A 71657-nucleotide genomic window follows, 5' to 3' on the forward strand; every position below is an offset into this window, starting at 1 on the left:
GCTCCATCTGAATCTCCGTCCCCTGTACACCAGTTTAAGATTCTAGCCTTACTCCACCTCTTCCGTCTCTCCTTTCTCCTCTGGGTCCTGCTACCTCCCGGGGTCCCTTCCTTCCTGGATTCTTCTGACGCAGACGTTGACCCCCCTGACTCCTCCCTCTCTCTTCGGCGGGCTTTGGGACCTGGCTCCCTATCCGGGCTGCCAACTGCGCCGCCCTCCTGTACATTTGAACTTGGCGCGCGCGCCCAGCCTTCAACCTTCCTCTCGACCGTTTCCTCGCTCCCCGATGTAGGCGTGGCCAGTCCTGCCTCCTGTCCTTCTGCTGGCAGCGCGCCGCCTGATCCCGATGCCTGGGACTCCTCCCCCCTACTGCACTCTGGTGTGGATGCTGGTCCTGATTTCCAGCTGCTGCTCTCTGAGTCCCCTCTGGCCCCTTCTTCTTGGGGTGTCCCCCTAGGCACCCCCCTTGCCCTGACTCTGGGAGCCTCTTTCTGTGAATCTTCCGATTCGCTGGAAAGACTCAGAGACCTCGGACCGCTGTCATCGCTGACATTTCCTTCGGACTCCTCCCCCTCGCTCTCCATTTCCTGTGCCTCTGCTCCTGAACCCCTGACACCCGGGGTCACAATTTCAGCAAAAATCTGACGTTCTCCAATTGACTCAAAAATGTTGCCAAACGGTTGCAAATGCTTCCCTGAAAGGTTTGGCGGTCGAAACAGAAAGCTTTTTATCACAGGAAAAGAAATCAGCCCTCGACAACTCAACCGGCAGAAAATGATTTTTTTGAAAAAATCCCTAAGCCCCGGGGTCACAATTTCAGCAAAAATCTGACTTTTGGCAAGTCACTCAAAAATGTTGCCAAACGGTTGCAAATGCTCCCCTGAGATGTTTGGTGGTCAAAACAGAAGGCTTTTTATTACTGGAAAAGAAATTAGACCTCGACAACTTAACCGGCTGAAAAAGATTTTTTTGAAAAAATCCCTAAGCCCCGGGGTCACAATTTCAGCAAAAATCTGTGGTTCTAAAATTAACTAAAAAATGTTGCCAAACGGTTGCAAATGCTCCCCTGAAAGGTTTGGCGGTCGAAACAGAAGGCTTTTTATCACAGTAAAAGAAACTAGCCCTCGACAACTTAACCGGCAGAAAAAGAATTTTTTGAAAAAATCCCTAAGCCCCGGGGTCACAATTTCAGCAAAAATCTGACTTTTGGCAAGTCACTCAAAAATGTTGCCAAACGGTTGCAAATGCTCCCCTGAAAGGTTTGGCGGTCGAAACTGAGGGCTTTTTATCACAAGAAAAGAAATCAGCCCTCGACAATTTAACGGCAGAAAAAGATTTTTTTGAAAAAATCCCTAAGCCCCGGGGTCACAATTTCAGCAAAAATCTGTGGTTCTCCAATTAACTAAAAAATGTTGCCAAACGGTTGCAAATGCTCCCCTGAAAGGTTTGGCAGTCGAAACAGAAGGCTTTTTATCACAGTAAAAGAAACTAGCCCTCGACAACTTAACCGGCAGAAAAAGAATTTTTTGAAAAAATCCCTAAGCCCCGGGGTCACAATTTCAGCAAAAATCTGACTTTTGGCAAGTCACTCAAAAATGATGCCAAAAGGTTGCAAATGCTCCCCTGAAAGATTTGGTGGTCGAAACAGAAGGCTTTTAATCACAGGAAAAGAAATTAGCCCTCGACAACTTAACCGGCAGAAAAAGATTTTTTGAAAAAATCCCTAAGCCCCGGGGTCACAATTTCAGCAAAAATCTGAGTTTTGGCAAGTCACTCAAAAATGTAGCCAAACGGTTGCAAATGCTCCCCTGAAAGATTTGGCTGTTGAAACAGAAGGCTTTTTATCACAGGAAAAGAAATTAGCCTTCGACAACTTAACCGGCAGAAAAAGATTTTTTTGAAAAAATCCCTAAGCCCCGGGGTCACAATTTCAGCAAAAATCTGTCGTTCCCCAATTGACTCAAAAATGTTGCCAAACGGTTGGAAATGCTCCCCTGAAAGGTTTGGCGGTCGAAACTGAAGGCTTTTTATCACAGGAAAAGAAATCAGCCCTCGACAACTTAACCGGCAGAAAAAGATTTTTTTGAAAAAATCCCTAAGGCACGGGGTCACAATTTCAGCAAAAATCTGACGTTCCCCAATTGACTCAAAAATGTTGCCAAACGGTTGCAAATGCTCCCCTGAAAGGTTTGGCGGTCGAAACAGAAGGCTTTTTATCACAGGAAAAGAAATCAGCCCTCGACAACTTAACCGGCAGAAAAAGATTTTTTTGAAAAAATCCCTAAGCCCCGGGGTCACAATTTCACCAAAAATCTGACTTTTGGCAAGTCACTCAAAAATGATGCCAAACGGTTGCAAATGCTCCCCTGAAAGGTTTGGCGGTCAAAACAGAAGGCTTTATATCACAGGAAAAGTAATCAGGCCTCAACAACTTAACGGACAGAAAAAGATTTTTTTGAAAAAATCCCTAAGCCCCGGGGTCACAATTTCAGCAAAAATCTGACGTTCTCCAATTGACTCAAAAATGTTGCCAAACGGTTGCAAATGCTGCCCTGAGATGTTTGGTGGTCAAAACAGAAGGCTTTTTATTACTGGAAAAGAAATTAGACCTCGACAACTTAACCGGCAGAAAAAGATTTTTTTGAAAAAATCCCTAAGCCCCGGGGTCACAATTTCAGCAAAAATCTGACTTTTGGCAAGTCACTCAAAAATGATGCCAAACGGTTGCAAATGCTCCCCTGAAAGATTTGGCGGTCAAAACAGAAGGCTTTTTATCACAGGAAAAGAAATCAGCCCTCGACAACTTAACCGGCAAAAAACGATTTTTTTTTAAAAAAATCCCTAAGTCCCGGGGTCACAATTTCAGCAAAAATTTGACGTTCTCCAATTGACTCAAAAATGTTGCCAAACGGTTGCAAATGCTCCCCTGAAAGGTTTGGCGGTCGAAACAGAAGGCTTTTTATCACAGGAAAAGAAATCAGCCCTCGACAACTTAACCGGCAGAAAAAGATTTTTTTGAAAAAATCCCTAAGCCCCGGGTTCACAATTTCAGCAAAAATCTGACTTTTGGCAAGTCACTCAAAAATGAGGCCAAACGGTTGCAAATGCTCCCCTGAAAGGTTTGGCGGTTGAAACTGAAGGCTTTTTATCACAGGAAAAGAAATCAGCCCTCGACAACTTAACCGGGAGAAAAAGATTTTTTTGAAAAAATCCCTAAGCCCCGGGGTCACAATTTCAGCAAAAATCTGAGTTTTGGCAAGTCACTCAAAAATGTAGCCAAACGGTTGCAAATGCTCCCCTGAAAGATTTGGCTGTTGAAACAGAAGGCTTTTTATCACAGGAAAAGAAATTAGCCTTCGACAACTTAACCGGTAGAAAAAGATTTTTTTGAAAAAATCCCTAAGCCCCGGGGTCACAATTTCAGCAAAAATCTGTCGTTCCCCAATTGACTCAAAAATGTTGCCAAACGGTTGGAAATGCTCCCCTGAAAGGTTTGGCGGTCGAAACTGAAGGCTTTTTATCACAGGAAAAGAAATCAGCCCTCGACAACTTAACCGGCAGAAAAAGATTTTTTTGAAAAAATCCCTAAGGCACGGGGTCACAATTTCAGCAAAAATCTGACGTTCCCCAATTGACTCAAAAATGTTGCCAAACGGTTGCAAATGCTCCCCTGAAAGGTTTGGCGGTCGAAACAGAAGGCTTTTTATCACAGGAAAAGAAATCAGCCCTCGACAACTTAACCGGCAGAAAAAGATTTTTTTGAAAAAATCCCTAAGCCCCGGGGTCACAATTTCACCAAAAATCTGACTTTTGGCAAGTCACTCAAAAATGATGCCAAACGGTTGCAAATGCTCCCCTGAAAGGTTTGGCGGTCAAAACAGAAGGCTTTATATCACAGGAAAAGTAATCAGCCCTCAACAACTTAACGGACAGAAAAAGATTTTTTTGAAAAAATCCCTAAGCCCCGGGGTCACAATTTCAGCAAAAATCTGACGTTCTCCAATTGACTCAAAAATGTTGCCAAACGGTTGCAAATGCTGCCCTGAGATGTTTGGTGGTCAAAACAGAAGGCTTTTTATTACTGGAAAAGAAATTAGACCTCGACAACTTAACCGGCAGAAAAAGATTTTTTTGAAAAAATCCCTAAGCCCCGGGGTCACAATTTCAGCAAAAATCTGACTTTTGGCAAGTCACTCAAAAATGATGCCAAACGGTTGCAAATGCTCCCCTGAAAGATTTGGCGGTCAAAACAGAAGGCTTTTTATCACAGGAAAAGAAATCAGCCCTCGACAACTTAACCGGCAAAAAACGATTTTTTTTAAAAAAAATCCCTAAGTCCCGGGGTCACAATTTCAGCAAAAATTTGACGTTCTCCAATTGACTCAAAAATGTTGCCAAACGGTTGCAAATGCTCCCCTGAAAGGTTTGGCGGTCGAAACAGAAGGCTTTTTATCACAGGAAAAGAAATCAGCCCTCGACAACTTAACCGGCAGAAAAAGATTTTTTTGAAAAAATCCCTAAGCCCCGGGGTCACAATTTCAGCAAAAATCTGACTTTTGGCAAGTCACTCAAAAATGAGGCCAAACGGTTGCAAATGCTCCCCTGAAAGGTTTGGCGGTTGAAACTGAAGGCTTTTTATCACAGGAAAAGAAATCAGCCCTCGACAACTTAACCGGGAGAAAAAGATTTTTTTGAAAAAATCCCTAAGCCCCGGGGTCACAATTTCAGCAAAAATCTGACTTTTGGCAAGTCACTCAAAAATGATGCCAAACGGTTGCAAATGCTCCCCTGAAAGGTTTGGCGGTCGAAACAGAAGGCTTTTTATCACAGTAAAAGAAACTAGCCCTCGACAACTTAACCGGCAGAAAAAGAATTTTTTGAAAAAATCCCTAAGCCCCGGGGTCACAATTTCACCAAAAATCTGACTTTTGGCAAGTCACTCAAAAATGATGCCAAACGGTTGCAAATGCTCCCCTGAAAGGTTTGGCGGTCAAAACAGAAGGCTTTATATCACAGGAAAAGTAATCAGCCCTCAACAACTTAACGGACAGAAAAAGATTTTTTTGAAAAAATCCCTAAGCCCCGGGGTCACAATTTCAGCAAAAATCTGACGTTCTCCAATTGACTCAAAAATGTTGCCAAACGGTTGCAAATGCTGCCCTGAGATGTTTGGTGGTCAAAACAGAAGGCTTTTTATTACTGGAAAAGAAATTAGACCTCGACAACTTAACCAGCAGAAAAAGATTTTTTTGAAAAAATCCCTAAGCCCCGGGGTCACAATTTCAGCAAAAATCTGACTTTTGGCAAGTCACTCAAAAATGATGCCAAACGGTTGCAAATGCTCCCCTGTAAGATTTGGCGGTCAAAACAGAAGGCTTTTTATCACAGGAAAAGAAATCAGCCCTCGACAACTTAACCGGCAGAAAAAGTTTTTTGGGATAAAATCCCTAAGCCCCGGGGTCACAATTTCAGCAAAAATCTGACGTTCTCCAATTGACTCAAAAATGTTGCCAAACGGTTGCAAATGCTCCCCTGAAAGGTTTGGCGGTCGAAACAGAAGGCTTTTTATCACAGGAAAAGAAATCAGCCCTCGACAACTTAACCGGCAGAAAAAGATTTTTTTTTAAAAAAATCGCTAAGTCCCGGGGTCACAATTTCAGCAAAAATTTGACGTTCTCCAATTGACTCAAAAATGTTGCCAAACGGTTGCAAATGCTCCCCTGAAAGGTTTGGCGGTCGAAACAGAAGGCTTTTTATCACAGGAAAAGAAATCAGCCCTCGACAACTTAACCGGCAGAAAAAGATTTTTTTGAAAAAATCCCTAAGCCCCGGGGTCACAATTTCAGCAAAAATCTGACTTTTGGCAAGTCACTCAAAAATGAGGCCAAACGGTTGCAAATGCTCCCCTGAAAGGTTTGGCGGTTGAAACTGAACGCTTTTTATCACAGGAAAAGAAATCAGCCCTCGACAACTTAACCGGGAGAAAAAGATTTTTTTGAAAAAATTCCTAAGCCCCGGGGTCACAATTTCAGCAAAAATCTGAGTTTTGGCAAGTCACTCAAAAATGATGCCAAACGGTGGCAAATGCTCCCCTGAAAGGTTTGGCGGTCGAAACAGAAGGCTTTTTATCACAGGAAAAGAAATCAGCCCTCGACAACCTAACCGGCAGAAAAATATTTTTTTGAAAAAATCCCTAAGCCCCGGGGTCACAATTTCAGCAAAAATCTGACTTTTGGCAAGTCACTCAAAAATGATGCCAAACGGTTGCAAATGCTCCCCTGAAAGGTTTGGCGGTCGAAACAGAAGGCTTTTTATCACAGGAAAAGAAATCAGCCCTCGACAACTTAACCGGGAGAAAAAGATTTTTTTGAAAAAATCCCTAAGCCCCGGGGTCACAATTTCAGCAAAAATCTGAGTTTTGGCAAGTCACTCAAAAATGATGCCAAACGGTTGCAAATGCTCCCCTGAAAGGTTTGGCGGTCGAAACAGAAGGCTTTTTATCACAGGAAAAGAAATCAGCCCTCGACAACCTAACCGGCAGAAAAATATTTTTTTGAAAAAATCCCTAAGCCCCGGGGTCACAATTTCAGCAAAAATCTGACTTTTGGCAAGTCACTCAAAAATGATGCCAAACAGTTGCAAATGCTCCCCTGAAAGGTTTGGCGGTCGAAACAGAAGGCTTTTTATCACAGGAAAAGAAATCAGCCCCCGACAACTTAACCGGCAGAAAAAGATTTTTTTGAAAAAATCCCTAAGCCCCGGGGTCACAATTTCAGCAAAAATCTGACTTTTGGCAAGTCACTCAAAAATGATGCCAAACGGTTGCAAATGCTCCCCTGAAAGATTTGGCGGTTGAAACAGAAGGCTTTTTATCACAGGAAAAGAAATTAGCCTTCGACAACTTAACCGGCAGAAAAATATTTTTTTGAAAAAATCCCTAAGCCCCGGGGTCACAATTTCAGCAAAAATCTGACTTTTGGCAAGTCACTCAAAAATGATGCCAAACGGTTGCAAATGCTCCCCTGAAAGGTTTGGCGGTCGAAACAGAAGGCTTTTTATCACAGGAAAAGAAATCAGCCATCGACAACTTAACCGGCAGAAAAAGATTTTTTTGAAAAAATCCCTAAGCCCCGGGGTCACAATTTCAGCAAAAATCTGACTTTTGGCAAGTCACTCAAAAATGAGGCCAAACGTTTGCAAATGCTCCCCTGAAAGGTTTGGCGGTCGAAACAGAAGGCTTTTTATCACAGGAAAATAAATCGGCCCTCGACAACTTAACCGGCAGAAAAAGATTTTTTTGAAAAAATCCCTAAGCCCCGGGGTCACAATTTCAGCAAAAATCTGACATTTGGCAAGTCACTCAAAAATGATGCCAAACGGTTGCAAATGCTCCCCTGAAAGGTTTGGCGGTCGAAACAGAAGGCTTTTTATTATAGGAAAAGAAATCAGCCTTCGACAACTTAACCGGCAGAAAAAGATTTTTTTGAAAAAATCCCTAAGCCCCGGGGTCACAATTTCAGCAAAAATCTGACTTTTGGCAAGTCACTCAAAAATGATGCCAAACGGTTGCAAATGCTCCCCTGAAAGGTTTGGCGGTCGAAACAGAAGGCTTTTTATCACAGGAAAAGAAATCAGCCCTCGACAACTTAACCGGCAGAAAAAGATTTTTTTGAAAAAATCCCTAAGCCCCGGGGTCACAATTTCAGCAAAAATCTGACGTTCTCCAATTGACTCAAAAATGTTGCCAAACGGTTGCAAATGCTCCCCTGAAAGGTTTGGTGGTCGAAACAGAAGGCTTTTTATCACAGGAAAAGAAATCAGCCATCGACAACTTAACCGGCAGAAAAAGATTTTTTTGAAAAAATCCCTAAGCCCCGGGGTCACAATTTCAGCAAAAATCTGACTTTTGGCAAGTCACTCAAAAATGAGGCCAAACGTTTGCAAATGCTCCCCTGAAAGGTTTGGCGGTCGAAACAGAAGGCTTTTTATCACAGGAAAATAAATCGGCCCTCGACAACTTAACCGGCAGAAAAAGATTTTTTTGAAAAAATCCCTAAGCCCCGGGGTCACAATTTCAGCAAAAATCTGACTTTTGGCAAGTCACTCAAAAATGATGCCAAACGGTTGCAAATGCTCCCCTGAAAGATTTGGCGGTCAAAACAGAAGGCTTTTTATCACAGGAAAAGAAATCAGCCCTCGACAACTTAACCGGCAGAAAAAGTTTTTGGGGATAAAATCCCTAAGCCCCGGGGTCACAATTTCAGCAAAAATCTGACGTTCTCCAATTGACTCAAAAATGTTGCCAAACGGTTGCAAATGCTCCCCTGAAAGGTTTGGCGGTCGAAACAGAAGGCTTTTTATCACAGGAAAAGAAATCAGCCATCGACAACTTAACTGGCAGAAAAAGATTTTTTTGAAAAAATCCCTAAGCCCCGGGGTCACAATTTCAGCAAAAATCTGACTTTTGGCAAGTCACTCAAAAATGAGGCCAAACGTTTGCAAATGCTCCCCTGAAAGGTTTGGCGGTCGAAACAGAAGGCTTTTTATCACAGGAAAATAAATCGGCCCTCGACAACTTAACCGGCAGAAAAAGATTTTTTTGAAAAAATCCCTAAGCCCCGGGGTCACAATTTCAGCAAAAATCTGACATTTGGCAAGTCACTCAAAAATGATGCCAAACGGTTGCAAATGCTCCCCTGAAAGGTTTGGCGGTCGAAACAGAAGGCTTTTTATTATAGGAAAAGAAATCAGCCTTCGACAACTTAACCGGCAGAAAAAGATTTTTTTGAAAAAATCCCTAAGCCCCGGGGTCACAATTTCAGCAAAAATCTGACTTTTGGCAAGTCACTCAAAAATGATGCCAAACGGTTGCAAATGCTCCCCTGAAAGGTTTGGCGGTCGAAACAGAAGGCTTTTTATCACAGGAAAAGAAATCAGCCCTCGACAACTTAACCGGCAGAAAAAGATTTTTTTGAAAAAATCCCTAAGCCCCGGGGTGACAATTTCAGCAAAAATCTGACGTTCTCCAATTGACTCAAAAATGTTGCCAAACGGTTGCAAATGCTCCCCTGAAAGGTTTGGTGGTCGAAACAGAAGGCTTTTTATCACAGGAAAAGAAATCAGCCATCGACAACTTAACCGGCAGAAAAAGATTTTTTTGAAAAAATCCCTAAGCCCCGGGGTCACAATTTCAGCAAAAATCTGACTTTTGGCAAGTCACTCAAAAATGAGGCCAAACGTTTGCAAATGCTCCCCTGAAAGGTTTGGCGGTCGAAACAGAAGGCTTTTTATCACAGGAAAATAAATCGGCCCTCGACAACTTAACCGGCAGAAAAAGATTTTTTTGAAAAAATCCCTAAGCCCCGGGGTCACAATTTCAGCAAAAATCTGACTTTTGGCAAGTCACTCAAAAATGATGCCAAACGGTTGCAAATGCTCCCCTGAAAGATTTGGCGGTCAAAACAGAAGGCTTTTTATCACAGGAAAAGAAATCAGCCCTCGACAACTTAACCGGCAGAAAAAGTTTTTGGGGATAAAATCCCTAAGCCCCGGGGTCACAATTTCAGCAAAAATCTGACGTTCTCCAATTGACTCAAAAATGTTGCCAAACGGTTGCAAATGCTCCCCTGAAAGGTTTGGCGGTCGAAACAGAAGGCTTTTTATCACAGGAAAAGAAATCAGCCCTCGACAACTTAACCGGCAGAAAAAGATTTTTTTGAAAAAATCCCTAAGCCCCGGGGTCACAATTTCAGCAAAAATCTGACTTTTGGCAAGTCACTCAAAAATTATGCCAAACGGTTGGAAATGCTCCCCTGAAAGGTTTGGCGGTTGAAACTGAAGGCTTTTTATCACAGGAAAAGAAATCAGCCCTCGACAACTTAACCGGGAGAAAAAGATTTTTTTGAAAAAATCCCTAAGCCCCGGGGTCACAATTTCAGCAAAAATCTGAGTTTTGGCAAGTCACTCAAAAATGATGCCAAACGGTTGCAAATGCTCCCCTGAAAGGTTTGGCGGTCGAAACAGAAGGCTTTTTATCACAGGAAAAGAAATCAGCCCTCGACAACCTAACCGGCAGAAAAATATTTTTTTGAAAAAATCCCTAAGCCCCGGGGTCACAATTTCAGCAAAAATCTGACTTTTGGCAAGTCACTCAAAAATGATGCCAAACGGTTGCAAATGCTCCCCTGAAAGATTTGGCGGTTGAAACAGAAGGCTTTTTATCACAGGAAAAGAAATTAGCCTTCGACAACTTAATCGGCAGAAAAATATTTTTTTGAAAAAATCCCTAAGCCCCGGGGTCACAATTTCAGCAAAAATCTGACTTTTGGCAAGTCACTCAAAAATGATGCCAAACGGTTGCAAATGCTCCCCTGAAAGGTTTGGCGGTCGAAACAGAAGGCTTTTTATTACAGGAAAAGAAATCAGCCTTCGACAACTTAACCGGCAGAAAAAGATTTTTTTGAAAAAATCCCTAAGCCCCGGGGTCACAATTTCAGCAAAAATCTGACGTTCTCCAATTGACTCAAAAATGTTGCCAAACGGTTGCAAATGCTCCCCTGAAAGGTTTGGTGGTCGAAACAGAAGGCTTTTTATCACAGGAAAAGAAATCAGCCATCGACAACTTAACCGGCAGAAAAAGATTTTTTTGAAAAAATCCCTAAGCCCCGGGGTCACAATTTCAGCAAAAATCTGACTTTTGGCAAGTCACTCAAAAATGAGGCCAAACGTTTGCAAATGCTCCCCTGAAAGGTTTGGCGGTCGAAACAGAAGGCTTTTTATCACAGGAAAATAAATCGGCCCTCGACAACTTAACCGGCAGAAAAAGATTTTTTTGAAAAAATCCCTAAGCCCCGGGGTCACAATTTCAGCAAAAATCTGACTTTTGGCAAGTCACTCAAAAATGATGCCAAACGGTTGCAAATGCTCCCCTGAAAGGTTTGGCGGTTGAAACAGAAGACTTTTTATCACAGGAAAAGAAATCAGCCCTCGACAACTTAACCGGCAGAAAAAGATTTTTTTGAAAAAATCCCTAAGCCCCGGGGTCACAATTTCAGCAAAAATCTGACATTTGGCAAGTCACTCAAAAATGATGCCAAACGGTTGCAAATGCTCCCCTGAAAGGTTTGGCGGTCGAAACAGAAGGCTTTTTATTACAGGAAAAGAAATCAGCCCTCGACAACTTAACCGGCAGAAAAAGTTTTTTTTGAAAAAATCCCTAAGCCCCGGGGTCACAATTTCAGCAAAAATCTGACGTTCTCCAATTGACTCAAAAATGTTGCCAAACGGTTGTAAATGCTCCCCTGAAAGGTTTGGCGGTCGAAACAGAAGGCTTTTTATCACAGGAAAAGAAATCAGCCCTCGACAACTTAACCGGCAGAAAAAGATTTTTTTTTAAAAAAATCGCTAAGTCCCGGGGTCACAATTTCAGCAAAAATTTGACGTTCTCCAATTGACTCAAAAATGTTGCCAAACGGCTGCAAATGCTCCCCTGAAAGGTTTCGCGGTCGAAACAGAAGGCTTTTTATCACAGGAATAGAAATCAGCCCTCGACAACTTAACCGGCAGAAAAAGATTTTTTTGAAAAAATCCCTAAGCCCCGGGGTCACAATTTCAGCAAAAATCTGACTTTTGGCAAGTCACTCAAAAATTATGCCAAACGGTTGGAAATGCTCCCCTGAAAGGTTTGGCAGTTGAAACTGAAGGCTTTTTATCACAGGAAAAGAAATCAGCCCTCGACAACTTAACCGGGAGAAAAAGATTTTTTTGAAAAAATCCCTAAGCCCCGGGGTCACAATTTCAGCAAAAATCTGAGTTTTGGCAAGTCACTCAAAAATTATGCCAAACGGTTGCAAATGCTCCCCTGAAAGGTTTGGCGGTCGAAACAGAAGGCTTTTTATCACAGGAAAAGAAATCCGCCCTCGACAACTTAACCGGCAGAAAAAGATTTTTTTGAAAAAATCCCTAAGCCCCGGGGTCACAATTTCAGCAAAAATCTGACTTTTGGCAAGTCACTCAAAAATGATGCCAAACGGTTGCAAATGCTCCCCTGAAAGATTTGGCGGTTGAAACAGAAGGCTTTTTATCACAGGAAAAGAAATTAGCCTTCGACAACTTAACCGGCAGAAAAATATTTTTTTGAAAAAATCCCTAAGCCCCGGGGTCACAATTTCAGCAAAAATCTGACTTTTGGCAAGTCACTCAAAAATGATGCCAAACGGTTGCAAATGCTCCCCTGAAAGGTTTGGCGGTCGAAACAGAAGGCTTTTTATTACAGGAAAAGAAATCAGCCTTCGACAACTTAACCGGCAGAAAAAGATTTTTTTGAAAAAATCCCTAAGCCCCGGGGTCACAATTTCAGCAAAAATCTGACTTTTGGCAAGTCACTCAAAAATGTTGCCAAACGGTTGCAAATGCTCCCCTGAAAGGTTTGGCGGTCGAAACAGAAGGCTTTTTATCACAGGAAAAGAAATTAGCCTTCGACAACTTAACCGGCAGAAAAAGATTTTTTTGAAAAAATCCCTAAGACCCGGGGTCACAATTTCAGCAAAAATCTGACTTTTGGCAAGTCACTCAAAAATGATGCCAAACGGTTGCAAATGCTCCCCTGAAAGATTTGGCGGTCAAAACAGAAGGCTTTATATCACAGGAAAAGAAATCAGCCCTCGACAATTTAACGGCAGAAAAAGATTTTTTTGAAAAAATCCCTAAGCCCCGGGGTCACAATTTCAGCAAAAATCTGACTTTTGGCAAGTCACTCAAAATGATGCCAAACGGTTGAAAATGCTCCCCTGAAAGATTTGGCGGTCAAAACAGAAGGCTTTATATCACAGGAAAAGAAATCAGCCCTCGACAACTTAACCGGCAGAAAAAGATTTTTTTGAAAAAATCCCTAAGCCCCGGGGTCACAATTTCAGCAAAAATCTGACATTTGGCAAGTCACTCAAAAATGATGCCAAACGGTTGCAAATGCTCCCCTGAAAGGTTTGGCGGTCGAAACAGAAGGCTTTTTATTACAGGAAAAGAAATCAGCCCTCGACAACTTAACCGGCAGAAAAAGTTTTTTGGGATAAAATCCCTAAGCCCCGGGGTCACAATTTCAGCAAAAATCTGACGTTCTCCAATTGACTCAAAAATGTTGCCAAACGGTTGTAAATGCTCCCCTGAAAGGTTTGGCGGTCGAAACAGAAGGCTTTTTATCACAGGAAAAGAAATCAGCCCTCGACAACTTAACCGGCAGAAAAAGATTTTTTTTAAAAAAAATCGCTAAGTCCCGGGGTCACAATTTCAGCAAAAATTTGACGTTCTCCAATTGACTCAAAAATGTTGCCAAACGGCTGCAAATGCTCCCCTGAAAGGTTTGGCGGTCGAAACAGAAGGCTTTTTATCACAGGAATAGAAATCAGCCCTCGACAACTTAACCGGCAGAAAAAGATTTTTTTGAAAAAATCCCTAAGCCCCGGGGTCACAATTTCAGCAAAAATCTGACTTTTGGCAAGTCACTCAAAAATTATGCCAAACGGTTGGAAATGCTCCCCTGAAAGGTTTGGCAGTTGAAACTGAAGGCTTTTTATCACAGGAAAAGAAATCAGCCCTCGACAACTTAACCGGGAGAAAAAGATTTTTTTGAAAAAATCCCTAAGCCCCGGGGTCACAATTTCAGCAAAAATCTGAGTTTTGGCAAGTCACTCAAAAATGATGCCAAACGGTTGCAAATGCTCCCCTGAAAGGTTTGGCGGTCGAAACAGAAGGCTTTTTATCACAGGAAAAGAAATCCGCCCTCGACAACCTAACCGGCAGAAAAATATTTTTTTGAAAAAATCCCTAAGCCCCGGGGTCACAATTTCAGCAAAAATCTGACTTTTGGCAAGTCACTCAAAAATGATGCCAAACGGTTGCAAATGCTCCCCTGAAAGGTTTGGCGGTCGAAACAGAAGGCTTTTTATCACAGGAAAAGAAATCAGCCCTCGACAACTTAACCGGCAGAAAAAGATTTTTTTGAAAAAATCCCTAAGCCCCGGGGTCACAATTTCAGCAAAAATCTGACTTTTGGCAAGTCACTCAAAAATGATGCCAAACGGTTGCAAATGCTCCCCTGAAAGATTTGGCGGTTGAAACAGAAGGCTTTTTATCACAGGAAAAGAAATTAGCCTTCGACAACTTAACCGGCAGAAAAATATTTTTTTGAAAAAATCCCTAAGCCCCGGGGTCACAATTTCAGCAAAAATCTGACTTTTGGCAAGTCACTCAAAAATGATGCCAAACGGTTGCAAATGCTCCCCTGAAAGGTTTGGCGGTCGAAACAGAAGGCTTTTTATTACAGGAAAAGAAATCAGCCTTCGACAACTTAACCGGCAGAAAAAGATTTTTTTGAAAAAATCCCTAAGCCCCGGGGTCACAATTTCAGCAAAAATCTGACTTTTGGCAAGTCACTCAAAAATGTTGCCAAACGGTTGCAAATGCTCCCCTGAAAGGTTTGGCGGTCGAAACAGAAGGCTTTTTATCACAGGAAAAGAAATTAGCCTTCGACAACTTAACCGGCAGAAAAAGATTTTTTTGAAAAAATCCCTAAGCCCCGGGGTCACAATTTCAGCAAAAATCTGACTTTTGGCAAGTCACTCAAAAATGATGCCAAACGGTTGCAAATGCTCCCCTGAAAGATTTGGCGGTCAAAACAGAAGGCTTTATATCACAGGAAAAGAAATCAGCCCTCGACAATTTAACGGCAGAAAAAGATTTTTTTGAAAAAATCCCTAAGCCCCGGGGTCACAATTTCAGCAAAAATCTGACGTTCTCCAATTGACTCAAAAATGTTGCCAAACGGTTGCAAATGCTCCCCTGAAAGGTTTGGTGGTCGAAACAGAAGGCTTTTTATCACAGGAAAAGAAATCAGCCATCGACAACTTAACCGGCAGAAAAAGATTTTTTTGAAAAAATCCCTAAGCCCCGGGGTCACAATTTCAGCAAAAATCTGACTTTTGGCAAGTCACTCAAAAATGAGGCCAAACGTTTGCAAATGCTCCTCTGAAAGGTTTGGCGGTCGAAACAGAAGGCTTTTAATCACAGGAAAATAAATCGGCCCTCGACAACTTAACCGGCAGAAAAAGATTTTTTTGAACAAATCCCTAAGCCCCGGGGTCACAATTTCAGCAAAAATCTGACTTTTGGCAAGTCACTCAAAAATGATGCCAAACGGTTGCAAATGCTCCCCTGAAAGATTTGGCGGTCAAAACAGAAGGCTTTATATCACAGGAAAAGAAATCAGCCCTCGACAATTTAACGGCAGAAAAAGATTTTTTTGAAAAAATCCCTAAGCCCCGGGGTCACAATTTCAGCAAAAATCTGACGTTCTCCAATTGACTCAAAAATGTTGCCAAACGGTTGCAAATGCTCCCCTGAAAGGTTTGGCGGTCGAAACAGAAAGCTTTTTATCACAGGAAAAGAAATCAGCCCTCGACAACTCAACCGGCAGAAAATGATTTTTTTGAAAAAATCCCTAAGCCCCGGGGTCACAATTTCAGCAAAAATCTGACTTTTGGCAAGTCACTCAAAAATGATGCCAAACGGTTGCAAATGCTCCCCTGAAAGGTTTGGCGGTCGAAACAGAAGGCTTTTTATCACAGGAAAAGAAATCAGCCCTCGACAACCTAACCGGCAGAAAAATATTTTTTTGAAAAAATCCCTAAGCCCCGGGGTCACAATTTCAGCAAAAATCTGACTTTTGGCAAGTCACTCAAAAATGATGCCAAACGGTTGCAAATGCTCCCCTGAAAGGTTTGGCGGTCGAAACAGAAGGCTTTTTATCACAGGAAAAGAAATCAGCCCTCGACAACTTAACCGGCAGAAAAAGATTTTTTTGAAAAAATCCCTAAGCCCCGGGTTCACAATTTCAGCAAAAATCTGACTTTTGGCAAGTCACTCAAAAATGATGCCAAACGGTTGCAAATGCTCCCCTGAAAGATTTGGCGGTTGAAACAGAAGGCTTTTTATCACAGGAAAAGAAATTAGCCTTCGACAACTTAACCGGCAGAAAAATATTTTTTTGAAAAAATCCCTAAGCCCCGGGGTCACAATTTCAGCAAAAATCTGACTTTTGGCAAGTCACTCAAAAATGATGCCAAACGGTTGCAAATGCTCCCCTGAAAGGTTTGGCGGTCGAAACAGAAGGCTTTTTATTACAGGAAAAGAAATCAGCCTTCGACAACTTAACCGGCAGAAAAAGATTTTTTTGAAAAAATCCCTAAGCCCCGGGGTCACAATTTCAGCAAAAATCTGACGTTCTCCAATTGACTCAAAAATGTTGCCAAACGGTTGCAAATGCTCCCCTGAAAGGTTTGGTGGTCGAAACAGAAGGCTTTTTATCACAGGAAAAGAAATCAGCCATCGACAACTTAACCGGCAGAAAAAGATTTTTTTGAAAAAATCCCTAAGCCCCGGGGTCACAATTTCAGCAAAAATCTGACTTTTGGCAAGTCACTCAAAAATGAGGCCAAACGTTTGCAAATGCTCCTCTGAAAGGTTTGGCGGTCGAAACTGAAGGCTTTTTATCACAGGAAAATAAATCGGCCCTCGACAACTTAACCGGCAGAAAAAGATTTTTTTGAAAAAATCCCTAAGCCCCGGGGTCACAATTTCAGCAGAAATCTGGCTTTTGGCAAGTCACTCAAAAATGATGCCAAACGGTTGCAAATGCTCCCCTGAAAGATTTGGCGGTCGAAACAGAAGGCTTTTTATCACAGGAAAAGAAATCAGCCTTCGACAACTTAACCGGCAGAAAAAGATTTTTTTGAAAAAATCCCTAAGCCCCGGGGTCACAATTTCAGCAAAAATTTGACTTTTGGCAAGTCACTCAAAAATGATGCCAAACGGTTGCAAATGCTCCCCTGAAAGGTTTGGCGGTCGAAACAGAAGGCTTTTTATCACAGGAAAAGAAATCAGCCCTCGACAACTTAACCGGCAGAAAAAGATTTTTTTGAAAAAATCCCTAAGCCCCGGGGTCACAATTTCAACAAAAATCTGACTTTTGGCAAGTCACTCAAAAATGAGGCCAAACGTTTGCAAATGCTCTCCTGAAAGGTTTGGCGGTCGAAACAGAAGGCTTTTTATCACAGGAAAAGAAATCAGCCCTCGACAATTTAACGGCAGAAAAAGATTTTTTTGAAAAAATCCCTAAGCCCCGGGGTCACAATTTCAGCAAAAATCTGACTTTTGGCAAGTCACTCAAAAATGATGCCAAACGGTTGCAAATGCTCCCCTGAAAGGTTTGGCGGTCGAAACAGAAGGCTTTTTATTACAGGAAAAGAAATCAGCCTTCGACAACTTAACCGGCAGAAAAATATTTTTTTGAAAAAATCCCTAAGCCCCGGGGTCACAATTTCAGCAAAAATCTGACTTTTGGCAAGTCACTCAAAAATGATGCCAAACGGTTGCAAATGCTCCCCTGAAAGGTTTGGCGGTCGAAACAGAAGGCTTTTTATCACAGCAAAAGAAATCAGCCCTCGACAACTTAACCGGCAGAAAAAGATTTTTTTGAAAAAATCCCTAAGCCCCGGGGTCACAATTTCAGCAAAAATCTGACGTTCTCCAATTGACTCAAAAATGTTGCCAAACGGTTGCAAATGCTCCCCTGAAAGGTTTGGCGGTCGAAACAGAAGGCTTTTTATCACAGGAAAAGAAATCAGCCATCGACAACTTAACCGGCAGAAAAAGATTTTTTTGAAAAAATCCCTAAGCCCCGGGGTCACAATTTCAGCAAAAATCTGACTTTTGGCAAGTCACTCAAAAATGAGGCCAAACGGTTGCAAATGCTCCCCTGAAAGGTTTGGCGGTCGAAACAGAAGGCTTTTTATCACAGGAAAATAAATCGGCCCTCGACAACTTAACCGGCAGAAAAAGATTTTTTTGAAAAAATCCCTAAGCCCCGGGGTCACAATTCCAGAAAAAATCTGACATTTGGCAAGTCACTCAAAAATGATGCCAAACGGTTGCAAATGCTCCCCTGAAAGATTTGGCGGTCAAAACAGAAGGCTTTATATCACAGGAAAAGAAATCAGCCCTCGACAATTTAACGGTAGAAAAAGATTTTTTTGAAAAAATCCCTAAGCCCAGGGGTCACAATTTCAGCAAAAATCTGACGTTCTCCAATTGACTCAAAAATGTTGCCAAACGGTTGCAAATGCTCCCCTGAAAGGTTTGGCGGTCGAAACTGAAGGCTTTTTATCAGAGGAAAAGAATTCAGCCCTCGACAACTTAGCGGCAGAAAAAGATTTTTTTGAAAAAATCCCTAAGCCCCGGGGTCACAATTTCAGCAAAAATTTGACGTACTCCATTTGACTCAAAAATGTTGCCAAACGGTTGCAAATGCTCCCCTGAAAGGTTTGGCGGTCGAAACAGAAGGCTTTTTATGACAGGAAAAGAAATCAGCCCTCGACAACTTAACCGGCAGAAAAAGATTTTTTTGAAAAAATCCCTAAGCCCCGGGGTCACAATTTCAGCAAAAATCTGACTTTTGGCAAGTCACTCAAAAATGATGCCAAACGGTTGCAAATGCTCCCCTGAAAGGTTTGGCGGTCGAAACAGAAGGCTTTTTATCACAGCAAAAGAAATCAGCCCTCGACAACTTAACCGGCAGAAAAAGATTTTTTTGAAAAAATCCCTAAGGCACGGGGTCACGATTTCAGCAAAAATCTGACGTTCCCCAATTGACTCAAAAATGTTGCCAAACGGTTGCAAATGCTCCCCTGAAAGGTTTGGCGGTCGAAACAGAAGGCTTTTTATCACAGTAAAAGAAATCAGCCCTCGACAACTTAACCGGCAGAAAAAGATTTTTTTGAAAAAATCCCTAAGCCCCGGGGTCACAATTTCACCAAAAATCTGACTTTTGGCAAGTCACTCAAAAATGATGCCAAACGGTTGCAAATGCTCCCCTGAAAGGTTTGGCGGTCAAAACAGAAGGCTTTTTATCACAGGAAAAGAAATCAGCCCTCAACAACTTAACGGACAGAAAAAGATTTTTTTGAAAAAATCCCTAAGCCCCGGGGTCACAATTTCAGCAAAAATCTGACGTTCTCCAATTGACTCAAAAATGTTGCCAAACGGTTGCAAATGCTGCCCTGAGATGTTTGGTGGTCAAAACAGAAGGCTTTTTATTACTGGAAAAGAAATTAGACCTCGACAACTTAACCGGCAGAAAAAGATTTTTTTGAAAAAATCCCTAAGCCCCGGGGTCACAATTTCAGCAAAAATCTGACTTTTGGCAAGTCACTCAAAAATGATGCCAAACGGTTGCAAATGCTCCCCTGAAAGATTTGGCGGTCAAAACAGAAGGCTTTTTATCACAGGAAAAGAAATCAGCCCTCGACAACTTAACCGGCAGAAAAAGTTTTTTGGGATAAAATCCCTAAGCCCCGGGGTCACAATTTCAGCAAAAATCTGACGTTCTCCAATTGACTCAAAAATGATGCCAAACGGTTGCAAATGCTCCCCTGAAAGATTTGGCGGTTGAAACAGAATTCTTTTTATCACAGGAAAAGAAATTAGCCTTCGACAACTTAACCGGCAGAAAAAGATTTTTTTGAAAAAATCCCTAAGCCCCGGGGTCACAATTTCAGCAAAAATCTGACTTTTGGCAAGTCACTCAAAAATGATGCCAAACGGTTGCAAATGCTCCCCTGAAAGGTTTGGCGGTGGAAACAGAAGGCTTTTTATTACAGGAAAAGAAATCAGCCTTCGACAACTTAACCAGCAGAAAAAGATTTTTTTGAAAAAATCCCTAAGCCCCGGGGTCACAATTTCAGCAAAAATCTGACTTTTGGCAAGTCACTCAAAAATGAGGCCAAACGTTTGCAAATGCTCCCCTGAAAGGTTTGGCGGTCGAAACAGAAAGCTTTTTATCACAGGAAAATAAATCGGCCCTCGACAACTTAACCGGCAGAAAAAGATTTTTTTGAAAAAATCCCTAAGCCCCGGGGTCACAATTTCAGCAAAAATCTGACTTTTGGCAAGTCACTCAAAAATGATGCCAAACGGTTGCAAATGCTCCCCTGAAAGGTTTGGCGGTTGAAACAGAAGGCTTTTTATCACAGGAAAAGAAATCAGCCCTCGACAACTTAACCGGCAGAAAAAGATTTTTTTGAAAAAATCCCTAAGCCCCGGGGTCACAATTTCAGCAAAAATCTGACATTTGGCAAGTCACTCAAAAATGATGCCAAACGGTTGCAAATGCTCCCCTGAAAGATTTGGCGGTCAAAACAGAAGGTTTTATATCACAGGAAAAGAAATCAGCCCTCGACAATTTAACGGCAGAAAAAGATTTTTTTGAAAAAATCCCTAAGCCCCGGGGTCACAATTTCAGCAAAAATCTGACGTTCTCCAATTGACTCAAAAATGTTGCCAAACGGTTGCAAATGCTCCCCTGAAAGGTTTGGCGGTCGAAACAGAAAGCTTTTTATCACAGGAAAAGAAATCAGCCCTCGACAACTCAACCGGCAGAAAATGATTTTTTTGAAAAAATCCCTAAGCCCCGGGGTCACAATTTCAGCAAAAATCTGACTTTTGGCAAGTCACTCAAAAATGATGCCAAACGGTTGCAAATGCTCCCCTGAAATGTTTGGTGGTCGAAACAGAAGGCTTTTTATTACTGGAAAAGAAATTAGACCTCGACAACTTAACCGGCAGAAAAAGATTTTTTTGAAAAAATCCCTAAGCCCCGGGGTCACAATTTCAGCAAAAATCGGACTTTTGGCAAGTCACTCAAAAATGATGCCAAACGGTTGCAAATGCTCCCCTGAAAGATTTGGCGGTCAAAACAGAAGGCTTTATATCACAGGAAAAGAAATCAGCCCTCGACAATTTAACGGCAGAGAAAGATTTTTTTGAAAAAATCCCTAAGCCCCGGTGTCAGAGCTGGCTCCAGGTCCCAGCTCACAGAGGACCAACGCTAGCCGGTAGTAATGTATAAAAGTCTTTATTGAAGTACAGTTTCCATTCTCAAACCGGAGCGCCCCAGCTCTACGTCTAGGGTTTAGACCGGCGAAGCTCCATCTGAATCTCCGCCCCCTGTACACCAGTTTAAGATTCTAGCCTTACTCCACCTCTTCCGTCTCTCCTTTCTCCTCTGGGTCCTGCTACCTCCCGGGGTCCCTTCCTTCCTGGATTCTTCCGACGCAGACGTTGACCCCCCTGACTCCTCCCTCTCTCTTCGGCGGGCTTTGGGACCTGGCTCCCTATCCGGGCTGCCAACTGCGCCGCCCTCCTGTACATTTGAACTTAGCGCGCGCGCCCAGCCTTCAACCTTCCTCTCGACCGTTTCCTCGCTCCCCGATGTAGGCGTGGCCAGTCCTGCCTCCTGTCCTTCTGCTGGCAGCGCGCCGCCTGATCCCGATGCCTGGGACTCCTCCCCCCTACTGCACTCTGGTGTGGACGCTGGTCCTGATTTCCAGCTGCTGCTCTCTGAGTCCCCTCTGGCCCCTTCTTCCTGGGGTGTCCCCCTAGGCACCCCCCTTGCCCTGACTCTGGGAGCCTCTTTCTGTGAATCTTCCGATTCGCTGGAAAGACTCCGAGACCTCGGACCGCTGTCATCGCTGACATTTCCTTCGGACTCCTCCCCCTCGCTCTCCATTTCCTGTGCCTCTGCTCCTGAACCCCTGACACCCGGGGTCACAATTTCAGCAAAAATCTGACGTTCCCCAATTGACTCAAAAATGTTGCCAAACGGTTGCAAATGCTCCCCTGAAAGGTTTGGCGGTCGAAACAGAAGGCTTTTTATCACAGTAAAAGAAATCAGCCCTCGACAACTTAACCGGCAGAAAAAGATTTTTTTGAAAAAATCCCTAAGCCCCGGGGTCACAATTTCACCAAAAATCTGACTTTTGGCAAGTCACTCAAAAATGATGCCAAACGGTTGCAAATGCTCCCCTGAAAGGTTTGGCGGTCAAAACAGAAGGCTTTTTATCACAGGAAAAGTAATCAGCCCTCAACAACTTAACGGACAGAAAAAGATTTTTTTGAAAAAATCCCTAAGCCCCGGGGTCACAATTTCAGCAAAAATCTGACGTTCTCCAATTGACTCAAAAATGTTGCCAAACGGTTGCAAATGCTGCCCTGAAAGGTTTGGCGGTCGAAACAGAAGGCTTTTTATCACAGGAAAAGAAATCAGCCCTCGACAACTTAACCGGCAGAAAAAGATTTTTTTGAAAAAATCCCTAAGCCCCGGGGTCACAAATTCAGCAAAAATCTGACTTTTGGCAAGTCATTCAAAAATGATGCCAAACGGTTGCAAATGATCCCCTGAAAGGTTTGGCGGTCAAAACAGAAGGCTTTATATCACAGGAAAAGAAATCAGCCCTCGACAACTTAACGGGCAGAAAAAGATTTTTTTGAAAAAATCCCTAAGCCCCAGGGTCACAATTTCAGCAGAAATCTGACGTTCTCCAATTGACTCAAAAATGTTGCCAAACGGTTGCAAATGCTCCCCTGAAAGGTTTGGCGGTCGAAACAGAAGGCTTTTTATCACAGGAAAAGAAATCAGCCCTCGACAACTTAACCGGCAGAAAAAGATTTTTTTGAAAAAAATCCCTAAGCCCCGGGGTCACAATTTCAGCAAAAATCTGACTTTTGGCAAGTCACTCAAAAATGATGCCAAACGGTTGCAAATGCTCCCCTGAAAGGTTTGGAGGTCGAAACTGAAGGCTTTTTATCAGAGGAAAAGAAATCAGCCCTCGACAACTTAACCGGCAGAAAAAGATTTTTTTGAAAAAATCCCTAAGCCCTGGGGTCACAATTTCACCAAAAATCTGACTTTTGGCACGTCACTCAAAAATGATGCCAAACGGTTGCAAATGCTCCCCTGAATGATTTGGCGGTTGAAACAGAAGGCTTTTTATCACAGGAAAAGAAATTAGCCTTCGACAACTTAACCGGCAGAAAAAGATATTTTGAAAAAATCCCTAAGCCCCGGGGTCACAATTTCAGCAGAAATCTGACTTTTGGCAAGTCACTTAAAAATGATGCCAAACGGTTGCAAATGCTCCCCTGAAAGGTTTGGCGGTCGAAAAAGAAGGCTTTTTATCACAGGAAAAGAAATCAGCCCTCGACAACTTAACCGGCAGAAAAAGATTTTTTTGAAAAAATCCCTAAGCCCCGGGGTCACAATTTCAGCAGAAATCTGACGTTCTCCAATTGACTCAAAAATGTTGCCAAACGGTTGCAAATGCTCCCCTGAAAGGTTTGGCGGTCGAAACAGAAGGCTTTTTATCACAGCAAAAGAAATCAGCCCTCGACAACTTAACCGGCAGAAAAAGATTTTTTTGAAAAAATCCCTAAGCCCCGGGGTCACAATTTCTGCAAAGATCTGACTTTTGGCAAGTCACTCAAAAATGATGCCAAACGGTTGCAAATGCTCCCCTGAAAGGTTTGACGGTCAAAACAGAAGGCTTTAAATCACAGGAAAAGTAATCAGCCCTCAACAACTTAACGGACAGAAAAAGATTTTTTTGAAAAAATCCCTAAGCCCCGGGGTCACAATTTCAGCAAAAATCTGACGTTCTCCACTTGACTCAAAAATGTTGCCAAACGGTTGCAAATGCTCCCCTGAGATGTTTGGTGGTCGAAACAGAAGGCTTTTTATTACTGGAAAAGAAATTAGACCTCGACAACTTAACCGGCAGAAAAAGATTTTTTTGAAAAAATCCCTAAGCCCCGGGGTCACAATTTCAGCAAAAATCTGACGTTCTCCAATTGACTCAAAAATGTTGCCAAACGGTTGCAAATGCTCCCCTGAAAGGTTTGGCGGTCGAAACAGAAGGCTTTTTATCACAGGAAAAGAAATCAGCCCTTGACAACTTAACCGGCAGAAAAAGATTTTTTTGAAAAAATCCCTAAGCCCCGGGGTCACAATTTCAGCAAAAATCTGACTTTTGGCAAGTCACTCAAAAATGATGCCAAAAGGTTGCAAATGCTCCCCTGAAAGGTTTGGCGGTCGAAACAGAAGGCTTTTTATCACAAGAAAAGAAATTAGCCCTCCACAACTTAACCGGCAGAAAAAGATTTTTTTGAAAAAATCCCTAAGCCCCGGGGTCACAATTTCAGCAAAAATCTGACTTTTGGCAAGTCACTCAAAAATGATGCCAAACGGTTGAAAATGCTCCCCTGAAAGATTTGGCGGTCAAAACAGAAGGCTTTATATCACAGGAAAAGAAATCAGCCCTCGACAACTTAACCGGCAGAAAAATATTTTTTTGAAAAAATCCCTAAGCCCCGGGGTCACAATTTCAGCAGAAATCTGACGTTCTCCAATTGACTCAAAAATGTTGCCAAACGGTTGCAAATGCTCCCCTGAAAGGTTTGGCGGTCGAAACAGAAGGCTTTTTATCACAGGAAAAGAAATCAGCCCTCGACAACTTAACCGGCAGAAAAAGATTTTTTTGAAAAAATCCCTAAGCCCCGGGGTCACAATTTCAGCAAAGATCTGACTTTTGGCAAGTCACTCAAAAATGATGCCAAACGGTTGCAAATGCTCCCTTGAAAGGTTTGGCGGTCGAAACTGAAGGCTTTTTATCAGAGGAAAAGAAATCAGCCCTCGACAACTTAACCGGCAGAAAAAGATTTTTTTGAAAAAATCCCTAAGCCCCGGGGTCACAATTTCACCAAAAATCTGACTTTTGGCACGTCACTCAAAAATGATGCCAAACGGTTGCAAATGCTCCCCTGAAAGATTTGGCGGTTGAAACAGAAGGCCTTTTATCACAGGAAAAGAAATTAGCCTTCGACAACTTAACCGGCAGAAAAAGATTTTTTTGAAAAAATCCCTAAGCCCCGGGGTCACAATTTCAGCAAAAATCTGACGTTCTCCAATTGACTCAAAAATGTTGCCAAACGGTTGCAAATGCTCCCCTGAAAGGTTTGGCGGTCGAAACAGAAGGCTTTTTATCACAGGAAAAGAAATCAGCCCTTGACAACTTAACCGGCAGAAAAAGATTTTTTTGAAAAAATCCCTAAGCCCCGGGGTCACAATTTCAGCAAAAATCTGACTTTTGGCAAGTCACTCAAAAATGATGCCAAAAGGTTGCAAATGCTCCCCTGAAAGGTTTGGCGGTCGAAACAGAAGGCTTTTTATCACAAGAAAAGAAATTAGCCCTCCACAACTTAACCGGCAGAAAAAGATTTTTTTGAAAAAATCCCTAAGCCCCGGGGTCACAATTTCAGCAAAAATCTGACTTTTGGCAAGTCACTCAAAAATGATGCCAAACGGTTGAAAATGCTCCCCTGAAAGATTTGGCGGTCAAAACAGAAGGCTTTATATCACAGGAAAAGAAATCAGCCCTCGACAACTTAACCGGCAGAAAAATATTTTTTTGAAAAAATCCCTAAGCCCCGGGGTCACAATTTCAGCAGAAATCTGACGTTCTCCAATTGACTCAAAAATGTTGCCAAACGGTTGCAAATGCTCCCCTGAAAGGTTTGGCGGTCGAAACAGAAGGCTTTTTATCACAGGAAAAGAAATCAGCCCTCGACAACTTAACCGGCAGAAAAAGATTTTTTTGAAAAAATCCCTAAGCCCCGGGGTCACAATTTCAGCAAAGATCTGACTTTTGGCAAGTCACTCAAAAATGATGCCAAACGGTTGCAAATGCTCCCTTGAAAGGTTTGGCGGTCGAAACTGAAGGCTTTTTATCAGAGGAAAAGAAATCAGCCCTCGACAACTTAACCGGCAGAAAAAGATTTTTTTGAAAAAATCCCTAAGCCCCGGGGTCACAATTTCACCAAAAATCTGACTTTTGGCACGTCACTCAAAAATGATGCCAAACGGTTGCAAATGCTCCCCTGAAAGATTTGGCGGTTGAAACAGAAGGCCTTTTATCACAGGAAAAGAAATTAGCCTTCGACAACTTAACCGGCAGAAAAAGATTTTTTTGAAAAAATCCCTAAGCCCCGGGGTCACAATTTCAGCAAAAATCTGACTTTTGGCAAGTCACTCAAAAATGATGCCAAATGGTTGCAAATGCTCCCCTGAAAGGTTTGGCGGTCGAAACAGAAGGCTTTTTATCACAGGAAAAGAAATCAGCCCTCGACAACTTAACGGGCAGAAAAAGATTTTTTTGAAAAAATCCCTAAGCCCCGGGGTCACAATTTCAGCAAAAATTTGACGTTCTCCAATTGACTCAAAAATGTTGCCAAATGGTTGCAAATGCTCCCCTGAAATGTTTGGCGGTCGAAACAGAAGGCTTTTTATCACAGGAAAAGAAATCAGCCCTCGACAACTTAACCGGCAGAAAAAGATTTTTTTGAAAAAATCCCTAAACCCCGGGGTCACAATTTCAGCAAAAATCTGACTTTTGGCAAGTCACTCAAAAATGATGCCAAACGGTTGCAAATGCTCCCCCGAAAGGTTTGGCGGTCGAAACAGACGGCTTTATAACACAGGAAAAGAAAATAGCCCTCGCCCACTTAACCGGCAGAAAAAGATTTTTTTGAAAAAATCCTTAAGCCCCGGGGTCACAATTTCAGCAAAAATCTGACGTTCTCCAATTGACTCAAAAATGTTGCCAAACGGTTGCAAATCCTCCCCTGAAAGGTTTGGCGGTTGAAACAGAAGGCTTTTTATCACAGGAAAAGAAATCAGCCCTCGACAACTTAACCGGCAGAAAAAGATTTTTTTGAAAAAATCCCTAAGCCGCGGGGTCACAATTTCAGCAGAAATCTGACGTTCTCCAATTGACTCAAAAATGTTGCCAAACGGTTGCAAATGCTCCCCTGAAAGGTTTGGCGGTCGAAACAAAAGGCTTTTTATCACAAGAAAAGAAATCAGCCCTCGACAACTTAAGCGGCAGAAAAAGATTTTTTTGAAAAAATCCCTAAGCCCCGGGGTCACAATTTCAGCAAAAATCTGACTTTTGGCAAGTCACTCAAAAATGATGCCAAACGGTTGCAAATGCTCCCCTGAAAGGTTTGGCGGTCGAAACAGAAGGCTTTATAACACAGGAAAAGAAAATAGCCCTCGACCACTTAACCGGCAGAAAAAGATTTTTTTGAAAAAATCCCTAAGCCCCGGGGTAACAATTTCAGCAGAAATCTGACGTTCTCCAATTGACTCAAAAATGTTGCCAAACGGTTGCAAATGCTCCCCTGAAAGGTTTGGCGGTCGAAACAGAAGGCTTTTTATCACAAGAAAAGAAATCAGCCCTCGACAACTTAACCGGCAGAAAAAGATTTTTTTGAAAAAATCCCTAAGCCCCGGGGTCACAATTTCAGCAAAAATCTGACGTTCTCCAATTGACTCAAAAATGTTGCCAAACGGTTGCAAATGCTCCCCTGAAAGGTTTGGCGGTCGAAACAGAAGGCTTTTTATCACAGGAAAAGAAATCAGCCCTCGACAACTTAACCGGCAGAAAAAGATTTTTTTGAAAAAATCCCTAAGCCCCGGGGTCACAATTTCAGCAAAAATCTGACTTTTGGCAAGTCACTCAAAAATGCTGCCAAACGGTTGCAAATGCTCCCCTGAAAGGTTTGGCGGTCGAAACAGAAGGCTTTATATCACAGGAAACGAAAATAGCCCTCGACAACTTAACCGGCAGAAAAAGATTTTTTTGAAAAAATCCCTAAGCCCGGGGGTCACAATTTCAGCAAAAATCTGACTTTTGGCAAGTCACTCAAAAATGCTGCCAAAGGGTTGCAAATGCTCCCCTGAAAGATTTAGCGGTCAAAACAAAAGGCTTTTTATCACAAGAAAAGAAATCAGCCCTCGACAACTTAAAAGGCAGAAAAAGATTTTTTTGAAAAAATCCCTAAGCCCCGGGGTCACAATTTCAGCAAAAATCTGACGTTCTCCAATTGACTCAAAAATGTTGCCAAACGGTTGCAAATGCTCCCCTGAAATGTTTGGCGGTCGAAACAGAAGGCTTTTTATCACAGCAAAAGAAATCAGCCCTCGACAACTTAACCGGCAGAAAAAGATTTTTTTGAAAAAATCCCTAAGCCCCGGGTCACAATTTCAGCAAAAATCTGACGTTCTCCAACTGACTCAAAAATGTTGCCAAACGGTTGCAAATGCTCCCCTGAAAGGTTTGGCGGTCGAAACAGAAGGCTTTTTATCACAGGAAAAGAAATCAGGCCTCGACAACGTAACCGGCAGAAAAAGATTTTTTTGAAAAAATCCCTAAGCCCCGGGGTCACAATTTCAGCAAAAATCTGACTTTTGGCAAGTCACTCAAAAATGCTGCCAAACGGTTGCAAATGCTCCCCTGAAAGGTTTGGCGGTCGAAACAGAAGGCTTTTTATCACAGGAAAAGAAATTATCCCTGGACAACTTAACTGGCAGAAAAAGATTTTTTTGAAAAAATACCTAAGCCCCGGGGTCACAATTTCAGCAAAAATTTGACGTTCTCCAATTGACTCAAAAATGTTGCCAAACGGTTGCAAATGCTCCCCTGAAAGGTTTGGCGGTCGAAACAGAAGGCTTTTTATCACACGAAAAGAAATCAGCCCTCGACAACTTAACTGGCAGAAAAAGATTTTTTTGAAAAAATCCCTAAGCCCCGGGGTCACAATTTCAGCGAAAATCTGACTTTTGGCAAGTCACTCAAAAATGATGCCAAACGGTTGCAAATGCTCCCCTGAAAGGTTTGGCGGTCGAAACAGAAGGCTTTATATCACAGGAAAAGAAATTAGCCCTCGACAACTTAACCGGCAGAAAAAGATTTTTTTGAAAAAATCCCTAAGCCCCGGGGTCACAATTTCAGCAAAAATCTGACTTTTGGCAAGTCACTCAAAAATGATGCCAAACGGTTGCAAATGCTCCCCTGAAAGATTTGGAGGTCAAAACAGAAGGCTTTATATCACAGGAAAAGAAATCAGCCCTCGACAACTTAACCGGCAGAAAAAGATTTTTTTGAAAAAATCCCTAAGCCCCGGGGTCACAATTTCAGCAGAAATCTGACGTTCTCCAATTGACTCAAAAATGTTGCCAAACGGTTGCAAATGCTCCCCTGAAAGGTTTGGCGGTCGAAACAGAAGGCTTTTTATCACAGGAAAAGAAATCAGCCCTCGACAACTTAACCGGCAGAAAAAGATTTTTTTGAAAAAATCCCTAAGCCGCGGGGTCACAATTTCAGCAGAAATCTGACGTTCTCCAATTGACTCAAAAATGTTGCCAAACGGTTGCAAATGCTCCCCTGAAAGGTTTGGCGGTCGAAACAAAAGGCTTTTTATCACAAGAAAAGAAATCAGCCCTCGACAACTTAAGCGGCAGAAAAAGATTTTTTTGAAAAAATCCCTAAGCCCCGGGGTCACAATTTCAGCAAAAATCTGACTTTTGGCAAGTCACTCAAAAATGATGCCAAACGGTTGCAAATGCTACCCTGAAAGGTTTGGTGGTCGAAACAGAAGGCTTTATAACACAGGAAAAGAAAATAGCCCTCGACCACTTAACCGGCAGAAAAAGATTTTTTTGAAAAAATCCCTAAGCCCCGGGGTCACAATTTCAGCAAAAATCTGACGTTCTCCAATTGACTCAAAAATGTTGCCAAACGGTTGCAAATGCTCCCCTGAAAGGTTTGGCGGTTGAAACAGAAGGCTTTTTATCACAGGAAAAGAAATCAGCCCTCGACAACTTAACCGGCAGAAAAAGATTTTTTTGAAAAAATCCCTAAGCCCCGGGGTCACAATTTCAGCAGAAATCTGACGTTCTCCAATTGACTCAAAAATGTTGCCAAACGGTTGCAAATGCTCCCCCGAAAGGTTTGGCGGTCGAAACAGAAGGCTTTTTATCACAGCAAAAGAAATCAGCCCTCGACAACTTAACCGGCAGAAAAAGATTTTTTTGAAAAAATCCCTAAGCCCCGGGGTCACAATTTCAGCAAAAATCTGACTTTTGGCAAGTCACTCAAAAATGATGCCAAACGGTTGCAAATGCTCCCCTGAAAGGTTTGGCGGTCGAAACAGAAGGCTTTATATCACAGGAAACGAAAATAGCCCTCGACAACTTAACCGGCAGAAAAAGATTTTTTTGAAAAAATCCCTAAGCCCCGGGGTCACAATTTCAGCAAAAATCTGACTTTTGGCAAGTCACTCAAAAATGCTGCCAAAGGGTTGCAAATGCTCCCCTGAAAGATTTAGCGGTCAAAACAAAAGGCTTTTTATCACAAGAAAAGAAATCAGCCCTCGACAACTTAACCGGCAGAAAAAGATTTTTTTGAAAAAATCCCTAAGCCCCGGGGTCACAATTTCAGCAAAAATCTGACGTTCTCCAATTGACTCAAAAATGTTGCCAAACGGTTGCAAATGCTCCCCTGAAATGTTTGGCGGTCGAAACAGAAGGCTTTTTATCACAGCAAAAGAAATCAGCCCTCGACAACTTAACCGGCAGAAAAAGATTTTTTTGAAAAAATCCCTAAGCCCCGGGGTCACAATTTCAGCAAAAATCTGACTTTTGGCAAGTCACTCAAAAATGCTGCCAAAGGGTTGCAAATGCTCCCCTGAAAGATTTAGCGGTCAAAACAAAAGGCTTTTTATCACAGGAAAAGAAATCAGCCCTCGACAACTTAACCGGCAGAAAAAGATTTTTTTGAAAAAATCCCTAAGCCCCGGGGTCACAATTTCAGCAAAAATCTGACGTTCTCCAATTGACTCAAAAATGTTGCCAAACGGTTGCAAATGCTCCCCTGAAAGGTTTGGCGGTCGAAACAGAAGGCTTTTTATCACAGCAAAAGAAATCAGCCCTCGACAACTTAACCGGCAGAAAAAGATTTTTTTGAAAAAATCCCTAAGCCCCGGGGTCACAATTTCAGCAAAAATCTGACTTTTGGCAAGTCACTCAAAAATGCTGCCAAACGGTTGCAAATGCTCCCCTGAAAGGTTTGGCGGTCGAAACAGAAGGCTTTATATCACAGGAAACGAAAATAGCCCTCGACAACTTAACCGGCAGAAAAAGATTTTTTTGAAAAAATCCCTAAGCCCCGGGGTCACAATTTCAGCAAAAATCTGACTTTTGGCAAGTCACTCAAAAATGCTGCCAAAGGGTTGCAAATGCTCCCCTGAAAGATTTAGCGGTCAAAACAAAAGGCTTTTTATGACAAGAAAAGAAATCAGCCCTCGACAACTTAAAAGGCAGAAAAAGATTTTTTTGAAAAAATCCCTAAGCCCCGGGGTCACAATTTCAGCAAAAATCTGACGTTCTCCAATTGACTCAAAAATGTTGCCAAACGGTTGCAAATGCTCCCCTGAAATGTTTGGCGGTCGAAACAGAAGGCTTTTTATCACAGCAAAAGAAATCAGCCCTCGACAACTTAACCGGCAGAAAAAGATTTTTTTGAAAAAATCCCTAAGCCCCGGGGTCACAATTTCAGCAAAAATCTGACGTTCTCCAATTGACTCAAAAATGTTGCCAAACGGTTGCAAATGCTCCCCTGAAAGGTTTGGCGGTCGAAACAGAAGGCTTTTTATCACAGGAAAAGAAATCAGGCCTCGACAACGTAACCCGCAGAAAAAGATTTTTTTGAAAAAATCCCTAAGCCCCGGGGTCACAATTTCAGCAAAAATCTGACTTTTGGCAAGTCACTCAAAAATGCTGCCAAACGGTTGCAAATGCTCCCCTGAAAGGTTTGGCGGTCGAAACAGAGGGCTTTTTATCACAGGAAAAGAAATTATCCCTGGACAACTTAACTGGCAGAAAAAGATTTTTTTGAAAAAATACCTAAGCCCCGGGGTCACAATTTCAGCAAAAATTTGACGTTCTCCAATTGACTCAAAAATGTTGCCAAACGGTTGCAAATGCTCCCCTGAAAGGTTTGGCGGTCGAAACAGAAGGCTTTTTATCACACGAAAAGAAATCAGCCCTCGACAACTTAACTGGCAGAAAAAGATTTTTTTGAAAAAATCCCTAAGCCCCGGGGTCACAATTTCAGCGAAAATCTGACTTTTGGCAAGTCACTCAAAAATGATGCCAAACGGTTGCAAATGCTCCCCTGAAAGGTTTGGCGGTCGAAACAGAAGGCTTTATATCACAGGAAAAGAAATTAGCCCTCGACAACTTAACCGGCAGAAAAAGATTTTTTTGAAAAAATCCCTAAGCCCGGGGGTCACAATTTCAGCAAAAATCTGACTTTTGGCAAGTCACTCAAAAATGATGCCAAACGGTTGCAAATGCTCCCCTGAAAGATTTGGAGGTCAAAACAGAAGGCTTTATATCACAGGAAAAGAAATCAGCCCTCGACAACTTAACCGGCAGAAAAAGATTTTTTTGAAAAAATCCCTAAGCCCCGGGGTCACAATTTCAGCAGAAATCTGACGTTCTCCAATTGACTCAAAAATGTTGCCAAACGGTTGCAAATGCTCCCCTGAAAGGTTTGGCGGTCGAAACAAAAAGCTTTTTATCACAGGAAAAGAAATCAGCCCTCGACAACTTAACCGGCAGAAAAAGATTTTTTTGAAAAAAACCCTAAGCCCCGGGGTCACAATTTCAGCAGAAATCTGACGTCCTCCAATTGACTCAAAAATGTTGCCAAACGGTTGCAAATGCTCCCCTGAAAGGTTTGGCGGTCGAAACAGAAGGCTTTTTATCACAAGAAAAGAAATCAGCCCTCGACAACTTAACTGGCAGAAAAAGATTTTTTTGAAAAAATCCCTAAGCCCCGGGGTCACAATTTCAGCAAAAATCTGACTTTTGGCAAGTCACTCAAAAATGATGCCAAACGGTTGCAAATGCTCCCCTGAAAGGTTTGGCGGTCGAAACAGAAGGCTTTATATCACAGGAAACGAAAATAGCCCTCGACAACTTAACCGGCAGAAAAAGATTTTTTTGAAAAAATCCCTAAGCCCCGGGGTCACAATTTCAGCAAAAATCTGACTTTTGGCAAGTCACTCAAAAATGCTGCCAAAGGGTTGCAAATGCTCCCCTGAAAGATTTAGCGGTCAAAACAAAAGGCTTTTTATCACAAGAAAAGAAATCAGCCCTCGACAACTTAACCGGCAGAAAAAGATTTTTTTGAAAAAATCCCTAAGCCCCGGGGTCACAATTTCAGCAAAAATCTGACGTTCTCCAATTGACTCAAAAATGTTGCCAAACGGTTGCAAATGCTCCCCTGAAATGTTTGGCGGTCGAAACAGAAGGCTTTTTATCACAGGAAAAGAAATCAGCCCTCGACAACTTAACCGGCAGGAAAAGATTTTTTTGAAAAAATCCCTAAGCCCCGGGGTCACAATTTCAGCAAAAATCTGACGTTCTCCAATTGACTCAAAAATGTTGCCAAACGGTTGCAAATGCTCCCCTGAAAGGTTTGGCGGTCGAAACAGAAGGCTTTTTATCACAGCAAAAGAAATCAGCCCTCGACAACTTAACCGGCAGAAAAAGATTTTTTTGAAAAAATCCCTAAGCCCCGGGGTCACAATTTCAGCAAAAATCTGACTTTTGGCAAGTCACTCAAAAATGCTGCCAAACGGTTGCAAATGCTCCCCTGAAAGGTTTGGCGGTCGAAACAGAAGGCTTTATATCACAGGAAACGAAAATAGCCCTCGACAACTTAACCGGCAGAAAAAGATTTTTTTGGAAAAATCCCTAAGCCCCGGGGTCACAATTTCAGCAAAAATCTGACTTTTGGCAAGTCACTCAAAAATGCTGCCAAAGGGTTGCAAATGCTCCCCTGAAAGATTTAGCGGTCAAAACAAAAGGCTTTTTATCAGAAGAAAAGAAATCAGCCCTCGACAACTTAACCGGCAGAAAAAGATTTTTTTGAAAAAATCCCTAAGCCCCGGGGTCACAATTTCAGCAAAAACCTGACGTTCTCCAATTGACTCAAAAATGTTGCCAAACGGTTGCAAATGCTCCCCTGAAATGTTTGGCGGTCGAAACAGAAGGCTTTTTATCACAGCAAAAGAAATCAGCCCTCGACAACTTAACCGGCAGAAAAAGATTTTTTTGAAAAAATCCCTAAGCCCCGGGGTCACAATGTCAGCAAAAATCTGACTTTTGGCAAGTCACTCAAAAATGCTGCCAAAGGGTTGCAAATGCTCCCCTGAAAGATTTAGCGGTCAAAACAAAAGGCTTTTTATCACAAGAAAAGAAATCAGCCCTCGACAACTTAACCGCCAGCAAAAGATTTTTTTGAAAAAATCCCTAAGCCCCGGGGTCACAATTTCAGCAAAAATCTGACGTTCTCCAATTGACTCAAAAATGTTGCCAAACAGTTGCAAATGCTCCCCTGAAATGTTTGGCGGTCGAAACAGAAGGCTTTTTATCACAGCAAAAGAAATCAGCCCTCGACAACTTAACCGGCAGAAAAAGATTTTTTTGAAAGAATCCCTAAGCCCCGGGGTCACAATTTCAGCAAAAATCTGACATTCTCCAATTGACTCAAAAATGTTGCCAAACGGTTGCAAATGCTCCCCTGAAAGGTTTGGCGGTCGAAACAGAAGGCTTTTTATCACAGCAAAAGAAATCAGCCCTCGACAACTTAACCGGCAGAAAAAGATTTTTTTGAAAAAATCCCTAAGCCCCGGGGTCACAATTTCAGCAAAAATCTGACTTTTGGCAAGTCACTCAAAAATGCTGCCAAACGGTTGCAAATGCTCCCCTGAAAGGTTTGGCGGTCGAAACAGAAGGCTTTATATCACAGGAAACGAAAATAGCCCTCGACAACTTAACCGGCAGAAAAAGATTTTTTTGAAAAAATCCCTAAGCCCCGGGGTCACAATTTGAGCAAAAATCTGACGTTCTCCAATTGACTCAAAAATGTTGCCAAACGGTTGCAAATGCTCCCCTGAAATGTTTGGCGGTCGAAACAGAAGGCTTTTTATCACAGCAAAAGAAATCAGCCCTCGACAACTTAACCGGCAGAAAAAGATTTTTTTGAAAGAATCCCTAAGCCCCGGGGTCACAATTTCAGCAAAAATCTGACGTTCTCCAATTGACTCAAAAATGTTGCCAAACGGTTGCAAATGCTCCCCTGAAAGGTTTGGCGGTCGAAACAGAAGGCTTTTTATCACAGCAAAAGAAATCAGCCCTCGACAACTTAACCGGCAGAAAAAGATTTTTTTGAAAAAATCCCTAAGCCCCGGGGTCACAATTTCAGCAAAAAATCTGACTTTTGGCAAGTCACTCAAAAATGCTGCCAAACGGTTGCAAATGCTCCCCTGAAAGGTTTGGCGGTCGAAACAGAAGGCTTTTTATCACAGGAAAAGAAATTAGCCCTGGACAACTTAACTGGCAGAAAAAGATTTTTTTGAAAAAATACCTAAGCCCCGGGGTCACAATTTCAGCAAAAATTTGACGTTCTCCAATTGACTCAAAAATGTTGCCAAACGGTTGCAAATGCTCCCCTGAAAGGTTTGGCGGTCGAAACAGAAGGCTTTTTATCACACGAAAAGAAATCAGCCCTCGACAACTTAACTGGCAGAAAAAGATTTTTTTGAAAAAATCCCTAAGCCCCGGGGTCACAATTTCAGCGAAAATCTGACTTTTGGCAAGTCACTCAAAAATGATGTCAAACGGTTGCAAATGCTCCCCTGAAAGGTTTGGCGGTCGAAACAGAAGGCTTTATATCACAGGAAAAGAAATTAGCCCTCGACAACTTAACCGGCAGAAAAAGATTTTTTTGAAAAAATCCCTAAGCCCCGGGGTCACAATTTCAGCAAAAATCTGACTTTTGGCAAGTCACTCAAAAATGATGCCAAACGGTTGAAAATGCTCCCCTGAAAGATTTGGCGGTCAAAACAAAAGGCTTTTTATCACAAGAAAAGAAATCAGCCCTCGACAACTTAACCGGCAGAAAAAGATTTTTTTGAAAAAATCCCTAAGCCCCGGGGTCACAATTTCAGCAAAAATCTGACGTTCTCCAATTGACTCAAAAATGTTGCCAAACGGTTGCAAATGCTCCCCTGAAATGTTTGGCGGTCGAAACAGAAGGCTTTTTATCACAGCAAAAGAAATCAGCCCTCGACAACTTAACCGGCAGAAAAAGATTTTTTTGAAAAAATCCCTAAGCCCCGGGGTCACAATTTCAGCAAAAATCTGACTTTTGGCAAGTCACTCAAAAATGCTGCCAAACGGTTGCAAATGCTCCCCTGAAAGATTTAGCGGTCAAAACAAAAGGCTTTTTATCACAAGAAAAGAAATCAGCCCTCGACAACTTAACCGGCAGAAAAAGATTTTTTTGAAAAAATCCCTAAGCCCCGGGGTCACAATTTCAGCAAAAATCTGACGTTCTACAATTGACTCAAAAATGTTGCCAAACGGTTGCAAATGCTCCCCTGAAATGTTTGGCGGTCGAAACAGAAGGCTTTTTATCACAGGAAAAGAAAATAGCCCTCGACAACTTAAGCGGCAGAAAAAGATTTTTTTGAAAAAATCCCTAAGCCCCGGGGTCACAATTTGAGCAAAAATCTGACTTTTGGCAAGTCACTCAAAAATGATGCCAAAGGGTTGCAAATGCTCCCCTGAAAGATTTAGCGGTCAAAACAAAAGGCTTTTTATCACAAGAAAAGAAATCAGCCCTCGACAACTTAACCGGCAGAAAAAGATTTTTTTGAAAAAATCCCTAAGCCCCGGGGTCACAATTTCAGCAAAAATCTGACGTTCTCCAATTGACTCAAAAATGTTGCCAAATGGTTGCAAATGCTCCCCTGAAAGGTTTGGCGGTCGAAACAGAAGGCTTTTTATCACAGCAAAAGAAATCAGCCCTCGACAACTTAACCGGCAGAAAAAGATTTTTTTGAAAAAATCCCTAAGCCCCGGGGTCACAATTTCAGCAAAAATCTGACGTTCTCCAATTGACTCAAAAATGTTGCCAAACGGTTGCAAATGCTCCCCTGAAAGGTTTGGCGGTCGAAACAGAAGGCTTTTTATCACAGGAAGAGAAATCAGCCCTCGACAACTTAACCGGCAGAAGAAGTTTTTTTTGAAAAAATCCCTAAGCCCCGGGGTCACAATTTCAGCAAAAATCTGACTTTTGGCAAGTCACTCAAAAATGAGGCCAAACGGTTGCAAATGCTCCCCTGAAAGATTTGGCGGTCGAAAAAGAAGGCTTTTTATCACAGGAAAAGAAATCAGCCCTCGACAACTTAACCGGCAGAAAAAGATTTTTTTGAAAAAATCCCTAAGCCCCGGGGTCACAATTTGAGCAAAAATCTGACGTTCTCCAATTGACTCAAAAATGTTGCCAAACGGTTGCAAATGCTCCCCTGAAAGGTTTGGCGGTCGAAACAGAAGGCTTTTTATCACAGCAAAAGAAATTAGCCCTCGACAACTTAACCGGCAGAAAAAGATTTTTTTAAAAAAATCCCTAAGCCCCGGGGTCACAATTTCAGCAAAAATCTGACTTTTGGCAAGTCACTCAAAAATGATGCCAAACGGTTGCAAATGCTCCCCTGAAAGGTTTGGCGGTCGAAACAGAAGGCTTTTTATCACAGGAAAAGAAATTAGCCCTCGACAACTTAACCGGCAGAAAAAGATTTTTTTGAAAAAATCCCTAAGCCCCGGGGTCACAATTTCAGCAAAAATCTGACTTTTGGCAAGTCACTCAAAAATGATGCCAAACGGTTGCAAATGCTCCCCTGAAAGGTTTGGCGGTCGAAACAGAAGGCTTTTTATCACAGGAAAAGAAAATAGCCCTCGACAACTTAACCGGCAGAAAAAGATTTTTTTGAAAAAATCCCTAAGCCCCGGGGTCACAATTTCAGCAAAAATCTGACGTTCTCCAATTACCTCAAAAATGTTGCCAAACGGTTGCAAATGCTCCCCTGAAAGGTTTGGCGGTCGAAACAGAAGGCTTTTTATCACAGGAAAAGAAAATAGCCCTCGACAACTTAACCGGCAGAAAAATATTTTTTTGAAAAAATCCCTAAGCCCCGGGGTCACAATTTCAGCAAAAATCTGACTTTTGGCAAGTCACTCAAAAATGATGCCAAACGGTTGCAAATGCTCCCCTGAAAGGTTTGGCGGTCGAAACAGAAGACTTTTTATCACAGGAAGAGAAATCAGCCCTCGACAACTTAACCGGCAGAAGAAGTTTTTTTTGAAAAAATCCCTAAGCCCCGGGGTCACAATTTCAGCAAAAATCTGACTTTTGGCAAGTCACTCAAAAATGATGCCAAACGGTTGCAAATGCTCCCCTGAAAGATTTGGCGGTCGAAAAAGAAGGCTTTTTATCACAGGAAAAGAAATCAGCCCTCGACAACTTAACCGGCAGAAAAAGATTGTTTTGAAAAAATCTCTAAGCCCCGGGGTCACAATTTCAGCAAAAATCTGACGCTCTCCAATTAACTCAAAAATGATGCCAAACGGTTGCAAATGCTCCCCTGAAAGGTTTGGCGGTCGAAACAGAAGGCTTTTTATCACAGGAAAAGAAATCAGCCCTCGACAACTTAACCGGCAGAAAAATATTTTTTTGAAAAAATCCCTCAGCCCCAGGGTCACAATTTCAGCAAAAATCTGACTTTTGGCAAGTCACTCAAACATGATGCCAAACGGTTGCAAATGCTCCCCTGAAAGGTTTGGCGGTCGAAACAGAAGGCTTTTTATCACAGGAAAAGAAATCAGCCCTCGACAACTTAACCGGCAGAAAAAGATTTTTTTGAAAAAATCCCTAAGCCCCGGGGTCACAATTCCAGCAAAAATCTGACGTTCTCCAAATAACTCAAAAATGATGCCAAACGGTTGCAAATGCTCCCCTGAAAGCTTTGGCGGTCGAAACAGAAGGCTTTTTATCACAGGAAAAGAAAATAGCCCTCGACAACTTAACCGGCAGAAAAATATTTTTTTGAAAAAATCCCTAAGCCCCGGGGTCACAGTTTCAGCAAAAATCTGACTTTTGGCAAGTCACTCAAAAATGATGCCAAACGGTTGCAAATGCTCCCCTGAAAGGTTTGGCGGTCGAAACAGAAGACTTTTTATCACAGGAAGAGAAATCAGCCCTCGACAACTTAACCGGCAGAAAAAGATTTTTTTGAAAACATCCCTAAGCCCCGGGGTCACAATTTCAGCAAAAATCTGACTTTTGGCAAGTCACTCAAAAATGATTCCAAACGGTAGCAAATGCCCGCCTGAAAGGTTTGGCGGTCGAAACAGAAGGCTTTTTATCACAGGAAAAGAAATTAGCCCTTGACAACTTAACCGGCAGAAAAAGATTTTTTTGAAAAAATCCCTAAGCCCCGTGGTCACAATTTCAGCAAAAATCTGACTTTTGGCAAGTCACTCAAAAATGATGCCAAACGGTTGCAAATGCTCCCCTGAAAGGTTTGGCGGTCGAAACAGAAGGCTTTTTATCACAGGAAAAGAAATTAGCCCTCGACAACTTAACCGGCAGAAAAATATTTTTTTGAAAAAATCCCTAAGCCCCGGGGGACAATTCCAGCAAAAATCTGACTTTTGGCAAGTCACTCAGAAATGATGCCAAACGGTTGCAAATGCTCCCCTGAAAGGTTTGGCGGTCGAAACAGAAGACTTTTTATCACAGGAAGAGAAATCAGCCCTCGACAACTTAACCGGCAGAAAAAGATTTTTTTGAAAAAATCCCTAAGCCCCGGGGTCACAATTTCAGCAAAAATCTGACGCTCTCCAATTAACTCAAAAATGATGCCAAACGGTTGCAAATGCTCCCCTGAAAGATTTGGCGGTCGAAAAAGAAGGCTTTTTATCACAGGAAAAGAAATCAGCCCTCGACAACTTAACCGGCAGAAAAAGATTTTTTTGAAAAACTCCCTCAGCCCCGGGGTCACAATTTCAGCAAAAATCTGACTTTTGGCAAGTCACTCAAAAATGATGCCAAACGGTTGCAAATGCTCCCCTGAAAGGTTTGGCGGTCGAAACAGAAGGCTTTTTATCACAGGAAAAGAAATTAGCCCTCGACAACTTAACCGGCAGAAAAAGATTTTTTTGAAAAAATCCCTCAGCCCCAGGGTCACAATTTCAGCAAAAATCTGACTTTTGGCAAGTCACTCAAAAATGATGCCAAACGGTTGCAAATGCTCCCCTGAAAGATTTGGCAGTCGAAACAGAAGGCTTTTTATCACAGGAAAAGAAATTAGCCCTCGACAACTTAACCGGCAGAAAAATATTTTTTTGAAAAAATCCCTCAGCCCCGGGGTCACAATTTCAGCAAAAATCTGACTTTTGGCAAGTCACTCAAAAATGATGCCAAACGGTTGCAAATGCTCCCCTGAAAGGTTTGGCGGTCGAAACAGAAGGCTTTTTATCACAGGAAAAGAAATTAGCCTTCGACAACTTAACCGGCAGAAAAAGATTTTTTTGAAAAAATCCCTCAGCCCCAGGGTCACAATTTCAGCAAAAATCTGACTTTTGGCAAGTCACTCAAACATGATGCCAAACGGTTGCAAATGCTCCCCTGAAAGGTTTGGCGGTCGAAACAGAAGGCTTTTTATCACAGGAAAAGAAATCAGCCCTCGACAACTTAACCGGCAGAAAAAGATTTTTTTGAAAAAATCCCTAAGCCCCGGGGTCACAATTCCAGCAAAAATCTGACGTTCTCCAAATAACTCAAAAATGATGCCAAACGGTTGCAAATGCTCCCCTGAAAGCTTTGGCGGTCGAAACAGAAGGCTTTTTATCACAGGAAAAGAAAATAGCCCTCGACAACTTAACCGGCAGAAAAAGATTTTTTTGAAAAAATCCCTAAGCCCCGGGGTTACAGTTTCAGCAAAAATCTGACTTTTGGCAAGTCACTCAGAAATGATGCCAAACGGTTGCAAATGCTCCCCTGAAAGGTTTGGCGGTCGAAACAGAAGACTTTTTATCACAGGAAGAGAAATCAGCCCTCGACAACTTAACCGGCAGAAGAAGTTTTTTTTGAAAAAATCCCTAAGCCCCGGGGTCACAATTTCAGCAAAAATCTGACGCTCTCCAATTAACTCAAAAATGATGCCAAACGGTTGCAAATGCTCCCCTGAAAGATTTGGCGGTCGAAAAAGAAGGCTTTTTATCACAGGAAAAGAAATCAGCCCTCGACAACTTAACCGGCAGAAAAAGATTTTTTTGAAAAAATCCCTCAGCCCCGGGGTCACAATTTCAGCAAAAATCTGACTTTTGGCAAGTCACTCAAAAATGATGCCAAACGGTTGCAAATGCTCCCCTGAAAGGTTTGGCGGTCGAAACAGAAGGCTTTTTATCACAGGAAAAGAAATTAGCCCTCGACAACTTAACCGGCAGAAAAAGATTTTTTTGAAAAAATCCCTAAGCCCCGGGGTCACAATTTCAGCAAAAATCTGACTTTTGGCAAGTCACTCAAAAATGATGCCAAACGGTTGCAAATGCTCCCCTGAAAGATTTGGCAGTCGAAACAGAAGGCTTTTTATCACAGGAAAAGAAATCAGCCCTCGACAACTTAACCGGCAGAAAAAGATTTTTTTGAAAAAATCCCTCAGCTCCGGGGTCACAATTTCAGCAAAAATCTGACTTTTGGCAAGTCACTCAAAAATGATGCCAAACGGTTGTAAGTGCTCCCCTGAAAGGTTTGGCGGTCGAAACAGAAAGCTTTTTATCACAGGAAAAGAAATTAGCCCTCGACAACTTAACCGCCAGAAATTTTTTTTTGAAAAAATCCCTAAGCCCCGGGGTCACAATTTCACCAAAAATCTGACTTTTGGCAAGTCACTCAAAAATGATGCCAAACGGTTGCAAATGCTCCCCTGAAAGGTTTGGCGGTCGAAACAGAAGGCTTTTTATCACAGGAAAAGAAATTAGCCCTCGACAACTTAACCGGCAGAAAAAGATTTTTTTGAAAAAATCCCTAAGCCCCGGGGTCACAATTTCAGCAAAAATCTGACTTTTGGCAAGTCACTCAAAAATGATGCCAAACGGTTGCAAATGCTCCCCTGAAAGATTTGGCAGTCGAAACAGGAGGCTTTTTATCACAGGAAAAGAAATCAGCCCTCGACAACTTAACCGGCAGAAAAAGATTTTTTTGAAAAAATCCCTCAGCTCCGGGGTCACAATTTCAGCAAAAATCTGACTTTTGGCAAGTCACTCAAAAATGATGCCAAACGGTTGCAAGTGCTCCCCTGAAAGGTTTGGCGGTCGAAACAGAAGGCTTTTTATCACAGGAAAAGAAATTAGCCGTCGACAACTTAACCGCCAGAAATTTTTTTTTGAAAAAATCCCTAAGCCCCGGGGTCACAATTTCAGCAAAAATCTGACTTTTGGCAAGTCACTCAAAAATGATGCCAAACGGTTGCAAATGCTCCCCTGAAAGGTTTGGCGGTCGAAACAGAAGACTTTTTATCACAGGAAGAGAAATCAGCCCTCGACAACTTAACCGGCAGAAAAAGATTTTTTTGAAAACATCCCTAAGCCCCGGGGTCACAATTTCAGCAAAAATCTGACTGTTGGCAAGTCACTCAAAAATGATTCCAAACGGTAGCAAATGCCCGCCTGAAAGGTTTGGCGGTCGAAACAGAAGGCTTTTTATCACAGGAAAAGAAATTAGCCCTTGACAACTTAACCGGCAGAAAAAGATTTTTTTGAAAAAATCCCTCAGCTCCGGGGTCACAATTTCAGCAAAAATCTGACTTTTGGCAAGTCACTCAAAAATGATGCCAAACGGTTGCAAGTGCTCCCCTGAAAGGTTTGGCGGTCGAAACAGAAGGCTTTTTATCACAGGAAAAGAAATTAGCCGTCGACAACTTAACCGCCAGAAATTTTTTTTTGAAAAAATCCCTAAGCCCCAGGGTCACAATTTCAGCAAAAATCTGACTTTTGGCAAGTCACTCAAAAATGATGCCAAACGGTTGCAAATGCTCCCCTGAAAGGTTTGGCGGTCGAAACAGAAGACTTTTTATCACAGGAAGAGAAATCAGCCCTCGACAACTTAACCGGCAGAAAAAGATTTTTTTGAAAACATCCCTAAGCCCCGGGGTCACAATTTCAGCAAAAATCTGACTGTTGGCAAGTCACTCAAAAATGATTCCAAACGGTAGCAAATGCCCGCCTGAAAGGTTTGGCGGTCGAAACAGAAGGCTTTTTATCACAGGAAAAGAAATTAGCCCTTGACAACTTAACCGGCAGAAAAAGATTTTTTTGAAAAAATCCCTAAGCCCCGTGGTCACAATTTCAGCAAAAATCTGACTTTTGGCAAGTCACTCAAAAATGATGCCAAACGGTTGCAAATGCTCCCCTGAAAGGTTTGGCGGTCGAAACAGAAGGCTTTTTATCACAGGAAAAGAAATTAGCCCTCGACAACTTAACCGGCAGAAAAATATTTTTTTGAAAAAATCCCTAAGCCCCGGGGTCACAATTCCAGCAAAAATCTGACTTTTGGCAAGTCACTCAGAAATGATGCCAAACGGTTGCAAATGCTCCCCTGAAAGGTTTGGCGGTCGAAACAGAAGACTTTTTATCACAGGAAGAGAAATCAGCCCTCGACAACTTAACCGGCAGAAGAAGTTTTTTTTGAAAAAATCCCTAAGCCCCGGGGTCCCAATTTCAGCAAAAATCTGACGCTCTCCAATTAACTCAAAAATGATGCCAAACGGTTGCAAATGCTCCCCTGAAAGATTTGGCGGTCGAAAAAGAAGGCTTTTTATCACAGGAAAAGAAATCAGCCCTCGACAACTTAACCGGCAGAAAAAGATTTTTTTGAAAAAATCCCTCAGCCCCGGGGTCACAATTTCAGCAAAAATCTGACTTTTGGCAAGTCACTCAAAAATGATGCCAAACGGTTGCAAATGCTCCCCTGAAAGGTTTGGCGGTCGAAACAGAAGGCTTTTTATCACAGGAAAAGAAATTAGCCCTCGACAACTTAACCGGCAGAAAAAGATTTTTTTGAAAAAATCCCTAAGCCCCGGGGTCACAATTTCAGCAAAAATCTGACTTTTGGCAAGTCACTCAGAAATGATGCCAAACGGTTGCAAATGCTCCCCTGAAAGATTTGGCAGTCGAAACAGAAGGCTTTTTATCACAGGAAAAGAAATCAGCCCTCGACAACTTAACCGGCAGAAAAAGATTTTTTTGAAAAACTCCCTCAGCTCCGGGGTCACAATTTCAGCAAAAATCTGACTTTTGGCAAGTCACTCAAAAATGATGCCAAACGGTTGCAAGTGCTCCCCTGAAAGGTTTGGCGGTCGAAACAGAAGGCTTTTTATCACAGGAAAGGAAAATAGCCCTCGACAACTTAACCGGCAGAAAAAGATTTTTTTGAAAAAATCCCTAAGCCCCGGGGTCACAATTTCAGCAAAAATCTGACGCTCTCCAATTAACTCAAAAATGATGCCAAACGGTTGCAAATGCTCCCCTGAAAGGTTTGGCGGTCGAAACAGAAGGCTTTTTATCACAGGAAAAGAAATCAGCCCTCGACAACTTAACCGGCAGAAAAAGATTTTTTTGAAAAAATCCCTCAGCCCCGGGGTCACAATTTCAGCAAAAATCTGACGTTCTCCAAATAACTCAAAAATGATGCCAAACGGTTGCAAATGCTCCCCTGAAAGGTTTGGCGGTCGAAACAGAAGGCTTTTTAACACAGGAAAAGAAAATAGCCCTCGACAACTTAACCGGCAGAAAAAGATTTTTTTGAAAAAATCCCTAAGCCCCGGGGTCACAATTTCAGCAAAAATCTGACTTTTGGCAAGTCACTCAAAAATGATGCCAAACGGTTGCAAATGCTCCCCTGAAAGATTTGGCAGTCGAAACAGAAGGCTTTTTATCACAGGAAAAGAAATCAGCCCTCGACAACTTAACCGGCAGAAAAAGATTTTTTTGAAAAAATCCCTAAGCCCCGGGGTCACAATTTCAGCAAAAATCTGACTTTTGGCAAGTCACTCAAAAATGATGCCAAACGGTTGCAAATGCTCCCCTGAAAGATTTGGCGGTCGAAAAAGAAGGCTTTTTATCACAGGAAAAGAAATCAGCCCTCGACAACTTAACCGGCAGAAAAAGATTTTTTTGAAAAAATCCCTTAGCCCCGGGGTCACAATTTCAGCAAAAATCTGACGTTCTCCAAATAACTCAAAAATGATGCCAAACGGTTGCAAATGCTCCCCTGAAAGGTTTGGCGGTCGAAACAGAAGGCTTTTTATCAAAGGAAAAGAAAATAGCCCTCGACAACTTAACCGGCAGAAAAATATTTTTTTGAAAAAATCCCTCAGCCCCGGGGTCACAATTTCAGCAAAAATCTGACTTTTGGCAAGTCACTCAAAAATGATGCCAAACGGTTGCAAATGCTCCCCTGAAAGGTTTGGCGGTCGAAAAAGAAGGCTTTTTATCACAGGAAAAGAAATCAGCCCTCGACAACTTAACCGGCAGAAAAAGATTTTTTTGAAAAAATCCCTAAGCCCCGGGGTCACAATTTCAGCAAAAATCTGACGTTCTCCAATTACCTCAAAAATGATGCCAAACGGTTGCAAATGCTCCCCTGAAAGGTTTGGCGGTCGAAACACAAGGCTTTTTATCACAGAAAAGAAAATAGCCCTCGACAACTTAACCGGCAGAAAAATATTTTTTTGAAAAAATCCCTCAGCCCCGGGGTCACAATTTCAGCAAAAATCTGACTTTTGGCAAGTCACTCAAAAATGATGCCAAACGGTTGCAAATCCTCCCCTGAAAGGTTTGGCGGTCGAAACAGAAGGCTTTTTATCACAGGAAAAGAAATTAGCCCTCGACAACTTAACCGGCAGAAAAAGATTTTTTTGAAAAAATCCCTAAGCCCCGGGGTCACAATTTCAGCAAAAATCTGACTTTTGGCAAGTCACTCAAAAATGATGCCAAACGGTTGCAAATGCTCCCCTGTAAGATTTGGCGGTCGAAACAGAAGGCTTTTTATCACAGGAAAAGAAATCAGCCCTCGACAACTTAACCGGCAGAAAAAGATTTTTTTGAAAAAATCCCTCAGCCCCGGGGTCACAATTTCAGCAAAAATCTGAGTTTTGGCAAGTCACTCAAAAATGATGCCAAACGGTTGCAAATCCTCCCCTGAAAGGTTTGGCGGTCGAAACAGAAGGCTTTTTATCACAGGAAAAGAAATTAGCCCTCGACAACTTAACCGCCAGAAATTTTTTTTTGAAAAAATCCCTAAGCCCCGGGGTCACAATTTCAGCAAAAATCTGACTTTTGGCAAGTCACTCAAAAATGATGCCAAACGGTTGCAAATGCTCCCCTGAAAGGTTTGGCAGTCGAAACAGAAGGCTTTTTATCACAGGAAAAGAAATCAGCCCTCGACAACTTAACCGGCAGAAAAAGATTTTTTTGAAAAAATCCCTAAGCCCCGGGGTCACAATTTCAGCAAAAATCTGACTTTTGGCAAGTCACTCAAAAATGATGCCAAACGGTTGCAAATGCTCCCCTGAAAGGTTTGGCGGTCGAAACAGAAGGCTTTTTATCACAGGAAAAGAAAATAGCCCTCGACAACTTAACCGGCAGAAAAAGATTTTTTTGAAAAAATCCCTAAGCCCCGGGGTCACAATTTCAGCAAAAATCTGACGCTCTCCAATTAACTCAAAATTGATGCCAAACGGTTGCAAATGCTCCCCTGAAAGGTTTGGCGGTCGAAACAGAAGGCTTTTTATCACAGGAAAAGAAATCAGCCCTCGACAACTTAACCGGCAGAAAAAGATTTTTTTGAAAAAAATCCCTAAGCCCCGGGGTCACAATTTCAGCAAAAATCTGACTTTTGGCAAGTCACTCAGAAATGATGCCAAACGGTTGCAAATGCTCCCCTGAAAGGTTTGGCGGTCGAAACAGAAGGCTTTTTATCACAGGAAAAGAAATTAACCCTCGACAACTTAACCAGCAGAAAAAGATTTTTTTGAAAAAATCCCTAAGCCCCGGGGTCACAATTTCAGCAAAAATCTGACTTTTGGCAAGTCACTCAGAAATGATGCCAAACGGTTGCAAATGCTCCCCTGAAAGATTTGGCGGTCGAAAAAGAAGGCTTTTTATCACAGGAAAAGAAATCAGCCCTCGACAACTTAACCGGCAGAAGAAGTTTTTTTTTGAAAAAATCCCTAAGCCCCGAGGTCATAATTTCAGCAAAAATCTGACGTTCTCCAAATAACTCAAAAATGATGCCAAACGGTTGCAAATGCTCCCCTGAAAGGTTTGGCGGTCGAAACAGAAGGCTTTTTATCACAGGAAAAGAAAATAGCCCTTGACAACTTAACCGGCAGAAAAATATTTTTTTGAAAAAATCCCTAAGACCCGGGGTCACAATTTGAGCAAAATCTGACTTTTGGCAAGTCACTCAAAAATGATGCCAAACGGTTGCAAATGCCCTCCTGAAAGGTTTGGCGGTCGAAACAGAAGGCTTTTTATCACAGGAAAAGAAATCAGCCCTCGACAACTTAACCGGCAGAAAAATAATTTTTGAAAAAATCCCAAAGCCCCGGAGTCACAATTTCAGCAAAAATCTGACTTTTGGCAAATCACTCAAAAATGATGCCAAACAGTTGCAAATGCTCCCCTGAAAGGTTTGGCGGTCGAAACAGAAGGCTTTTTATCACAGGAAGATAAAATAGCCCTCGACAACTTAACCGGCAGAAGAAGTTTTTTTTGAAAAAATCCCTCAGCCCCGGGGTCACAATTTCAGCAAAAATCTGACGTTCTCCAAATAACTCAAAAATGATGCCAAACGGTTGCAAATGCTCCCCTGAAAGATTTGGCGGTCGAAAAAGAAGGCTTTTTATCACAGGAAAAGAAATCAGCCCTCGACAACTTAACCGGCAGAAAAAGATTTTTTTGAAAAAATCCCTCAGCCCCGGGGTCACAATTTCAGCAAAAATCTGACTTTTGGCAAGTCACTCAAAAATGATGCCAAACGGTTGCAAATGCTCCCCTGAAAGGTTTGGCGGTCGAAACAGAAGGCTTTTTATCACAGGAAAAGAAATCAGCCCTCGACAACTTAACCGGCAGAAAAAGATTTTTTTGAAAAAATCCCTAAGCCCCGGGGTCACAATTTCAGCAAAAATCTGACGCTCTCCAATTACCTCAAAAATGTTGCCAAACGGTTGCAAATGCTCCCCTGAAAGGTTTGGCGGTCGAAACAGAAGGCTTTTTATCACAGGAAAAGAAATCAGCCCTCGACAATTTAACCGGCAGAAAAAGATTTTTTTGAAAAAATCCCTGAGCCCCGGGGGTCACAATTTCAGCAAAAATCTGACTTTTGGCAAGTCACTCAAAAATGATGCCAAACGGTTGCAAATGCTCCCCTGAAAGATTTGGCGGTCGAAAAAGAAGGCTTTTTATCACAGGAAAAGAAATCAGCCCTCGACAACTTAACCGGCAGAAAAAGATTTTTTTGACAAAATCCCTAAGCCCCGGGGTCACAATTTCAGCAAAAATCTGACTTTTGGCAAGTCACTCAAAAATGATGCCAAACGGTTGCAAATGCTCCCCTGAAAGGTTTGGCGGTCGAAACAGAAGGCTTTTTATCACAGGAAAAGAAATTAGCCCTCGACAACTTAACCGGCAGAAAAAGATTTTTTTGAAAAAATCCCTAAGCCCCGGGGTCACAATTTCAGCAAAAATCTGACTTTTGGCAAGTCACTCAAAAATGATGCGAAACGGTTGCAAATGCTCCCCTGAAAGGTTTGGCGGTCGAAACAGAAGGCTTTTTATCACAGGAAAAGAAATCAGCCCTCGACAACTTAACCGGCAGAAAAAGATTTTTTTGAAAAACTCCCTCAGCCCCGGGGTCACAATTTCAGCAAAAATCTGACTTTTGGCAAGTCACTCAAAAATGATGCCAAACGGTTGCAAATGCTCCCCTGAAAGGTTTGGCGGTCGAAACAGAAGGCTTTTTATCACAGGAAAAGAAATCAGCCCTCGACAACTTAACCGCCAGAATTTTGTTTTTGAAAAAATCCCTAAGCCCCGGGGTCACAATTTCAGCAAAAATCTTACTTTTGGCAAGTCACTCAAAAATGATGCCAAACGGTTGCAAATGCTCCCCTGAAAGGTTTGGCGGTCGAAACAGAAGGCTTTTTATCACAGGAAAAGAAAATGGCCCTCGACAACTTAACCGGCAGAAAAAGATTTTTTTGAAAAAATCCCTAAGCCCCGGGGTCACAATTTCAGCAAAAATCTGACTTTTGGCAAGTCACTCAGAAATGATGCCAAACGGTTGCAAATGCTCCCCTGAAAGGTTTGGCGGTCGAAACAGAAGGCTTTTTATCACAGGAAAAGAAATTAACCCTCGACAACTTAACCAGCAGAAAAAGATTTTTTTGAAAAAATCCCTAAGCCCCGGGGTCACAATTTCAGCAAAAATCTGACTTTTGGCAAGTCACTCAGAAATGATGCCAAACGGTTGCAAATGCTCCCCTGAAAGATTTGGCGGTCGAAAAAGAAGGCTTTTTATCACAGGAAAAGAAATCAGCCCTCGACAACTTAACCGGCAGAAGAAGTTTTTTTTTGAAAAAATCCCTAAGCCCCGGGGTCACAATTTCAGCAAAAGTCTGACGTTCTCCAAATAACTCAAAAATGATGCCAAACGGTTGCAAATGCTCCCCTGAAAGGTTTGGCGGTCGAAACAGAAGGCTTTTTATCACAGGAAAAGAAAATAGCCCTCGACAACTTAACCGGCAGAAAAATATTTTTTTGAAAAAATCCCTAAGACCCGGGGTCACAATTTGAGCAAAATCTGACTTTTGGCAAGTCACTCAAAAATGATGCCAAACGGTTGCAAATGCCCTCCTGAAAGGTTTGGCGGTCGAAACAGAAGGCGTTTTATCACAGGAAAAGAAATCAGCCCTCGACAACTTAACCGGCAGAAAAATAATTTTTGAAAAAATCCCAAAGCCCCGGAGTCACAATTTCAGCAAAAATCTGACTTTTGGCAAATCACTCAAAAATGATGCCAAACAGTTGCAAATCCTCCCCTGAAAGATTTGGCGGTCGAAACAGAAGGCTTTTTATCACAGGAAAAGAAATCAGCCCTCGACAACTTAACCGGCAGAAAAAGATTCTTTTGAAAAAATCCCTAAGCCCCGGGGTCACAATTTCAGCAAAAATCTGACGCTCTCCAATTAACTCAAAAATGATGCCAAAGGGTTGCAAATGCTCCCCTGAAAGATTTGGTGATCGAAACAGAAGGCTTTTTATCACAGAAAAAGAAATCAGCCCTCGACAACTTAACCGGCAGAAAAAGATTTTTTTGAAAAAATCCCTAAGCCCCGGGGTCACAATTTCAGCAAAAATCTGACTTTTGGCAAGTCACTCAGAAATGATGCCAAACGGTTGCAAATGCTCCCCTGAAAGGTTTGGCGGTCGAAACAGAAGGCTTTTTATCACAGGAAGATAAAATAGCCCTCGACAACTTAACCGGCAGAAGAAGTTTTTTTTGAAAAAATCCCTCAGCCCCGGGGTCACAATTTCAGCAAAAATCTGACGTTCTCCAAATAACTCAAAAATGATGCCAAACGGTTGCAAATGCTCCCCTGAAAGATTTGGCGGTCGAAAAAGAAGGCTTTTTATCACAGGAAAAGAAATCAGCCCTCGACAACTTAACCGGCAGAAAAAGATTTTTTTGAAAAACTCCCTCAGCCCCGGGGTCACAATTTCAGCAAAAATCTGACTTTTGGCAAGTCACTCAAAAATGATGCCAAACGGTTGCAAATGCTCCCCTGAAAGGTTTGGCGGTCGAAACAGAAGGCTTTTTATCACAGGAAAAGAAATTAGCCCTCGACAACTTAACCGCCAGAATTTTGTTTTTGAAAAAATCCCTAAGCCCCGGGGTCACAATTTCAGCAAAAATCTTACTTTTGGCAAGTCACTCAAAAATGATGCCAAACGGTTGCAAATGCTCCCCTGAAAGGTTTGGCGGTCGAAACAGAAGGCTTTTTATCACAGGAAAAGAAAATAGCCCTCGACAACTTAACCGGCAGAAAAAGATTTTTTTGAAAAAATCCCTAAGCCCCGGGGTCACAATTTCAGCAAAAATCTGACTTTTTACAAGTCACTCAAAAATGATGCCAAACGGTTGCAAATGCTCCCCTGAAAGATTTGGCGGTCGAAACAGAAGGCTTTTTATCACAGGAAAAGAAATCAGCCCTCGACAACTTAACCGGCAGAAAAAGATTTTTTTGAAAAAATCCCTAAGCCCCGGGGTCACAATTTCAGCAAAAATCTGACGCTCTCCAATTAACTCAAAATGATGCCAAACGGTTGCAAATGCTCCCCTGAAAGGTTTGGCGGTCGAAACAGAAGGCTTTTTATCACAGGAAAAGAAATCAGCCCTCGACAACTTAACCGGCAGAAAAAGATTTTTTTGAAAAAATCCCTAAGCCCCGGGGTCACAATTTCAGCAAAAATCTGACGTTCTCCAAATAACTCAAAAATGATGCCAAACGGTTGCAAATGCTCCCCTGAAAGGTTTGGCGGTCGAAACAGAAGGCTTTTTATCACAGGAAAAGAAATTAGCCCTCGACAACTTAACCGGCAGAAAAAGATTTTTTTGAAAAAATCCCTAAGCCCCGGGGTCACAATTCCAGCAAAAATCTGACTTTTAGCAAGTCACTCAGAAATGATGCCAAACGGTTGCAAATGCTCCCCTGAAAGGTTTGGCGGTCGAAACAGAAGACTTTTTATCACAGGAAGAGAAATCAGCCCTCGACAACTTAACCGGCAGAAGAAGTTTTTTTTGAAAAAATCCCTAAGCCCCGGGGTCACAATTTCAGCAAAAATCTGACTTTTGGCAAGTCACTCAAAAATGATGCCAAACGGTTGCAAATTCTCCCCTGAAAGATTTGGCGGTCGAAAAAGAAGGCTTTTTATCACAGGAAAAGAAATCAGCCCTCGACAACTTAACCGGCAGAAAAATATTTTTTTGAAAAAATCCGTCAGCCCCGGGGTCACAATTTCAGCAAAAATCTGACTTTTGGCAAGTCACTCAAAAATGATGCCAAACGGTTGCAAATGCTCCCCTGAAAGATTTGGCGGTCGAAACAGAAGGCTTTTTATCACAGGAAAAGAAATCAGCCCTCAACAACTTAACCGGCAGAAGAAGTTTTTTTTTGAAAAAATCCCTAAGCCCCGGGGTCACAATTTCAGCAAAAATCTGACGTTCTCCAAATAACTCAAAAATGATGCCAAACGGTTGCAAATGCTCCCCTGAAAGGTTTGGCGGTCGAAACAGAAGGCTTTTTATCACAGGAAAAGAAAATAGCCCTCGACAACTTAACCGGCAGAAAAATATTTTTTTAAAAAAATCCCTCAGCCCCCGGGGTCACAATTTCAGCAAAAATCTGACTTTTGGCAAGTCACTCAGAAATGATGCCAAACGGTTGCAAATGCTCCCCTGAAAGGTTTGGCGGTCGAAACAAAAGGCTTTTTATCACAGGAAAAGAAATTAGCCCTCGACAACTTAACCGGCAGAAAAAGATTTTTTTGAAAAAATCCCTAAGCCCCGGGGTCACAATTTCAGCAAAAATCTGACTTTTGGCAAGTCACTCAGAAATGATGCCAAACGGTTGCAAATGCTCCCCTGAAAGATTTGGCGGTCGAAAAAGAAGGCTTTTTATCACAGGAAAAGAAATCAGCCCTCGACAACTTAACCGGCAGAAGAAGTTTTTTTTTGAAAAAATCCCTAAGCCCCGGGGTCACAATTTCAGCAAAAATCTGACGTTCTCCAAATAACTCAAAAATGATGCCAAACGGTTGCAAATGCTCCCCTGAAAGGTTTGGCGGTCGAAACAGAAGGCTTTTTATCACAGGACAAGAAAATAGCCCTCGACAACTTAACCGGCAGAGAAATATTTTTTTGAAAAAATCCCTCAGGCCCGGGGTCACAATTTCAGCAAAAATCTGACTTTTGGCAATTCACTCAAAAATGATGCCAAACGGTTGCAAATGCTCCCCTGAAAGGTTTGGCGGTCGAAACAGAAGGCTTTTTATCACAGGAAAAGAAATTAGCCCTCGACAACTTAACCGGCAGAAAAAGATTTTTTTGAAAAAATCCCTAAGCCCCGGGGTCACAATTTCAGCAAAAATCTGACTTTTGGCAAGTCACTCAAAAATGATGCCAAGCGGTGGCAAATGCTCCCCTGAAAGGTTTGGCGGTCGAAACAGAAGGCTTTTTATCACAGGAAAAGAAATCAGCCCTCGACAACTTAACCGGCAGAAAAAGATTTTTTTGAAAAAATCCCTAAGCCCCGGGGTCACAATTTCAGCAAAAATCTGACGTTCTCCAAATAACTCAGAAATGATGCCAAACGGTTGCAAATGCTCCCCTGAAAGGTTTGGCGGTCGAAACAGAAGACTTTTTATCACAGGAAGAGAAATCAGCCCTCGACAACTTAAGCGGCAGAAGAAGTTTTTTTTTGAAAAAATCCCTAAGCCCCGGGGTCACAATTTCAGCAAAAATCTGATTTTGGCAAGTCACTCAAAAATGATGCCAAACGGTTGCAAATGCTCCCCTGAAAGATTTGGCGGTCGAAAAAGAAGGCTTTTTATCACAGGAAAAGAAATCAGCCCTCGACAACTTAACCGGCAGAAAAATATTTTTTTTAAAAAATCCCTCAGCCCCGGGGTCACAATTTCAGCAAAAATCTGACGTTCTCCAAATAACTCAAAAATGATGCCAAACGGTTGCAAATGCTCCCCTGAAAGGTTTGGCCGTCGAAACAGAAGGCTTTTTATCACAGGACAAGAAAATAGCCCTCGACAACTTAACCGGCAGAAAAATATTTTTTTGAAAAAATCCCTCCGCCCCGGGGTCACAATTTCAGCAAAAATCTGACTGTTGGCAAGTCAATCAAAAATGATGCCAAACAGTTGCAAATGCTCCCCTGAAAGATTTGGCGATCGAAACAGAAGGCTTTTTATCACAGGAAAAGAAATCAGCCCTCGACAACTTAACCGGCAGAAAAAGATTTTTTTGAAAAAATCCCTAAGCCCCGGGGTCACAATTTCAGCAAAAATCTGACGTTCTCCAAATAACTCAAAAATGATGCCAAACGGTTGCAAATGCTCCCCTGAAAGGTTTGGCGGTCGAAACAGAAGGCTTTTTATCACAGGAAAAGAAAATAGCCCTCGACAACTTAACCGGCAGAAAAATATTTTTTTGAAAAAATCCCTAAGACCCGGGGTCACAATTTGAGCAAAATCTGACTTTTGGCAAGTCACTCAAAAATGATGCCAAACGGTTGCAAATGCCCTCCTGAAAGGTTTGGCGGTCGAAACAGAAGGCTTTTTATCACAGGAAAAGAAATCAGCCCTCGACAACTTAACCGGTAGAAAAATAATTTTTGAAAAAATCCCAAAGCCCCGGAGTCACAATTTCAGCAACAATCTGACTTTTGGCAAGTCACTCAAAAATGATGCCAAACAGTTGCCAATGCTCCCCTGAAAGATTTGGCGGTCGAAACAGAAGGCTTTTTATCACAGGAAAAGAAATCAGCCCTCGACAACTTAACCGCCAGAAAAAGATTTTTTTGAAAAAATCCCTAAGCCCCGGGGTCACAATTTCAGCAAAAATCTGACGCTCTCCAATTAACTCAAAAATGATGCCAAAGGGTTGCAAATGCTCCCCTGAAAGATTTGGCGATCGAAACAGAAGGCTTTTTATCACAGGAAAAGAAATCAGCCCTCGACAACTTAACCGGCAGAAAAAGATTTTTTTGAAAAAATCCCTAAGCCCCGGGGTCACAATTTCAGCAAAAATCTGACTTTTGGCAAGTCACTCAGAAATGATGCAAAACGGTTGCAAATGCTCCCCTGAAAGGTTTGGCGGTCGAAACAGAAGGCTTTTTATCACAGGAAGAGAAATCAGCCCTCGACAACTTAACCGGCAGAAAAAGATTTTTTTGAAAAAATCCCTCAGCCCCGGGGTCACAATTTCAGCAAAAATCTGACGTTCTCCAAATAACTCAAAAATGATGCCAAACGGTTGCAAATGCTCCCCTGAAAGGTTTGGCGGTCGAAACAGAAGGCTTTTTATCACAGGAAAAGAAATCAGCCCTCGACAACTTAACCGGGAGAAAAAGATTTTTTTGAAAAAATCCCTAAGCCCCGGGGTCACAATTTCAGCAAAAATCTGAGTTTTGGCAAGTCACTCAAAAATGATGCCAAACGGTTGCAAATGCTCCCCTGAAAGGTTTGGCGGTCGAAACAGAAGGCTTTTTATCACAGGAAAAGAAATCAGCCCTCGACAACCTAACCGGCAGAAAAAGATTTTTTTGAAAAAATCCCTAAGCCCCGGGGTCACAATTTCAGCAAAAATCTGACGCTCTCCAATTAACTCAAAAATGATGCCAAAGGGTTGCAAATGCTCCCCTGAAAGATTTGGCGGTCGAAACAGAAGGCTTTTTATCACAGGAAAAGAAAATAGCCCTCGACAACTTAACCGGCAGAAAAATATTTTTTTGAAAAAATCCCTCAGCCCGGGGTCACAATTTCAGCAAAAATCTGACTTTTGGCAAGTCACTCAGAAATGATGCCAAACGGTTGCAAATGCTCCCCTGAAAGGTTTGGCGGTAGAAACAGAAGGCTTTTTATCACAGGAAAAGAAATTAGCCCTCGACAACTTAACCGGCAGAAAAAGATTTTTTTGAAAAAATTCCTAAGCCCCGGGTTCACAATTTCAGCAAAAATCTGACTTTTGGCAAGTCACTCAGAAATGATGCCAAACGGTTGCAAATGCTCCCCTGAAAGATTTGGCGGTCGAAAAAGAAGGCTTTTTATCACAGGAAAAGAAATCAGCCCTCGACAACTTAACCGGCAGAAAAAGATTTTTTTGAAAAAATCCCTAAGCCCCGGGGTCACAATTTCAGCAAAAATCTGACGTTCTCCAAATAACTCAAAAATGATGCCAAACGGTTGCAAATGCTCCCCTGAAAGGTTTGGCGGTCGAAACAGAAGGCTTTTTATCACAGGAAAAGAAAATAGCCCTCGACAACTTAACCGGCAGAAAAATATTTTTTTGAAAAAATCCCTCAGCCCCGGGGTCACAATTTCAGCAAAAATCTGACTTTTGGCAAGTCACTCAAAAATGATGCCAAACAGTTGCAAATGCTCCCCTGAAAGGTTTGGCGGTCGAAACAGAAGGCTTTTTATCACAGGAAAAGAAATTAGCCCTCGACAACTTAACCGCCAGAAAAAGATTTTTTTGAAAAAATCCCTAAGCCCCGGGGTCACAATTTCAGCAAAAATCTGACTTTTGGCAAGTCACTCAAAAATGATGCCAAACGGTTGCAAATGCTCCCCTGAAAGATTTGGCAGTCGAAACAGAAGGCTTTTTATCACAGGAAAAGAAATCAGCCTCGACAACTTAACCGCCAGAAAAAGATTTTTTTGAAAAAATCCCTAAGCCCCGGGGTCACAATTTCAGCAAAAATCTGACGCTCTCCAATTAACTTAAAAATGATGCCAAAGGGTTGCAAATGCTCCCCTGAAAGATTTGGCGGTCGAAACAGAAGGCTTTTTATCACAGGAAAAGAAATCAGCCCTCGACAACTTAACCGGCAGAAAAAGATTTTTTTGAAAAAATCCCTAAGCCCCGGGGTCACAATTTCAGCAAAAATCTGACGTTCTCCAAATAACTCAAAAATGATGCCAAACGGTTGCAAATGCTCCCCTGAAAGGTTTGGCGGTCGAAACAGAAGGCTTTTTATCACAGGAAAAGAAAATAGCCCTCGACAACTTAACCGGCAGAAAAATATTTTTTTGAAAAAATCCCTCAGCCCCGGGGTCACAATTTCAGCAAAAATCTGACTTTTGGCAAGTCACTCAGAAATGATGCCAAACGGTTGCAAATGCTCCCCTGAAAGGTTTGGCGGTCGAAACAGAAGGCTTTTTATCACAGGAAAAGAAAATAGCCCTCGACAACTTAACCGGCAGAAAAATATTTTTTTGAAAAAATCCCTCAGCCCCGGGGTCACAATTTCAGCAAAAATCTGACTTTTGGCAAGTCACTCAGAAATGATGCCAAACGGTTGCAAATGCTCCCCTGAAAGGTTTGGCGGTCGAAACAGAAGGCTTTTTATCACAGGAAAAGAAATTAGCCCTCGACAACTTAACCGGCAGAAGAAGTTTTTTTTGAAAAAATCCCTAAGCCCCGGGGTCACAATTTCAGCAAAAATCTGACTTTTGGCAAGTCACTCAAAAATGATGCCAAACGGTTGCAAATGCTCCCCTGAAAGATTTGGCGGTCGAAACAGAAGGCTTTTTATCACAGGAAAAGAAATCAGCCCTCGACAACTTAACCGGCAGAAAAAGATTTTTTTGAAAAAATCCCTAAGCCCCGGGGTCACAATTTCAGCAAAAATCTGACGCTCTCCAATTAACTCAAAAATGATGCCAAAGGGTTGCAAATGCTCCCCTGAAAGATTTGGCGATCGAAACAGAAGGCTTTTTATCACAGGAAAAGAAATCAGCCCTCGACAACTTAACTGGCAGAAAAAGATTTTTTAGAAAAAATCCCTAAGCCCCGGGGTCACAATTTCAGCAAAAATCTGACGTTCTCCAAATAACTCAAAAATGATGCCAAACGGTTGCAAATGCTCCCCTGAAAGGTTTGGAGGTCGAAACAGAAGGCTTTTTATCACAGGAAAAGAAATCAGCCCTCGACAACTTAACCGGCAGAAAAAGATTTTTTTGAAAAAATCCCTAAGCCCCGGGGTCACAATTTCAGCAAAAATCTGCCTTTCGGCAAGTCACTCAGAAATGATGCCAAACGGTTGCAAATGCTCCCCTGAAAGATTTGGCGGTCGAAAAAGAAGGCTTTTTATCACAGGAAAAGAAATCAGCCCTCGACAACTTAACCGGCAGAAAAAGATTTTTTTGAAAAAATCCCTAAGCCCCGGGGTCACAATTTCAGCAAAAATCTGACGTTCTCCAAATAACTCAAAAATGATGCCAAACGGTTGCAAATGCTCCCCTGAAAGGTTTGGCCGTCGAAACAGAAGGCTTTTTATCACAGGAAAAGAAAATAGCCCTCGACAACTTAACCGGCAGAAAAATATTTTTTTGAAAAAATCCCTCAGCCCCGGGGTCACAATTTCAGCAAAAATCTGACTTTTGGCAAGTCACTCAAAAATGATGCCAAACAGTTGCAAATGCTCCCCTGAAAGATTTGGCGGTCGAAACAGAAGGCTTTTTATCACAGGAAAAGAAATCAGCCCTCGACAACTTAACCGGCAGAAAAAGATTTTTTTGAAAAAATCCCTAAGCCCCGGGGTCACAATTTCAGCAAAAATCTGACGCTCTCCAATTAACTCAAAAATGATGCCAAAGGGTTGCAAATGCTCCCCTGAAAGATTTGGCGGTCGAAACAGAAGGCTTTTTATCACAGGAAAATAAAATAGCCCTCGACAACTTAACCGGCAGAAAAATATTTTTTTGAAAAAATCCCTCAGCCCCGGGGTCACAATTTCAGCAAAAATCTGACTTTTGGCAAGTCACTCAGAAATGATGCCAAACGGTTGCAAATGCTCCCCTGAAAGGTTTGGCGGTAGAAACAGAAGGCTTTTTATCACAGGAAAAGAAATTAGCCCTCGACAACTTAACCGGCAGAAAAAGATTTTTTTGAAAAAATCCCTAAGCCCCGGGTTCACAATTTCAGCAAAAATCTGACTTTTGGCAAGTCACTCAGAAATGATGCCAAACGGTTGCAAATGCTCCCCTGAAAGATTTGGCGGTCGAAAAAGAAGGCTTTTTATCACAGGAAAAGAAATCAGGCCTCGACAACTTAACCGGCAGAAAAAGATTTTTTTGAAAAAATCCCTAAGCCCCGGGGTCACAATTTCAGCAAAAATCTGTTTTTTGGCAAGTCACTCAAAAATGAGGCCAAACGGTTGCAAATGCTCCGCTGAAAGGTTTGGCGGTTGAAACAGAAGGCTTTTTATCACAGGAAAAGAAATCAGCCCTCGACAACTTAACCGGCAGAAAAAGATTTTTTTGAAAAAATCCCTAAGCCCCGGGGTCACAATTTCAGCAAAAATCTGACGCTCTCCAATTAACTCAAAAATGATGCCAAACGGTTGCAAATGCTCCCCTGAAAGGTTTCGCAGTCGAAACAGAAGGCTTTTTATCACAGGAAAAGAAAATAGCCCTCGACAACTTAACCGGCAGAAAAATATTTTTTTGAAAAAATCCCTCAGCCCCGGGGTCACAATTTCAGCAAAAATCTGACTTTTGGCAAGTCACTCAAAAATGATGCCAAAAGGTTGCAAATGCTCCCCTGAAAGGTTTGGCGGTCGAAACAGAAGGCTTTTTATCACAGGAAAATAAATTAGCCCTCGACAACTTAACCGGCAGAAAAAGATTTTTTTGAAAAAATCCCTAAGCCCCGGGGTCACAATTTCAGCAAAAATCTGACTTTTGGCAAGTCACTCAAAAATGATGCCAAACGGTTGCAAATGCTCCCCTGAAAGGTTTGGCGGTCGAAACAGAAGGCTTTTTATCACAGGAAAAGAAATCAGCCCTCGACAACTTAACCGGCAGAAAAAGATTTTTTTGAAAAAATCCCTAAGCCCCGGGGTCACAATTTCAGCAAAAATCTGACGTTCTCCAAATAACTCAAAAATGATGCCAAACGGTTGCAAATGCTCCCCTGAAAGGTTTGGCGGTCGAAACAGAAGGCTTTTTATCACAGGAAAAGAAAATAGCCCTCGACAACTTAACCGGCAGAAAAATATTTTTTTGAAAAAATCCCTAAGACCCGGGGTCACAATTTGAGCAAAATCTGACTTTTGGCAAGTCACTCAAAAATGATGCCAAACGATTGCAAATGCCCTCCTGAAAGGTTTGGCGGTCGAAACAGAAGGCTTTTTATCACAGGAAAAGAAATCAGCCCTCGACAACTTAACCGGCAGAAAAATATTTTTTTGAAAAAATCCCTAAGCCCCGGGGTCACAATTTCAGCAAAAATCTGACGCTCTCCAATTAACTCAAAAATGATGCCAAAGGGTTGCAAATGCTCCCCTGAAAGATTTTGCGATCGAAACAGAAGGCTTTTTATCACAGGAAAAGAAATCAGCCCTCGACAACTTAACCGGCAGAAAAAGATTTTTTTGAAAAAATCCCTAAGCCCCGGGGTCACAATTTCAGCAAAAATCTGACTTTTGGCAAGTCACTCAGAAATGATGCCAAACGGTTGCAAATCCTCCCCTGAAAGGTTTGGCGGTCGAAACAGAAGGCTTTTTATCACAGGAAGAGAAATCAGCCCTCGACAACTTAACCGGCAGAAGAAGTTTTTTTTGAAAAAATCCCTAAGCCCCGGGGTCACAATTTCAGCAAAAATCTGACGTTCTCCAAATAACTCAAAAATGATGCCAAACGGTTGCAAATGCTCCCCTGAAAGGTTTGGCGGTCGAAACAGAAGGCTTTTTATCACAGGACAAGAAAATAGCCCTCGACAACTTAACCGGCAGAAAAATATTTTTTTGAAAAAATCCCTCAGCCCCGGGGTCACAATTTCAGCAAAAATCTGACTTTTGGCAAGTCACTCAAAAATGATGCCAAACGGTTGCAAATGCTCCCCTGAAAGGTTTGGCGGTTGAAACAGAAGGCTTTTTATCACAGGAAAATAAATTAGCCCTCGACAACTTAACCGGCAGAAAAAGATTTTTTTGAAAAAATCCCTAAGCCCCGGGGTCACAATTTGAGCAAAATCTGACTTTTGGCAAGTCACTCAAAAATGATGCCAAACGGTTGCAAATGCCCTCCTGAAAGGTTTGGCGGTCGAAACAGAAGGCTTTTTATCACAGGAAAAGAAATCAGCCCTCGACAACTTAACCGGCAGAAAAATATTTTTTTGAAAAAATCCCAAAGCCCCGGAGTCACAATTTCAGCAAAAATCTGACTTTTGGCAAGTCACTCAAAAATGATGCCAAACAGTTGCAAATGCTCCCCTGAAAGATTTGGCGGTCGAAACAGAAGGCTTTTTATCACAGGAAGAGAAATCAGCCCTCGACAACTTAACCAGCAGAAAAAGATTTTTCTGAAAAAATCCCTAAGCCCCGGGGTCACAATTTCAGCAAAAATCTGACTTTTGGCAAGTCACTCAGAAATGATGCCAAACGGTTGCAAATGCTCCCCTGAAAGGTTTGGCGGTCGAAACAGAAGACTTTTTATCACAGGAAGAGAAATCAGCCCTCGACAACTTAACCGGCAGAAGAAGTTTTTTTTGAAAAAATCCCTAAGCCCCGGGGTCACAATTTCAGCAAAAATCTGACGTTCTCCAAATAACTCAAAAATGATGCCAAACGGTTGCAAATGCTCCCCTGAAAGGTTTGGCGGTCGAAACAGAAGGCTTTTTATCACAGGAAAAGAAAATAGCCCTCGACAACTTAACCGGCAGAAAAATATTTTTTTGAAAAAATCCCTCAGCCCCGGGGTCACAATTTCAGCAAAAATCTGAGGTTCTCCAAATAACTCAAAAATGATGCCAAACGGTTGCAAATGCTCCCCTGAAAGGCTTGGCGGTCGAAACAGAAGGCTTTTTATCACAGGAAAATAAATTAGCCCTCGACAACTTAACCGGCAGAAAAAGATTTTTTTGAAAAAATCCCTAAGCCCCGGGGTCACAATTTCAGCAAAAATCTGACTTTTGGCAAGTCACTCAAAAATGATGCCAAACAGTTGCAAATGCTCCCCTGAAAGGTTTGGCGGTCGAAACAGAAGGCTTTTTATCACAGGAAAATAAATTAGCCCTCGACAACTTAACCGGCAGAAAAAGATTTTTTTGAAAAAATCCCAAAGCCCCGGAGTCACAATTTCAGCAAAAATCTGACTTTTGGCAAGTCACTCAAAAATGATGCCAAACAGTTGCAAATGCTCCCCTGAAAGATTTGGCGGTCGAAACAGAAGGCTTTTTATCACAGGAAGAGAAATCAGCCCTCGACAACTTAACCGGCAGAAAAAGATTTTTCTGAAAAAATCCCTAAGCCCCGGGGTCACAATTTCAGCAAAAATCTGACTTTTGGCAAGTCACTCAGAAATGATGCCAAACGGTTGCAAATGCTCCCCTGAAAGGTTTGGCGGTCGAAACAGAAGACTTTTTATCACAGGAAGAGAAATCAGCCCTCGACAACTTAACCGGCAGAAGAAGTTTTTTTTGAAAAAATCCCTAAGCCCCGGGGTCACAATTTCAGCAAAAATCTGACGTTCTCCAAATAACTCAAAAATGATGCCAAACGGTTGCAAATGCTCCCCTGAAAGGTTTGGCGGTCGAAACAGAAGGCTTTTTATCACAGGAAAAGAAAATAGCCCTCGACAACTTAACCGGCAGAAAAATATTTTTTTGAAAAAATCCCTCAGCCCCGGGGTCACAATTTCAGCAAAAATCTGAGGTTCTCCAAATAACTCAAAAATGATGCCAAACGGTTGCAAATGCTCCCCTGAAAGGTTTGGCGGTCGAAACAGAAGGCTTTTTATCACAGGAAAATAAATTAGCCCTCGACAACTTAACCGGCAGAAAAAGATTTTTTTGAAAAAATCCCTAAGCCCCGGGGTCACAATTTCAGCAAAAATCTGACTTTTGGCAAGTCACTCAAAAATGATGCCAAACGGTTGCAAATGCTCCCCTGAAAGGTTTGGCGGTCGAAACAGAAGGCTTTTTATCACAGGAAAATAAATTAGCCCTCGACAACTTAACCGGCAGAAAAAGATTTTTTTGAAAAAATCCCTAAGCCCCGGGGTCACAATTTCAGCAAAAATCTGACTTTTGGCAAGTCACTCAAAAATGATGCCAAACGGTTGCAAATGCTCCCCTGAAAGATTTGGCAGTCGAAACAGAAGGCTTTTTATCACAGGAAAAGAAATCAGCCCTCGACAACTTAACCGGCAGAAAAAGATTTTTTTGAAAAAATCCCTAAGCCCCGGAGTCACAATTTCAGCAAAAATCTGACTTTTGGCAAGTCACTCAGAAATGATGCCAAACGGTTGCAAATGCTCCCCTGAAAGGTTTGGCGGTCGAAACAGAAGGCTTTTTATCACAGGAAAAGAAATTAGCCCTCGACAACTTAACCGCCAGAAAAAGATTTTTTTGAAAAAATCCCTAAGCCCCGGGGTCACAATTTCAGCAAAAATCTGACTTTTGGCAAGTCACTCAAGAATGATGCCAAACGGTTGCAAATGCTCCCCTGACAGATTTGGCAGTCGAAACAGAAGGCTTTTTATCACAGGAAAAGAAATCAGCCCTCGACAACTTAACCGCCAGAAAAAGATTTTTTTGAAAAAATCCCTCAGCCCCGGGGTCACAATTTCAGCAAAAATCTGACGTTCTCCAAATAACTCAAAAATGATGCCAAACGGTTGCAAATGCTCCCCTGAAAGGTTTGGCGGTCGAAAAAGAAGGCTTTTTATCACAGGAAAAGAAATCAGCCCTCGACAACTTAACCGGCAGAAGAAGTTTTTTTTGAAAAAATCCCTAAGCCCCGGGGTCACAATTTCAGCAAAAATCTGACGTTCTCCAAATAACTCAAAAATGATGCCAAACGGTTGCAAATGCTCCCCTGAAAGGTTTGGCGGTCGAAACAGAAGGCTTTTTATCACAGGACAAGAAAATAGCCCTCAACAACTTAACCGGCAGAAAAATATTTTTTTGAAAAAATCCCTCAGCCCCGGGGTCACAATTTCAGCAAAAATCTGACTTTTGGCAAGTCACTCAAAAATGATGCCAAACGGTTGCAAATGCTCCCCTGAAAGGTTTGGCGGTCGAAACAGAAGGCTTTTTATCACAGGAAAAGAAATTAGCCCTCGACAACTTAACCGGCAGAAAAAGATTTTTTTGAAAAAATCCCTAAGCCCCGGGGTCACAATTTCAGCAAAAATCTGACTTTTGGCAAGTCACTCAAAAATGATGCCAAACGGTTGCAAATGCTCCCCTGAAAGGTTTGGCGGTCGAAACAGAAGGCTTTTTATCACAGGAAGAGAAATCAGCCCTCGACAACTTAACCGGCAGAAGAAGTTTTTTTTGAAAAAATCCCTCAGCCCCGGGGTCACAATTTCAGCAAAAATCTGACTTTTGGCAAGTCACTCAAAAATGATGCCAAACGGTTGCAAATGCTCCCCTGAAAGATTTGGCGGTCGAAAAAGAAGGCTTTTTATCACAGGAAAAGAAATCAGCCCTCGACAACTTAACCGGCAGAAAAATATTTTTTTGAAAAAATCCCTCAGCCCCGGGGTCACAATTTCAGCAAAAATCTGACTTTTGGCAAGTCACTCAGAAATGATGCCAAACGGTTGCAAATGCTCCCCTGAAAGGTTTGGCGGTCGAAACAGAAGGCTTTTTATCACAGGAAAAGAAATTAGCCATCGACAACTTAACCGGCAGAAAAAGATTTTTCTGAAAAAATCCCTAAGCCCCGGGGTCACAATTTCAGCAAAAATCTGACTTTTGGCAAGTCACTCAGAAATGATGCCAAACGGTTGCAAATGCTCCCCTGAAAGGTTTGGCGGTCGAAACAGAAGACTTTTTATCACAGGAAGAGAAATCAGCCCTCGACAACTTAACCGGCAGAAGAAGTTTTTTTTGAAAAAATCCCTAAGCCCCGGGGTCACAATTTCAGCAAAAATCTGACTTTTGGCAAGTCACTCAAAAATGATGCCAAACGGTTGCAAATGCTCCCCTGAAAGATTTGGCGGTCGAAACAGAAGGCTTTTTATCACAGGAAAAGAAATCAGCCCTCGACAACTTAACCGGCAGAAGAAGTTTTTTTTGAAAAAATCCCTAAGCCCCGGGGTCACAATTTCAGCAAAAATCTGACGTTCTCCAAATAACTCAAAAATGATGCCAAACGGTTGCAAATGCTCCCCTGAAAGGTTTGGCGGTCGAAACAGAAGGCTTTTTATCACAGGAAAAGAAAATAGCCCTCGGCAACTTAACCGGCAGAAAAATATTTTTTTGAAAAAATCCCTCAGCCCCGGGGTCACAATTTCAGCAAAAATCTGACTTTTGGCAAGTCACTCAAAAATGATGCCAAACGGTTGCAAATGCTCCCCTGAAAGGTTTGGCGGTCGAAACAGAAGGCTTTTTATCACAGGAAAAGAAATTAGCCCTCGACAACTTAACCGGCAGAAAAAGATTTTTTTGAAAAAATCCCTCAGCCCCAGGGTCACAATTTCAGCAAAAATCTGAGGTTCTCCAAATAACTCAAAAATGATGCCAAACGGTTGCAAATGCTCCCCTGAAAGGTTTGGCGGTCGAAACAGAAGGCTTTTTATCACAGGAAAAGAAATCAGCCCTCGACAACTTAACCGGCAGAAAAAGATTTTTTTGAAAAAATCCCTAAGCCCCGGGGTCACAATTTCAGCAAAAATCTGACTTTTGGCAAGTCACTCAGAAATGATGCCAAACGGTTGCAAATGCTCCCCTGAAAGGTTTGGCGGTCGAAACAGAAGGCTTTTTATCACAGGAAAAGAAATTAGCCCTCGACAACTTAACCGCCAGAAAAAGATGTTTTTGAAAAAATCCCTAAGCCCCGGGGTCACAATTTCAGCAAAAATCTGACTTTTGGCAAGTCACTCAAAAATGATGCCAAACGGTTGCAAAAGCTCCCCTGAAAGATTTGGCAGTCGAAACAGAAGGCTTTTTATCACAGGAAAAGAAATCAGCCCTCGACAACTTAACCGGCAGAAGAAGTTTTTTTTGAAAAAATCCCTAAGCCCCGGGGTCACAATTTCAGCAAAAATCTGACTTTTGGCAAGTGACTCAAAAATGATGCCAAACGGTTGCAAATGCTCCCCTGAAAGGTTTGGCGGTCGAAACAGAAGACTTTTTATCACAGGAAGAGAAATCAGCCCTCGACAACTTAACCGGCAGAAGAAGTTTTTTTTGAAAAAATCCCTAAGCCCCGGGGTCACAATTTCAGCAAAAATCTGACTTTTGGCAAGTCACTCAAAAATGATGCCAAACGGTTGCAAATGCTCCCCTGAAAGATTTGGCGGTCGAAACAGAAGGCTTTTTATCACAGGAAAAGAAATCAGCCCTCGACAACTTAACCGGCAGAAGAAGTTTTTTTTGAAAAAATCCCTAAGCCCCGGGGTCACAATTTCAGCAAAAATCTGACGTTCTCCAAATAACTCAAAAATGATGCCAAACGGTTGCAAATGCTCCCCTGAAAGGTTTGGCGGTCGAAACAGAAGGCTTTTTATCACAGGAAAAGAAAATAGCCCTCGACAACTTAACCGGCAGAAAAAGATTTTTTTGAAAAAATCCCTCAGCCCCGGGGTCACAATTTCAGCAAAAATCTGACTTTTGGCAAGTCACTCAAAAATGATGCCAAACGGTTGCAAATGCTCCCCTGAAAGGTTTGGCGGTCGAAACAGAAGGCTTTTTATCACAGGAAAATAAATTAGCCCTCGACAACTTAACCGGCAGAAAAAGATTTTTTTGAAAAAATCCCTAAGCCCCGGGGTCACAATTTAAGCAAAAATCTGACTTTTGGCAAGTCACTCAAAAATGATGCCAAACGGTTGCAAATGCTCCCCTGAAAGATTTGGCAGTCAAAACAGAAGGCTTTTTATCACAGGAAAAGAAATCAGCCCTCGACAACTTAACCGGCAGAAAAAGATTTTTTTGAAAAAATCCCTAAGCCCCGGGGTCACAATTTCAGCAAAAATCTGACTTTTGGCAAGTCACTCAGAAATGATGCCAAACGGTTGCAAATGCTCCCCTGAAAGGTTTGGCGGTCGAAACAGAAGGCTTTTTATCACAGGAAAAGAAATTAGCCCTCGACAACTTAACCGCCAGAAAAAGATTTTTTTGAAAAAATCCCTAAGCCCCGGGGTCACAATTTCAGCAAAAATCTGACTTTTGGCAAGTCACTCAAAAATGATGCCAAACGGTTGCAAATGCTCCCCTGAAAGATTTGGCAGTCGAAACAGAAGGCTTTTTATCACAGGAAAAGAAATCAGCCCTCGACAACTTAACCGGCAGAAAAATATTTTTTTGAAAAAATCCCTCAGCCCCGGGGTCACAATTTCAGCAAAAATCTGACGTTCTCCAAATAACTCAAAAATGATGCCAAACGGTTGCAAATGCTCCCCTGAAAGGTTTGGCGGTCGAAACAGAAGGCTTTTTATCACAGGAAAAGAAATTAGCCCTCGACAACTTAACCGGCAGAAAAAGATTTTTTTGAAAAAATCCCTAAGCCCCGGGGTCACAATTTCAGCAAAAATCTGACTTTTGGCAAGTCACTCAAAAATGATGCCAAACGGTTGCAAAAGCTCCCCTGAAAGATTTGGCAGTCGAAACAGAAGGCTTTTTATCACAGGAAAAGAAATCAGCCCTCGACAACTTAACCGGCAGAAGAAGTTTTTTTTGAAAAAATCCCTAAGCCCCGGGGTCACAATTTCAGCAAAAATCTGACTTTTGGCAAGTGACTCAAAAATGATGCCAAACGGTTGCAAATGCTCCCCTGAAAGGTTTGGCGGTCGAAACAGAAGACTTTTTATCACAGGAAGAGAAATCAGCCCTCGACAACTTAACCGGCAGAAGAAGTTTTTTTTGAAAAAATCCCTAAGCCCCGGGGTCACAATTTCAGCAAAAATCTGACTTTTGGCAAGTCACTCAAAAATGATGCCAAACGGTTGCAAATGCTCCCCTGAAAGGTTTGGCGATCGAAACAGAAGGCTTTTTATCACAGGAAAAGAAAATAGCCCTCGACAACTTAACCGGCAGAAAAAGATTTTTTTGAAAAAATCCCTCAGCCCCGGGGTCACAATTTCAGCAAAAATCTGACTTTTGGCAAGTCACTCAAAAATGATGCCAAACGGTTGCAAATGCTCCCCTGAAAGGTTTGGCGGTCGAAACAGAAGGCTTTTTATCACAGGAAAATAAATTAGCCCTCGACAACTTAACCGGCAGAAAAAGATTTTTTTGAAAAAATCCCTAAGCCCCGGGGTCACAATTTCAGCAAAAATCTGACTTTTGGCAAGTCACTCAGAAATGATGCCAAACGGTTGCAAATGCTCCCCTGAAAGGTTTGGCGGTCGAAACAGAAGGCTTTTTATCACAGGAAAAGAAATTAGCCCTCGACAACTTAACCGCCAGAAAAAGATTTTTTTGAAAAAATCCCTAAGCCCCGGGGTCACAATTTCAGCAAAAATCTGACTTTTGGCAAGTCACTCAAAAATGATGCCAAACGGTTGCAAATGCTCCCCTGAAAGATTTGGCAGTCGAAACAGAAGGCTTTTTATCACAGGAAAAGAAATCAGCCCTCGACAACTTAACCGGCAGAAAAATATTTTTTTGAAAAAATCCCTCAGCCCCGGGGTCACAATTTCAGCAAAAATCTGACGTTCTCCAAATAACTCAAAAATGATGCCAAACGGTTGCAAATGCTCCCCTGAAAGGTTTGGCGGTCGAAACAAAAGGCTTTTTATCACAGGACAAGAAAATAGCCCTCAACAACTTAACCGGCAGAAAAAGATTTTTTTGAAAAAATCCCTCAGCCCCGGGGTCACAATTTCGGCAAAAATCTGACTTTTGGCAAGTCACTCAAAAATGATGCCAAACGGTTGCAAATGCTCCCCTGAAAGGTTTGGCGGTCGAAACAGAAGGCTTTTTATCACAGGAAAAGAAATTAGCCCTCGACAACTTAACCGGCAGAAAAAGATTTTTTTGAAAAAATCCCTAAGCCCCGGGGTCACAATTTCAGCAAAAATCTGACTTTTGGCAAGTCACTCAAAAATGATGCCAAACGGTTGCAAATGCTCCCCTGAAAGGTTTGGCGGTCGAAACAGAAGGCTTTTTATCAGAGGAAGAGAAATAAGCCCTCGACAACTTAACCGGCAGAAGAAGTTTTTTTTGAAAAAATCCCTCAGCCCCGGGGTCACAATTTCAGCAAAAATCTGACTTTTGGCAAGTCACTCAAAAATGATGCCAAACGGTTGCAAATGCTCCCCTGAAAGATTTGGCGGTCGAAAAAGAAGGCTTTTTATCACAGGAAAAGAAATCAGCCCTCGACAACTTAACCGGCAGAAAAATATTTTTTTGAAAAAATCCCTCAGCCCCGGGGTCACAATTTCAGCAAAAATCTGACTTTTGGCAAGTCACTCAGAAATGATGCCAAACGGTTGCAAATGCTCCCCTGAAAGGTTTGGCGGTCGAAACAGAAGGCTTTTTATCACAGGAAAAGAAATTAGCCATCGACAACTTAACCGGCAGAAAAAGATTTTTCTGAAAAAATCCCTAAGCCCCGGGGTCACAATTTCAGCAAAAATCTCACTTTTGGCAAGTCACTCAGAAATGATGCCAAACGGTTGCAAATGCTCCCCTGAAAGGTTTGGCGGTCGAAACAGAAGACTTTTTATCACAGGAAGAGAAATCAGCCCTCGACAACTTAACCGGCAGAAGAAGTTTTTTTTGAAAAAATCCCTAAGCCCCAGGGTCACAATTTCAGCAAAAATCTGACTTTTGGCAAGTCACTCAAAAATGATGCCAAACGGTTGCAAATGCTCCCCTGAAAGATTTGGCGGTCGAAACAGAAGGCTTTTTATCACAGGAAAAGAAATCAGCCCTCGACAACTTAACCGGCAGAAGAAGTTTTTTTTGAAAAAATCCCTAAGCCCCGGGGTCACAATTTCAGCAAAAATCTGACGTTCTCCAAATAACTCAAAAATGATGCCAAACGGTTGCAAATGCTCCCCTGAAAGGTTTGGCGGTCGAAACAGAAGGCTTTTTATCACAGGAAAAGAAAATAGCCCTCGGCAACTTAACCGGCAGAAAAATATTTTTTTGAAAAAATCCCTCAGCCCCGGGGTCACAATTTCAGCAAAAATCTGAGGTTCTCCAAATAACTCAAAAATGATGCCAAACAGTTGCAAATGCTCCCCTGAAAGATTTGGCAGTCGAAACAGAAGGCTTTTTATCACAGGAAAAGAAATCAGCCCTCGACAACTTAACCGGCAGAAAAAGATTTTTTTGAAAAAATCCCTAAGCCCCGGGGTCACAATTTCAGCAAAAATCTGACTTTTGGCAAGTCACTCAGAAATGATGCCAAACGGTTGCAAATGCTCCCCTGAAAGGTTTGGCGGTCGAAACAGAAGGCTTTTTATCACAGGAAAAGAAATTAGCCCTCAACAACTTAACCGCCAGAAAAAGATTTTTTTGAAAAAATCCCTAAGCCCCGGGGTCACAATTTCAGCAAAAATCTGACTTTTGGCAAGTCACTCAAAAATGATGCCAAACGGTTGCAAATGCTCCCCTGAAAGATTTGGCAGTCGAAACAGAAGGCTTTTTATCACAGGAAAAGAAAATAGCCCTCGGCAACTTAACCGGCAGAAAAATATTTTTTTGAAAAAATCCCTCAGCCCCGGGGTCACAATTTCAGCAAAAATCTGAGGTTCTCCAAATAACTCAAAAATGATGCCAAACGGTTGCAAATGCTCCCCTGAAAGGTTTGGCGGTCGAAACAGAAGGCTTTTTATCACAGGAAAATAAATTAGCCCTCGACAACTTAACCGGCAGAAAAAGATTTTTTTGAAAAAATCCCTCAGCCCCGGGGTCACAATTTCAGCAAAAATCTGACTTTTGGCAAGTCACTCAGAAATGATGCCAAACGGTTGCAAATGCTCCCCTGAAAGATTTGGCAGTCGAAACAGAAGGCTTTTTATCACAGGAAAAGAAATCAGCCCTCGACAACTTAACCGGCAGAAAAAGATTTTTTTGAAAAAATCCCTAAGCCCCGGGGTCACAATTTCAGCAAAAATCTGACTTTTGGCAAGTCACTCAGAAATGATGCCAAACGGTTGCAAATGCTCCCCTGAAAGGTTTGGCGGTCGAAACAGAAGGCTTTTTATCACAGGAAAAGAAATTAGCCCTCAACAACTTAACCGCCAGAAAAAGATTTTTTTGAAAAAATCCCTAAGCCTCGGGGTCACAATTTCAGCAAAAATCTGACTTTTGGCAAGTCACTCAAAAATGATGCCAAACGGTTGCAAATGCTCCCCTGAAAGATTTGGCGGTCGAAACAGAAGGCTTTTTATCACAGGAAAAGAAATCAGCCCTCGACAACTTAACCGGCAGAAGAAGTTTTTTTTGAAAAAATCCCTAAGCCCCGGGGTCACAATTTCAGCAAAAATCTGACGTTCTCCAAATAACTCAAAAATGATGCCAAACGGTTGCAAATGCTCCCCTGAAAGGTTTGGCGGTCGAAACAGAAGGCTTTTTATCACAGGAAAAGAAAATAGCCCTCGACAACTTAACCGGCAGAAAAATATTTTTTTGAAAAAATCCCTCAGCCCCGGGGTCACAATTTCAGCAAAAATCTGACTTTTGGCAAGTCACTCAAAAATGATGCCAAACGGTTGCAAATGCTCCCCTGAAAGGTTTGGCGGTCGAAACAGAAGGCTTTTTATCACAGGAAAAGAAATTAGCCCTCGACAACTTAACCGGCAGAAAAAGATTTTTTTGAAAAAATCCCTCAGCCCCAGGGTCACAATTTCAGCAAAAATCTGAGGTTCTCCAAATAACTCAAAAATGATGCCAAACGGTTGCAAATGCTCCCCTGAAAGGTTTGGCGGTCGAAACAGAAGGCTTTTTATCACAGGAAAATAAATTAGCCCTCGACAACTTAACCGGCAGAAAAAGATTTTTTTGAAAAAATCCCTAAGCCCCGGGGTCACAATTTCAGCAAAAATCTGACTTTTGGCAAGTCACTCAAAAATGATGCCAAACGGTTGCAAATGCTCCCCTGAAAGATTTGGCAGTCGAAACAGAAGGCTTTTTATCACAGGAAAAGAAATCAGCCCTCGACAACTTAACCGGCAGAAAAATATTTTTTTGAAAAAATCC

This window comes from Podarcis tiliguerta, assembly GCF_965153285.1.
Source record: "Podarcis tiliguerta genome assembly, chromosome: 7".
NCBI classification, from domain to species: domain Eukaryota; kingdom Metazoa; phylum Chordata; class Lepidosauria; order Squamata; family Lacertidae; genus Podarcis; species Podarcis tiliguerta.